The sequence below is a fragment of the Corylus avellana genome, chromosome 11, assembly GCF_965113065.1.
Source record: "Corylus avellana chromosome 11, dhCorAvel1.hap1.2, whole genome shotgun sequence".
NCBI classification, from domain to species: Eukaryota; Viridiplantae; Streptophyta; class Magnoliopsida; order Fagales; family Betulaceae; genus Corylus; species Corylus avellana.
This window is the reverse complement of record NC_142500.1, coordinates 14,408,755-14,471,602: the sequence shown is the minus strand read 5'-3', so window position 1 is coordinate 14,471,602 and position 62,848 is coordinate 14,408,755. Positions and strand designations below refer to the sequence as shown.

At 35.6% G+C, this 62,848-nt stretch overlaps 3 protein-coding genes and 1 pseudogene across 3 annotated transcripts; 1 reads left to right on the top strand and 3 right to left on the bottom strand.

Annotated features, from left to right (window-relative positions):
* Positions 1-11,137: 11,137 nt before the first annotated feature.
* Positions 11,138-17,272, bottom strand: LOC132174224 (uncharacterized; annotated as a pseudogene).
* Positions 17,273-24,920: 7,648 nt separating this feature from the next.
* Positions 24,921-35,474, bottom strand: LOC132164944 (monooxygenase 3-like). Its single transcript, XM_088511960.1, has 6 exons — positions 35,468-35,474; positions 28,354-28,582; positions 28,153-28,215; positions 27,858-28,041; positions 26,139-26,373; positions 24,921-25,483 (listed from the first exon to the last, which is right to left on the bottom strand). Exons 1-6 carry the CDS (start codon positions 35,472-35,474, stop codon positions 24,921-24,923), a joined length of 1,281 nt encoding a protein of 426 aa, XP_088368086.1.
* Positions 35,475-41,976: 6,502 nt separating this feature from the next.
* Positions 41,977-44,794, top strand: LOC132165343 (Transcription elongation factor (TFIIS) family protein). The gene is made up of 9 exons (XM_059575864.2): positions 41,977-42,858; positions 42,960-43,028; positions 43,125-43,207; positions 43,305-43,378; positions 43,504-43,553; positions 43,662-43,695; positions 43,774-43,901; positions 44,184-44,265; positions 44,466-44,794. Exons 1-9 carry the CDS (start codon positions 42,469-42,471, stop codon positions 44,594-44,596), a joined length of 1,041 nt encoding a protein of 346 aa, XP_059431847.2. The 5' UTR covers positions 41,977-42,468; the 3' UTR covers positions 44,597-44,794.
* Positions 44,795-50,732: 5,938 nt separating this feature from the next.
* Positions 50,733-59,055, bottom strand: LOC132166785 (Putative endonuclease or glycosyl hydrolase). The gene is made up of 3 exons (XM_059577671.2): positions 58,477-59,055; positions 53,028-54,561; positions 50,733-52,169 (listed from the first exon to the last, which is right to left on the bottom strand). The coding sequence occupies exons 1-3, from the start codon at positions 58,862-58,864 to the stop codon at positions 51,005-51,007; spliced, it is 3,087 nt and encodes a 1,028-aa protein (XP_059433654.2). The 5' UTR covers positions 58,865-59,055; the 3' UTR covers positions 50,733-51,004.
* Positions 59,056-62,848: the final 3,793 nt, after the last annotated feature.

Below are 62,848 nucleotides of genomic sequence, written 5' to 3'. Positions count from 1 at the left end.
TTGGGCAAATGACACGACTAAATACTGAGAGAGGCTTGGTTTGATAAGTTGGTAGATGATTTAATAAGGATTATCTAAGCAATGTCAGCAATGCATCCCGTAAGAATTCTGTTCTCATTAAACTTGTATTTATATATGTTTTGTTTTGGTCTTCATGCTAATCAAAAGTATCAAAACTAATTACGAAAACCTAAATCAAATTTTGTTACCTGAGGTCGATGGCTGAGATTGAGAAAGAGGTTGATTCTGTGGGAAGCCGGAACTCGGAATTGAACTGAAATAATTGAAATAAACTTGTTAGAAACAAACATAAAGAGGCAGAGAGAGATAGATAGAGAAAGACCGAAAGAGAGCGAAAAAGAAAGAATGAAAGAGATTCAGAGAGAGATTAACCTGGATGCTGGCTGATCGGAGCTTTGGTGGACGCTAAGCACTGCTGCATGAGAAACTGAGAGCGTGATTCTTGAGAGGAGAGCGTGAGTCTTAAGAGGACTCAGAGGAGAGCGCAGGAGGGGAGAGCGTGAGCATGAGAGGAGGCGGGTGCGTGAGAGAGTCAGGGGTGGGCATACACCCGCCCCGCCCATTTTTAGTAATAAAAATGCGGATCCCGGGTTTACTTTTCGAATACCCGTATGGGGCGGGGCGAGTATCCGGATTTTTTTAAAAAAAAATTATCAATCATTCATTATTATTACATATAAAAATTTATAGAGTCAACATATATATATATATATATATATACAAGATATATATAACACACACACACACACACACACATATATATGTGTGTATGTGTTTATATATATATAACAAAAAACAAAGGTATATAATATATTTGTTATTATTGAGTAATGTTTACTATATATTGTTATTTGTTACTTATTAAAAAATATACGAACCGAGCTAAATAAACAAGACGAGCCTTATACGAGCTTGCTCACGAACTGTTCACGAGTTTAGCCGAGTCGAACCGAGCTTGTTTCGTTTAATATTCGAGCCAGGATTCGTGTTCACGAAACACTTCATTTAATGTTTGAGTCAAGCACGAGCCGAGCTTATGCGAGCCGAGCCCGAGTTTGCTCATGAGTAGCTTGCTCTCTTAACACTCCTACCCATGAGTCTACAATATGTGTGAGAAAAAAAAACATAATCAACAATTTATAATACCAATAGCCAACTGCCAGTTAACCCTGCATGCCTAATGTGGAAAGATTAAGAATAGATGAGAAAGAACTCTTCCCATATAATAAATAAGTCATTCATCGAATCATCTCCCTACTATCTCACATTCATTGCATGGAAGGAAAATGCATAAAGAAGAAACTATAAATAAATTTGAATTAACCAGCTTTCCGCAATTGTTATCAGAAATAATCTTATCATACAACTTTAATTACCTTTGATGTGATTTTGCCAGAGGAGATATCTCAATAGGATGGTTCAAAACAAATATGGGTTGCAGAAGCTTTGGTTCGACAACAATCTAAAAAACTTGGGCAAATGACACGACTAAATACTGAGAGAGGCTTGGTTTGATAAGTTGGTAGATGATTTAATAAGGATTATCTAAGCAATGTCAGCAATGCATCCCGTAAGAATTCTGTTCTCATTAAACTTGTATTTATATATGTTTTGTTTTGGTCTTCATGCTAATCAAAAGTATCAAAACTAATTACGAAAACCTAAATCAAATTTTGTTACCTGAGGTCGATGGCTGAGATTGAGAAAGAGGTTGATTCTGTGGGAAGCCGGAACTCGGAATTGAACTGAAATAATTGAAATAAACTTGTTAGAAACAAACATAAAGAGGCAGAGAGAGATAGATAGAGAAAGACCGAAAGAGAGCGAAAAAGAAAGAATGAAAGAGATTCAGAGAGAGATTAACCTGGATGCTGGCTGATCGGAGCTTTGGTGGACGCTAAGCACTGCTGCATGAGAAACTGAGAGCGTGATTCTTGAGAGGAGAGCGTGAGTCTTAAGAGGACTCAGAGGAGAGCGCAGGAGGGGAGAGCGTGAGCATGAGAGGAGGCGGGTGCGTGAGAGAGTCAGGGGTGGGCATACACCCGCCCCGCCCATTTTTAGTAATAAAAATGCGGATCCCGGGTTTACTTTTCGAATACCCGTATGGGGCGGGGCGAGTATCCGGATTTTTTTAAAAAAAAATTATCAATCATTCATTATTATTACATATAAAAATTTATAGAGTCAACATATATATATATATATATATATATATATATATATATATATATATATATATATATATATATATATATATATATATATATATATATATATATATACAAGATATATATAACACACACACACACACACACACATATATATGTGTGTATGTGTTTATATATATATAACAAAAAACAAAGGTATATAATATATTTGTTATTATTGAGTAATGTTTACTATATATTGTTATTTGTTACTTATTAAAAAATATACGAACCGAGCTAAATAAACAAGACGAGCCTTATACGAGCTTGCTCACGAACTGTTCACGAGTTTAGCCGAGTCGAACCGAGCTTGTTTCGTTTAATATTCGAGCCAGGATTCGTGTTCACGAAACACTTCATTTAATGTTTGAGTCAAGCACGAGCCGAGCTTATGCGAGCCGAGCCCGAGTTTGCTCATGAGTAGCTTGCTCTCTTAACACTCCTACCCATGAGTCTACAATATGTGTGAGAAAAAAAAACATAATCAACAATTTATAATACCAATAGCCAACTGCCAGTTAACCCTGCATGCCTAATGTGGAAAGATTAAGAATAGATGAGAAAGAACTCTTCCCATATAATAAATAAGTCATTCATCGAATCATCTCCCTACTATCTCACATTCATTGCATGGAAGGAAAATGCATAAAGAAGAAACTATAAATAAATTTGAATTAACCAGCTTTCCGCAATTGTTATCAGAAATAATCTTATCATACAACTTTAATTACCTTTGATGTGATTTTGCCAGAGGAGATATCTCAATAGGATGGTTCAAAACAAATATGGGTTGCAGAAGCTTTGGTTCGACAACAATCTAAAAAACTTGGGCAAATGACACGACTAAATACTGAGAGAGGCTTGGTTTGATAAGTTGGTAGATGATTTAATAAGGATTATCTAAGCAATGTCAGCAATGCATCCCGTAAGAATTCTGTTCTCATTAAACTTGTATTTATATATGTTTTGTTTTGGTCTTCATGCTAATCAAAAGTATCAAAACTAATTACGAAAACCTAAATCAAATTTTGTTACCTGAGGTCGATGGCTGAGATTGAGAAAGAGGTTGATTCTGTGGGAAGCCGGAACTCGGAATTGAACTGAAATAATTGAAATAAACTTGTTAGAAACAAACATAAAGAGGCAGAGAGAGATAGATAGAGAAAGACCGAAAGAGAGCGAAAAAGAAAGAATGAAAGAGATTCAGAGAGAGATTAACCTGGATGCTGGCTGATCGGAGCTTTGGTGGACGCTAAGCACTGCTGCATGAGAAACTGAGAGCGTGATTCTTGAGAGGAGAGCGTGAGTCTTAAGAGGACTCAGAGGAGAGCGCAGGAGGGGAGAGCGTGAGCATGAGAGGAGGCGGGTGCGTGAGAGAGTCAGGGGTGGGCATACACCCGCCCCGCCCATTTTTAGTAATAAAAATGCGGATCCCGGGTTTACTTTTCGAATACCCGTATGGGGCGGGGCGAGTATCCGGATTTTTTTTAAAAAAAATTATCAATCATTCATTATTATTACATATAAAAATTTATAGAGTCAACATATATATATATATATATATATATATATATATATATATATATATATATATATATATATACAAGATATATATAACACACACACACACACACACACATATATATGTGTGTATGTGTTTATATATATATAACAAAAAACAAAGGTATATAATATATTTGTTATTATTGAGTAATGTTTACTATATATTGTTATTTGTTACTTATTAAAAAATATACGAACCGAGCTAAATAAACAAGACGAGCCTTATACGAGCTTGCTCACGAACTGTTCACGAGTTTAGCCGAGTCGAACCGAGCTTGTTTCGTTTAATATTCGAGCCAGGATTCGTGTTCACGAAACACTTCATTTAATGTTTGAGTCAAGCACGAGCCGAGCTTATGCGAGCCGAGCCCGAGTTTGCTCATGAGTAGCTTGCTCTCTTAACACTCCTACCCATGAGTCTACAATATGTGTGAGAAAAAAAAACATAATCAACAATTTATAATACCAATAGCCAACTGCCAGTTAACCCTGCATGCCTAATGTGGAAAGATTAAGAATAGATGAGAAAGAACTCTTCCCATATAATAAATAAGTCATTCATCGAATCATCTCCCTACTATCTCACATTCATTGCATGGAAGGAAAATGCATAAAGAAGAAACTATAAATAAATTTGAATTAACCAGCTTTCCGCAATTGTTATCAGAAATAATCTTATCATACAACTTTAATTACCTTTGATGTGATTTTGCCAGAGGAGATATCTCAATAGGATGGTTCAAAACAAATATGGGTTGCAGAAGCTTTGGTTCGACAACAATCTAAAAAACTTGGGCAAATGACACGACTAAATACTGAGAGAGGCTTGGTTTGATAAGTTGGTAGATGATTTAATAAGGATTATCTAAGCAATGTCAGCAATGCATCCCGTAAGAATTCTGTTCTCATTAAACTTGTATTTATATATGTTTTGTTTTGGTCTTCATGCTAATCAAAAGTATCAAAACTAATTACGAAAACCTAAATCAAATTTTGTTACCTGAGGTCGATGGCTGAGATTGAGAAAGAGGTTGATTCTGTGGGAAGCCGGAACTCGGAATTGAACTGAAATAATTGAAATAAACTTGTTAGAAACAAAGATTAAGAGGCAAAGAGAGATAGATAGAGAGAGAGCGAAAGAGAGAGAATGAAAGAGATTCAGAAAGAGATTAACCTGGATGCTAGCTGATTGGAGCTCCGGTGGACGCTAAGCACTGCTGCGTGAGAGATTGAGAGCGTGATTCTTGAGAGGAGAGCGTGAGTCTTAAGAGGACACAGAGGAGAGCGCAGGAGAGGAGAGGGTGAGCATGAGAGGAGGCGGGTGCGTGAGAGAGTCAAGGGTGGGCATATACCCGCCCCACCCATTTTCAGTAATAAAAATGTGGATCCCGGGTTTACTTTTCGAATACCCGTATGGGGCAAGGCGGGTATCCTGATTTTTTTTTTAAAAAAATTTACCAATCATTCATTATTATTACATATAAAAATTTATAGAGTCTACATAAATGATCTTAGAAAAAATGGATAGCCTGTGTCCAATCATACTATGTCAATCTGAACACAACACACTATTAGATGAGTGATTTGTTTATGACCTGAACTTGTGACAAAATTATTAAACGGGTCATAACAGATTGACTTGTATGTGACCCATGTAAGAATTGTATATATATTAAATGCTAATTAACAATAAAACTAGCAGTGGAAATAATTTAATATATAAGTACCTCCGGCCATTGCTTTGCTCAAGCAGGTTGAAAAACAACTTCACAACAACTAAAACTAGAGAACTAAAAATATTGAGAGGTTCTTCTCACCTATGCCTACCAGTGAGTGTCAATTGATGGAATATACACACCTTATTTATAGGTAGGTCAGGGACCCTTAATTAGAGCTGTTCCCTTAATTATTCCTCCCATCAATGAATAAAAATCAAATAAATAATCAATACAGCTAATTAGTTCCACGAAATAAAATCAGTAAATTTTTTTTTTTTTTTTTGACAAAATGATCGCTTTATTGATAATACTCACGTAGGGTTACAGATTTCTCAGAAACAATAAGTTTCTGAATACAAGTGGGTGGATTAGAAAACCACAACGCATCCCAATTCTGTGTCGTTGCTAATCGGGCTAGCTCAAGAGCTACCTGGTTTGCCTCCCTATGAACATGAGAAAAGGTCCAATGAGAGAAGTTACGAACTGTGGAACGTATATCATCAATTATGTGTCCCTTTTTACTCCAATCTTGCTCTTCCAAGTTCACCACCTCCACTATTAATTTCGCATCTCCCACGAATTTGATCTAGTCATACCCAAGCTTACAGCAGAAATGAGTTGCTTTTCTAGCAGCGATGGCTTCGGCAGCAGCGGGTTCCAAATATCCCCTCCTGTAAAAACACTTCACAGTAAGTAGATCCTCGTCATGGTTATGTACTATCACTCCCATACCCCAAATCCCATGTGAATGGTCAATCGAAGCGTCCCAATTGGCCATAATCCAGCCTATTGGAGGAGCCATCCACTGCAGCTGGCGGCCTACGGCTGGTGTAGAGGAGAACACTGCATGCGCCGCTTGGTAGTCTAACTGGGCAGATTGTATTTGACGAACAACCTTGGTCGGGTGCCAGAGATTACCCCCAAACACCTTCTCATTCCACCTTAACCAAAGCCCTCATGCTATACCCACAAACTGTAGGAACTCCTCTTCATCACAACGCTGCATCATCTTTTCAACTAATTGGAGGAATGTTTACTCCCTGTAAGAACATTTCTGGAAAGTTTTGACACCTTCGCTCCAGACATCCATTGCCGAAGCACAGAGCCACAAAATATGCACAATTGTCTCCTCTTCTTGTTCACAGATTGGGCATTTCGGATTTTCAATGATTTTCCTTTTGAAAAGATTTGCTCGTGTGGGTAAAATGTCATGACATGCTCTCCATACGAAATTCTTTTCAGAATTCGGTATAGACAATTTCCACAATACACTGAGTGGATTTTGAGAGAAGCCTGTTGCTAGTCCCGCCATGTCAACCTCCTATTGCATATAGTATGCACTACGTATGGAGAAGGTTCCCTTAGCTGTACCCCTCCATGTGAGTATATCTGTTTGACCGTTGCAGCTAATGGGAATAGACAATATGGGCTTTGCTTCATCATGTGAGAATAAGTGTTCCACCAGTGCCGTATTCCACCATATTGTTTCTCCATCTATTAGGCTACTTACCTTAGCATTTGGATCAAGCCCATAGGGTTGGGAATATAGCTTAAAAGTGGAGTATTGCGGGATCCATCTATCTTGCCAAATGCGAATATTTTCTCCGTTGCAAACTCTCCAAACTAACCCCTCCCTGAGCAAATCACAAGAGCCTTGAATACTCCTCCACACAAAAGACGGTCGTTTCCCTTGTTGGGCTTCTAAAATCGAGCAATCGGGGAAATACTTGGCTTTCATTATCTTAGCAATGAAGCTATCCGGCATCTTCCACATCCTCCAACATTGTTTGGCTAGGAGGGCCTTATTAAAATTTGTGAAATCTCTAAACCGCATTCCTCCCTACCACTTTGACATCCCTATACGACTCTAACTCATCCAAGAAATCCGACTCTCCTTATCCTTTTGACTCCACCAAAACTTTTGCATAAGGGAATTAATCTCCGAACATAAAGCCTTCGGTAGACGAAAAATACTCATGCAATAAGTTGGTATGGCTTGAACTACCGCCTTTAATAAGATTTTCCTTCTCGCTTGGGATAGGAATTAAATTGACAATTTAAATCAGAATATTTGATTTCATAGAATAAGCTTTAATTAGAATAAATCACTGAACACCGTAATTATTTATATTTTATAATCACAATAATATATGTGACATAAGGGGCATACTTTAAATAGAATTTTTTACAATCTCCCACTTGGCCCTTATGGCACATAAATTCCTTATGGTGTTCAGTTTTATGATATAGCCATTACTTTATTTATTCCAACCATTCATGGAATCCTCCCACTCACTAAAGGAATACTACACACGAATCATGACGGTAAAGTTTTTATATGATAAGCCGTCCCTTCCATGTATCACAATATGCAATACCTCCATAAATGAGTACTTTATGGATAATGTACTTTATGAATGAACTTCCTATAAGTCATTCGGGTCCAAACTTAATTTTTATCCCTATGGATAAGGTAATAAATGTGCACAAAACTTTATTAAAATAACATGATGTCTATAGACTGATTAGAAAGAACCAAGTACAAAATGAATCAATAAACCCCATATGCTCCACATGACTTTTAACCTGCTTTACCGATAAACCTTTAGTCATGGGATCCGCAATCATTAGTTCAATATTGATATGCTCAATGAATACTTCGTTCCTTTTGATGTTCTTTCTCACACAAAGGTACTTGATGTCGATATGCTTACTTCTGCTTCCACTTTTATTATTCTTAGAGAAGAAAATGGCAGCACGGTTATCCCAAAAGATCTTGATTGGTCTCGCTATAGAATCGACAATCTTGAGACCACCAACAAAATTTCTCAACCATAATGCCTGTATAGTGGCTTCATAGCATGCAATAAATTCTGCCTCCATCGTAGATGTAGCAATTATAGTTTGCTTGCTGCTCTTCTAAGATATAGCCCCTCCAACAAGAAGAAAGATATATCCTAAAGTAGACTTCCTACTATCTACACATCCAGCAAAGTCTGAATTTGAATATCCAACCACCTCCAAATGGCCAATGTGTCTGTATGTCAGACTGTAGTCCTTGGTTCCTTGCAAATACCACATGACTTTCTTTGCCGCTTTCCAATGTTCCAATCCTGGGTTGCTTTGATATTGACCCAGTATTCCAACTGCCATTGCAATGTCAGGTCTAGTACAAACCTGTGCATATAATAGGCTGCCAACTGCAGATGCATATGGGATACTTTTCATCTGCTCTTGTTCCAACGCATTCTGGGGACATTGATTTTTACTGAATTTATCCCCTTTAATGATAGGTGCTACAGAAGTTGAACAATTCTTCAGTTTGAATCTTTCTAAAACCTTTTCAATGTAAGCCTTCTGAGACAATTTTAATATTCTTTGATTTTTGTCTCTGTGAATCTCTATGCCATTGACATAGGAGGCTTTACCCAAATCCTTCATTTCAAAGTTTTGAGAGGAACTATTTGGTTTCTTATAGCAAACCTAAATCATTACTTGCAAGCAAAATATCATCTACATATAGGACTAAGAAAATAACTTTACTCCCACTGACCTTAAGGTATATGCATTGATCAACAAAGTTCTCAATAAAACCATATGAGGTAATAACTTTATGAAATTTGATATACCATTGACGGGAGGCTTGTTTTAGCCCATAAATAGATTTCCTTAATTTGCAAGCCTTCTGACTGTTATCATCAAATCCTTCAGGTTGTTTCATATATACCTTTTCTTCAAGATCCCCATTTAGAAAGGCTGTTTTACATCCATTTGATGTAGCTCTAGATCAAAATGAGCTACTAATGCCATGATTATCCTAAATGATTCATTCTTTGATACTGGAGAGAAGGTTTCATGATAATCAATGCCTTCCTTCTGAGTAAAGCCCTTGACCACAAGTCTAGCTTTATATCGTTCAACATTACTAGAAGCATCCGTTTTGGTTTTGTAAACCCATTTGCAGCCTACGGCTACAGCTCCCTTTGGTAAGTCAACGAGATCCCAGACTTGATTTTTAGCCATGGGTTCCATTTCTTCCTTCATGGCATTGAACCAAAATGTGGAGTTATTTTTACTCATGGCTTGTGAAAACGATTTTGGATCATCTTTAGGCTCAACGTCAAAATCAGACTCTTAGAGGTATACAATATAATCACTAGGGATTGCTGGTCTGCTTATTCTAGAGGATCTTCTTAATCCTACTTCCTCCGCATTTGGAGGAGGTTGAGTAGGCTCATTCAGAACCTGTTCCTCATGAGTTGGCTATTTTGAAATTGATTGTGGTTCAAGGCAATCATTTAGATTTTCCCTAAGCACAATCAAACGTCCTTCATGTGAAGGAGTTTCAGTCAACTCTCATGCTTCCTCTAATTCAACCATTTGAGGATGAGCACTCCTACTAGGTTCAGCATCTTCTATAATTTTGCATTTATAGACTCAACAATTCTAGGACTATACGAAGGACAGTAAAACCTAAATCCCTTGGAGTTAACTGCATAGCCCATAAAAAATCCACTGGTTGTCCTTGGGTATAATTTCTTCAGATTTGGATTGTAAATCCTCACTTCAGCAGGACAATCCCATATGTGTAAATTATTTAAACTTGGTTTCCACCCATTCCATAATTCAAAAGGTGTCTTAAGGACAGCCTTGGATGGAACCCTGTTTAAAACATACACAACAGTTTTTAAGGCTTCACTCCATAAAAATAAAGGAAGATCAGAATTACTAAGCAGGCTCCTAACTATGTCCATAAGTGAGTGATTCTTTCTTTCTGCTACACCATTTTGTTGTAGTGTGTTAGGCATCGTGTATTGAGCCACAATACCTTCCTTTTCAAGGAATTTCGCAAATGGACCTATCATTTGTCCTTTTTTTGTGTACCTACTATAGTACTCTCCGCCTCTATCAGATCTTACGATCTCGATTTTCTTTTCCTTTTGTTTCTCCACTTCTACCTTATAGGTCTTGAAAGCATTTAATGCTTCAGCCTTATCATTTAGAAGATAGAGATACATGAACCTTGTATGGTCATCAATGAAAGATATGAAATGTCTTTGATCATTTAGGCAGGGAGTAGGAAAAGGTCCACATATATCAATGTCTATGATCTCAAGAATCTCAGAACTCCTTTTGGCACCTTTAGTGGTCTTGGTGGTTTGCTTTCCATTTATGCAATCCACACAAATACCAAGGTTTGTAAAGTCAAGAGTTTTTAAAACTCCATCATTCACTAACCTTTTGATTCTCTCTATAGAGATATGTCATAATCTCTTGTGCCATAACAAAGTGAAGTTTTGATCCATTAGACTCCTCTTTATGCCAATATTAGTATGCAATGATAAATAGTTGTTTTCAAAGTTGGGATCTAGATCAATTTTGAATAAACCATCAATTTTTATTCCACCACCAATCAATTGTTCACCTTTAAAAATACTGAAAGTTGAATTGATAAACCAAAATCCAAAACAAACAACATCTAATTTGGAAACAGAAATTAAATTTCTAGAAAATTCTGGAATAAAAAATACATTTTCAAGATCTAAAACATATCCAGATTTCAAAATTATTCTAAAAGTCCCAACAACTTCTACTTGTGAAAACAGTTTTCCTGAATAGATATGTTGTTCATTGCTTGTTGCCTTCCTTGTTGTGAGAAAACCCTGCATTGAGTTGACAATATGGATTGTAGAACCCGAATCAATCCACCATGTATTATTAGGAATCTAAACAAAAAAAGATTCATGACACACTAGAGATATAAGATTACCTTTTCTTACGAGCCACTTTATATACTTTTGGCAATCTTTCTTCATATGCCCTTATTTCTTGCAGAAAAAACAAGTATCCTTCTTGCCAACTTTCTTGATTGGCACCTTGTTCTCCTTCTTGAATTTTTGGGCATGCTTGCCTCTCTTGGTCTTTCCCTTAGCATGAATAGCCATGTGAACACCTTCTGGCTTCTCATGTTTTAACCTCTTCTTCTCTTGAACACACATGGTTAGAAGTTTATTTACTGACCATTTATCCTTATGTGTGTTATAGGATATTTTAAAAGGAACATACTCAGAGGGAAGAGAGTTCAATATGAAATGAACCAAGAATGACTCAGATATATCAATTTCTAGGGACTTGAGTTGAGCTGCCATGCCCCTAATTTTCATAATGTGCTCACTCACACTTCTGGAATTATCAAAGGACTTGCTTGATAGCTTCTTCATTAGGGTGCTGGCTAAGGCCTTGTCGGAACTCACAAATTGTTCCTCAACTACCTTAATAAATGCCTTAGCCTTAGTGCATTCAGGGATGGAACCCCTAATGCCCTTAGAGACATGAGATTTCATGAACATTAGACTTAAGCGATTTGATCGCTCCCACCGTTCATGTTTAACAATCTCTTGTGGCGTACTTTTCTCTGTGAGGGCGGGTGGTTCATCCACACGGAGCGCCAAGTCAAGCTCCAAACACCCCAATGTAAAAAATAAATTTTCTTTCTAGTCAGTAAAATTGTTACCATTAAGCATTGGAACATGAAAAGTTCCATCCATTAAAACAGAAGGAATAGCTGCAATAACCAAAGAAAATACTTTAATGCTATGAAATAACTTTATTTAAATTAACCAATGCTAATTTAATAGTAAATTTCAACCTACCTGTGGGCAAAGATTGCATCATGCATGAAATTTACTCTTTATTAATAAGACTAATAAATTTAGCATTAATAAATAAAATTTCCCGTAACTGTGGGCATAAGAGAAATTTTATTTTCAATGTTAAATTTACTATCTTATTCTAATTAAGTCATAAAAATAAAAACGTCCCTGTGGGAATTGGCAAATTAAATTTATGAATGAATTACAACATGATGTTAATTTTCTTTATGAAGTTCACATATATAATCTTGATGCAATTATCATTATAAAATCGAGATGATGTGACTCTACTAAAATTATTATGATAATCACTATTTCATTAACATCCAATAACTGTATAGATGTCAAAATAAAGTTCAAAAGAATAAAAGACAAAACCAACATGTCAGTGGGTAAACAGTATTTTTTCAAGGGAAATCATATCTAAAATCCTTAGGTAAACGCGCCTTTATTAAAAACTCCTTGGGTATTTTTTTTCGGAAATTTAGTCTTTGGGTCACTCGAAATTACTAGAAACTCCATACCGTTAATTTTTGGTAACTGCCGTTATTTGAATGAAACAAACCGTTTCACTTAAGTCCACCTAAGTGGAATTTTTGTATCCTACGTGTTCACATTGGACACGTAGGATATAAAACTCACCGTTTTGGACCATCCAAAACGGTGAGTTTGGCTTAAAATTGAGGGCATCTTCTTTGAAACTTTGAAGTTTCATACGGTGAAAATACAAACCATCCGATACACCTCAAGCGGCAACCCACTGACGCAGACGCCACCGACGCAGACCCCGCCGGCGATAGAACCACCGGAGACAGAACCCACCGGCGACAGAGGCCACCGGCGACAGTACCCACCGTTTTGGACCATCAATTTCGGCGTCACTTTTCCGGCTAGGTTTCCGTCAATTCACAATATTTTGAATCGGAAAAATCTAGTTTCGACGAAGGTATTTTCCGAAATTTCTTTGTGGGTTTTATTGATTGACTGAAATGGAAGCCTTTAATAGTTGTGTTTTGAATTTTTTTGTTGTGTTGAAAGCTTTTGGTCGAAACCCCATCCCCAACCATTTTTTTTGTCCAACATCTGTCGAATATTGTACTTTTGAGCCAATATTATTGTTGATTGGCAGTGGGTGTGGTCCACCTTGGTTGTGGTCCTGGAATGAGATAGTTATTTTTTCGTGTGCACTGGCAAGTTGATCAAGGGTGATTTTTTCATCTGTATAACTATTTATTTTATTTTTTTGCTTCTCTACTCAAATGGTGGATTACCGAGGACATGAAAATAGGAATTCTTTGTGCATAGTTTACGCCAGTTTCATCATTCTACAATTGAGCAGTATTTTTTTTTTTTTTTTACCTAATAGTTCATGCCATACTTTTCTATGCATGTCTTTGTTTTTAGGTCCTCCAATATTGTTGCCACCTTTTTAGTTGATGAGAAGAAAGGTCAATTACTGAAAGAAATGTTAATCATATTAGTATTAACATTTGGAAGAAAAGTATTTTTCAATGGAGAAAAAAGTGGTATTATTGTTGGGATATGATAGATTGTGGTTGGTTGGGTTTTGATGACTTTGTAAATTTTTTTAGGGAAGTTTCATCATTCTACAATTGAGCAGTATTATATATGTGGTTGGATGCTACGGCTAATTTCTTCTTATTGCATGTTTGATTAGACTGCATATTTGCATGTTTGTAGGGAGACGCCTATGCTCATATACCATCTCTAGCTACTACACAGTATTGTTTAGATTACAAATTGAGCAGTACTATTTTTGCAGGGGAATCACATTTTAAACAATGTGATTATCTTTTGTTTAGGGTTTAGGGTACATTTTTTTTTCCCAGTATTGTTTAGATTACAAATTGAAGTGAGAATAATTTTTTGGCAAGCTTGATTTTATTTTTCTTTTATAAGCTTGATTATTTTCTCACATGTCAGTTATATATTGTTAGGTTCATATTATAAGATGAACAGGAGGAAGAAAGATTTCGGGATAGGAGACAATGAAAGCGAATTCTACGATGGGAGGATGAAAAAGGTTTGTGAATTTTATTTAGTGAAACCCATTAGGGAATTGTGATTACTTCTAATAATTATGGGTTTCACTGTAGAATGAACAGTCAATGTCGTCGGCATCTATAACATCATCGGTGAAAGAGGATATGGAACCTGTGCAGTGTAGGTGCAGACTTACAAGCCCAATTATAACATCCACTACTATAAAAAATCCTGGGAGGCGATTCTATGGGTGTGCTATGTATGACCGTAAAAAGGTATTTGAATTTGGATAATTTGGTTTTACGAAATAGTTATTACTTCGTGCTTGTTCATAATTATTAGATTTTTTTTGTGTAATTACAGAAAGTTGGCCAATGTCATTTTTTCCAATGGTATGACAAAGAAACCTGTGCTCGCGGAAGGGAGGTCCTACCTGCGCTGTATAAACAAGTTCATTCCCTGAAATGTGAAGTGTCATTACTTAGGGGCAAACTAAAGATCCAAACATATTTGTTGGTTTTTTTGTTGGTGATTTGTGTACTGTTGATTTGTCTAAGGTTGATGGGGCATTGAGGCATGAGAATGAGGCAATTAGATTATTATCAGTGGAATAGACTATCTGTTTTGTTGTTGTCAAGGATATTGTTTACTTAGCTATGTTGTCCACGTGGATATATGGTTATGGCTTCTATGTAATAATTATGTAAAAATCCTGCTTGTTCGTAATTATCAGGTTGGCTGATTACTTTTATGGAATAACTATTTCCATGCATTAGTTTTATTTGTATGCGGCAATTTATGATTATTTGTATGTTGCTCTTAAGTCTGAAATATTGAACCTTACAGTAGAATTTGCAGGCAGAATTAATTTTATCCGTCCACTAATACAATCTGGAATTGGTAATTGCCATGACGAAATTTCAAAATGTAATTCAATAACTAACCGTACACGTTTAATGCTTAATGAACAACATTGAAGCTAACAAGCACATAAAGTCCCAAAATGAATCCCCCAATTGTTTTTTATATTACAAACATAAAACAAAAAAAAGCCGACATATCACTTGATTATGAAATGGGTATGCGGGAAAAAGGCAAAATGAAGAGATCTGATAAGTGATAAATGTGATCATTGCGTGGCACCACTTCCTCGGCTTCTTAGTACACGTGTAGCCCTACGTGTACTATCACGATATGATGATTCCGCTGCTGCTTCCGCCTGTGGTTCATGTTGGGATCCAAAGAATGCGTTAACAAAAATAATAATTATTTGCAGATACCAAAAAAAAAAAAAAAAAAAAACCGGAAATTAGGGTGAATATTACAAATTAGGCACAAGTATATGAGTTTTTTAAGTACAAAAAAACTGCAGACTAATTTACTAAATTACATCACCAATTTCAGCAAACTTTTAGATATTAGTGGGCAACTATGAAATCATCGGGAAATAAGAGTTTTCTTAATAAAAAAAAAAAAACTTGAATTTTACCTGTGACTGAGTAGCCCTATGTGTACGTACACTTGGCTGTGATAACCCGTAGGCTTCTGCCTCTGCTTGTGATTCATGTTGGGATCCAAAAAATGCGTTTAAAAAAAAGGGGGGGGGGGGGGAATCATCATGAAATAAGAGTTTTCTTAACCACAAAAAAATTTGGATTTTACCTGTGACTGAGTAGCCCTACGTGTACGTACACTTGGCTGTGATGACCCGTGGGCTTCTGCCTCTGCCTGTGGTTCATGTTGGGATCCAAAAAATGAGTTAAAAAAAAGGGGGGGGGGGATCATCGTGAAATAAGAGTTTTCTTAATCACAAAAAAACTTGGATTTTACCTGTGACTGAGTAGCCCTACGTGTACGTACACTTTGCTGTGATGACCCGTGGGCTTCTGCCTCTGCCTGTGGTTCATGTTGGGATCCCAAAAATGCGTTAAAAAAAAAAAAAGGGAAAGATTATGAAGCATTTCCAAATAATTATTATATTACTTGTACAAACACTTCTATAAATAGAAAATTTTCTAATAGAAAACAAAGATTATGAAGCATTTCCAAATAACCTGTGCAACACTGAACTTCCATTGCATATACTAGATTTTAATCCTCCTTAACCTTTAACTTAAAGCACCCTCCCAAACTTCCAGCTTAGAGTTAGCTCCCATTATTTATTGATTTTATTTTTTTGATAAGTGGAGTTAGCTTCCATTAAAGTATCATCAATGCAATCCTAAATAGCGCTACTGAGTTCATCCATTACATAAGCAAAGACAAAACCACATCTCAATAACCAGCTTTTCAAGTTAAATGTCGCAACATACCCTTCCAAGAGTAATTAAAATTCCACTGCTTTCAATGTAACTATTGCAGCATAAATATGAAGATTCAACAAGGTCGACAGTATTTTTAGTAGCTCCTTAAAGTATGTAGATGACAAGTCAGCAAGCAGTAATGCTAAACCGCAGACAAATTTACTAAATTACAACACCAATTTCAGCAAACTTTCAGATATTAGTTGGTAGCTATGGAATCATCGGGAAATAAGAGTTTTGTTAATAAAAAAAAAAAAACTTGAATTTTACCTGTGATTGAGTAGCCCTACGTGTACGCACACTTCGCTGTGATGACCCGTGGGCTTCTGCTTCTGGGTGGGGTTGAGCTTGTGATCCCTACAATAATTTAACCAAACATTCAGACAAATACCAACAATAATTATTATATTACTTGTACAATAATAATTAAGTTAACAAATTTTGGAATATGAACCTTATGTTGTAAAATGTATTTGTTTTACCTGTGCTTGAGCAGCATCTTTTTTCGGCTTATATTTCTTCGGTTTCCACCTCTTCCGGTCCGGGTTCAAAGGTAAATGACAACCTTTATAATTATGCCCTAAACCCCCACAATTTCCACATTTAACAATATATCCACTACGGGTTAGCTTGTAGGGGTTAGTCGGCTCATCTACAGCTTTTCGCCTACTAATCTTTGGTCGACCAGGAGCCCTTCTAATGATAGGTGGCTGGATTTCATCGCATGGATCATCAGCTGGCCATGTCTGCGGACCTTTCATGCCATAAACTCGAGCTGCATATCCTTGCATATACTTGTCCATCTTGTAATAATCATCCAAATAATCCTTTGGTTTTTGTTTATGCATGTAAATTGCGCCACAAGCATGTGAGCAAGGGATCCCACTCACCTGCCATCTTCCACATGTGCATGTGCGATGATCTAACCGGACTAAACGCAATGGCTCGTATATGTCCTCGATCTCAAACTACAACTCATTCTGCCACTGACTAATACAATTCCTTGTATCACTTTTTGACCTCTCCAATTTTTTCTGGATCTTTGGGCATATTGTGTAGTGCGTCGACCGAATTCCATTCCTTTTCTGCTGGAAGCGTACCATTATTTGCAGACGAATTTCTTCAAGCATAGTCAGTATAGGCTTAATCCTAGCTTCCTTAATCCACACGTTAAAGCTCTCAGCCAGGTTGTTTAATAACATATCACTTTTGGTTTGGCAGTTGAAAGCATGTCTGGACCATGATGCCTTAGGTACACCACTAAGGTAATCGTGTGCACCTTTCTCCATTGACATTATATTCCGCATGTGATGGTCAAACGCATAAACATTGGCTGCACGTGCAGCCCCCCACAACTCATCCTTCATAGCTTTCCCTGTGTAGCCTTTCGCTTTGAGGTTCGCATGTAGGTGCCGAACACAAAAGCGATGCTCAGCGTGTGGCAACACAGCCTCAACTGCAATTCCAAGCCCCTACACACATAAATTTATGTTAAATTATATGTAATAACATAAAGGAATAAAATAACACAATAAGAACATAAATAGTATTTTACACCAAATACCTTCTGTCTGTCAGACATTATAGTCCAACCAAGTCCGCCTTCTGGCCCGCATAAGTCCTCCAATAAAATGACAATATACATCAAGACAAATATACATCCTCACAGATGACAAGCATCTAAACCATGTATGAACCCCTTCTTGCATGCATCAAGACAAATATACATCCTCTGAAAGAATGCTCCATCTCTGTGTACAAAAGCACTACTACCAGGGTTGGTGCTGAGTATTGCCATTGCGTATCACCGTGTGAGGCGATATTGCTTAGAGTGCCTACCAAAAAGTTGATGCAATGCCTCCTTCTTCGCTCTATAGCAACGATCAATAGGAACATCGACGTTAAGGTCTCTCTTCACCCTCTGTTTCAATGCATATGGTGTTCACGTGGGGTCATCCTTGAAGTCCCTCTTATAAGTACGAACAAGATACTCAACATCGCATCTGGAGTTTTCGTACTGATTACCACAAATATGAACCGGGTAGTACGTCTTAATTTGAAAACAAGTCCTGGTAGCATCAGTAGAGGCATGAATCCTCCATGAGCAATGCTCTAATTTACAGATTGCACTCACCCTACTCGTGTCATTGTGCTCGTAGTTGTAATCAAACCCTTTCTGCACAGCATGCGTCTTCAGTGCCATCTTGAATGAACCTGAATCTGCAAATTGATCCCCAAACTCAAACGTCACTGGAATCTTCAAGTCATGTTTCAGATTGAACTGTCTATACCGCTTCCTTTTTTTTCCAACCTCGCCAGCATCACTTTCTTGCAAACTTGCAAGACCATCACTTTCATCATCAGATTCCTCATCCCCCAAATTAGCTCCTTTCTCACCTATGTTAATGTCAACTTTTTCCCACCATTTGGACGTCCCATCCTTCTCTTTATTGACTTCATCAGCATCATAGAAAAGGTCCTTATCCTCGCCATCAGTTGCTTCGAAGTCAGTCAACAGCTCCTTGATAACTTCATCAATATCCTCTTCCACTTTCTTCTTCCGTGGCCTACCACCACGTCCATTTTTTTTTGTACCAGTTTTGGGCACGGTGTCTGCACCAACATTCTGATTGTCTTCCTCGTCCTGCAAAACCGGTTGAGCAACCCGTCTTCTTCTTCTTCTGCGTACTGAAAAAATATATACAAAAATTAAAATAAAAAACCAAAAACAAAAGAATCAACTAATAAAAAACCATAAATAATTGTGACAACATAAAGTTAGTTGCTGGTGAATATTATTTCTAAAAAAAAAAAAAAAATAAAATAAAATAAAAGAAGAATCCAACTCAATTTCAATTTGTATGTACCTCCTCGGCTGGTGGTCGGTTCCCCGCTTGGTTTCTTGGATGGTGTAACAGAACGGGCAGCCTAAGTTTTAACTCGTGGGCTTTTGAAATGTCTTGATTGAGAATTTCCACCTTCTCCACCTTGTCATTGTACATCTCCATCTTCACGTGCAGCATTAGGTATGTCCTCCATCCCTAAAAGAAACAATCAAATTTGTTGTTAGTCATTCGGAAAGGGAAGGCTAAGTGCTCTCATGATATATTATTTGAAAAAACAATTAAGTTAACAAATAAGAAATAAGTATACTACCTTCATCCCTAGGTATTTCATCCACCCCGTCACCTTCTCCATCTCCATCATGAAGGGGAGGCCTAGGTATCTCACCCACCTCGCCACCACCTTCTGCATCTCCATCATGACGGGGAGCCGTAGGTATCTCACCCACCCCGCCACCACCTTCTCCATGTTGTCCTTCAACAGCTTCAAGAAATAAATGCTCCTCTACCATTATAGCACTATCCACCATATGTTCAACATATAAATGAACATCTTGTGTTCTGTACTCAGCCATAATATTTACAAAATCTACAACGTCTGCATCACTATTTAAAGATATCACTTGATTATGTGGACTATCACCGACATTATACCAACATCTAAAGTCGCTCATGTATCTTAAGTCACGAACCAACTCTTTGACTTCCCACATACTAAAATAGTCAACATCATAGCCTTTCACTTCATGGACGTCGCCACCAACGTATTTAAATGGGGTATGGGTCATTGTCCCACCGTGGTGCATGATTATATTGACAGCCATATCTGTAAACATATAAAAGAGTGCAAGAAAAAATATAAAAGAGTGTAAGAAAAAACATAAAAGAGTGTAAGAAAAAATGTTTGTCCATACAAGAAAACACAAAAACAATAATATCTATCTATTGCATAAAATAGATTACGTGCATGTTTTAGACTCAAGATGCCCAACTTAAGCTGATTTTGGATGTTAGGTTGACATAGTTGACAACCATTCATTTGGGAAAAAAGGACAAAACATAATAGTAATAAGGGAAATCATATCTAAAATCCTTAAGTAAACGCGCTTTTATTAAAAACTCACTGGGTATTTTTTTTTGGAAATTTAGTCCTTGGGTCACTCAGAACTACTAGAAACTCCATACCGTTAATTTTTGCTAACTGCCATTATAGTAATAATAAACATATACTTTTGGACATGCATGTTATAGGTGCAAAGTGCACTTTTCGCCCATTGTTATATGTGGAAAGATCAACAAATGCATACAATACACTCATAAATGGCAACTTCTTCCTTCTTTCTTTCTTTCTTTATTTTTTTATTTTATTTATTGCGATCCCAATGGGGGCCACCCATACCTTTCACAGCCCCATTGGGATCGCAATAAAGGTAGTGGGATTGCCCCCATTGCTTCATTATTCTTAATCTACTCAATGTAATTGAATTATGCAAAAATACATCAATACATGTAAAAAATTTCTCTTTCTATAAGAACCATTAACCTATTCGATGCCTTAAATTATGCAAAAATTCATCAATATAGGTAAAAGAAGCAGGTTTAAGTTACATTTGCTACTTAATAACTTTCCATAGGATCAATATTTTGCCAAAGTCACCATTACATTATATTAATATACATGTCCATCATGCTTGCTAAATATTAAGAGAATGGGAGATAAGAAACTGTCTAATCTGAAAATGTTAAAGATAAAGTGTTTTTTTAAAAAGAATTTAAAACAAGCTTATAAATAAATAAGTGTTAGATTATAGTAAATCCCACCAGATTGACATGAAATTTAGCATGCACAATAGCATGGAGGGCATGTAATCCAACAAAGTAGTTGAATATAGGTACAATTATATACACTTGTGAGCGTGAGAGATTAAATCCCATATTGGAAAGCTATCACAAGAGGATATAGACAATTCATCCTACAAGACAGCTCATGAGATAATAAAAGCTTCTGTTTAATGCAAAATGTGGTTGAGGTAACGACGAAAGGAAAAAATTTTTAAATATAAAGAACAGTATATATATATACCATCTTCAAATTACTATTTCATTGTCAATGTCTCATCCAAATTAAATCCCATATTAAAATAACAGATCAATTAAACACCAAATTTGACTTCTCCAAATTCAGAACATCCATACCCTTCTAGAATGAGCACGGTGAGTTGTATATTGAGCAAGTTTTTTTTTTCTTTTTTTAACAGTATATTGAGCAAGTTGAGTTGTACATTAAATGGAAGGAAATTAAGCCCCACAGAAAAAAATTGATAGAATCCCTTCTGCCTAACACGACAAAATCCCCCTTGACCAACTTGCCAGTGCACACGAAAAAACAACTGTCTCATTCCAGGACCACAACCAAGGTGGACCACACCCACTGCCAATCAACAATAATATTGGCTCAAAAGTGCAATATTCGACAGATGTTGGACAAAAAAATGGTTGGGGATGAGGTTTCGACCAAAAGCTTCCAACACAACAAAAAAATTCAAAACACAACTATTAAAGGCTTCCATTTCAGTCAATCAACAAAACCCACAAAGAAATTTCGAAAAATACCTTCGTCGAAACCAAATTTTTCCGATTCAAAATATTGTGAATTGACGGAAACCTAGCCGGAAAAGTGACGCCGGAATTGATGGTCCAAAACGGTGGGTACTGTCGCCGGTGGCCTCTGTCGCCGTTGGGTTCTGTCTCCGGTGGTTCTGTCACCGGCGGGGTTTGGGTCAGTGGCGTCTGCGTTGGTGGGTTGCCGCTTGGTGTATCGGGTGGTTTGTATTTTGACCGTATGGAACTTGAGGGTTTAAAAAAAGAAGCCCTCAAGTTTAAGCCAAACTCACCGTTTTGTATGGTCCAAAACGGTGAGTTTTATATCCTACGTGTCCAATGTGAACACGTAGGATACAAAAATTCCACTTAGGTAGACTTAAGTGAAACAGTTCGTTTCATTCAAATAACGGCAGTTACCAAAAATTAACGGTATAGAGTTTCTAGTAGTTTCGAGTGACCCAAGGACTAAATTTCCGAAAAAAAATACCCAGGGAGTTTTTAATAAAGGCGCGTTTACCTAAGGATTTTAGATATGATTTCCCTTTTTCCAAAGTACAACCGGATAGTGTCCCAGGTAAGTAAGGGGGCGCACAATGGCACACTGAAGTCCCAAGATTTGCCTTGCCAGAGCTTTCCGATTGCAATTTTGGATAGTACCATAAACATTTACCAACATATGTGGCTTAGTTAATTATTCTCAGGTCCAAGCATCAAGCAATTTATATTTAAACAATATAAATAAAAAGAATATATTTAATCTTAAGTCCATGCATTAAAGAAATAATAATTTCAATGCTAAACAATTTAAATGATAACATTTATTAAATTGCAACATAAAAGCATATGAAATTGCATGGCCTAATGGTAGAATGTCTTAGGCCCCTTCAACTTTGAGAGCCTAGGTTCTAATCCCATATGTGCCCAAAATTGTTTTTTACCCCTTGTTTGTTTGTTTTGTTTTGTTTTTTTTTTTAACTGTATTGGGCTTGGGTTAAAATAAACCCATACCCAGTGGCCCAAAAAACACTAGACCCGGTTTCCTTATGGGTTAAAAAACCCTACCCGGAAAACTTAATCCGAACCCGAAAAATATTAAAACCCTAGCCGCCGCCGTTCCTCATGCGCCGGCTACCAAGGGCCGGCTCTTCGGCCAAACGACACACGGGCTGCCGTCATTTTTTTTTTTTTTGGGTAACCTCGATGAACAACCGCCGTTCCGGCCAAAAGTTCGGCAGCCGTACAGGGCTGTCATTTCTTTCCATCACGGCGGCCTCATATGGGGCTTCCTCTACGGCTGTATTTTGCAAGGCGCCGCTGACGGCAGTGTTACCTACAGGCTGCCGCCAGCGGTCCTCATCGGGCCGCCAGCGCTCACCTTATGCGGCCAACGCCGCTACTGTGGGGAAACCGGTGAGCTCTGGTTCCAGTGGGCGGTGGCTTGCTTTTCGGCTTACCTCCATAGGTTTTTGAGTATCACGTCTTTGTTCCAAAAATCTCTAAAGAGAAAAAGGGTAATTCGGTCACAAAACAAACAGATCATATACAAAGCATTCTGGATAGTTGTTTAAAAGAGAGAAAAAAAATTCTCATGCCTTATTGCAATAGTGTGTGAACAAATAATATTTATAAAATTGAACATTAACAATAACTATTGAAAAAACAAATAACTTAATGCTGAACAAATATGGCCTAGAGAAGGCTCTGATACCACATGTAAGAATTCTATATATATTAAATGCTAATTAACAATAAAACTAGCAGCGAAAATAATTTAATATATAAGTATCTCCGACCATTGCTTTGCTCAAGCAAGTTGAAGAACAACTTCACAGCAATCAAAACTAGAAAATTAAAAATATTGAGAGGTTTTCTGACTTATGCCTACTAGTGAGTGTCAATTGATGGAATACACATGCCTTATTTATAGGTAGGTCAGGGACCCTTAATTAGAGCTGTTACCTTAATTATTCCTCCCATCAAGGAATAAAAATCAAATAAATAATCAATACAGCTAATTGATTCCACAAAATAAAATCAGTAATAAATTCAAATATTTGTTCCACAAGAATTAAATCAACAATTTAATTCAGAATATTTAATTTCATAGAATAAACTTTAATTGGAATAAATCAATGAACACTGTAATTATATATATTTTATAATCACAATAATATATGTGACATAAGGGGCATACTTTAAATGAAATTTCTTATAACCTGAACTCATTTCACCTAAATCATAATCCTAAAACTATGTGTCGGATTTACGGGTCACGAGTTAAATTACCACCCTATTATAAATGTCTCTCCAAGAGCATAAAGCAGGTAAGCAAGGAAGTGTCCAATAAATTGATCTAACAAGGGTAGAAATGAGGATTCAATTGGTTAAGGTCAAAGTATAAAACACATTTCACAATTTGTTGTCATCAACTAATTAATCCTACAATGGGCTAAAAGAAAAACACAATAATAAGAAAATGAGAGATGCTACACATCATTCTCTCAACCATCTTTTAACCATCTCTTTTTACAAATTTAATGTATCTACCATTGGATTGTGAACTCATGTGGATTATACAAAAATTTAATGGTAGATTTACTCATTGACTATAAGGAGATGGTTAAAAGATAGTTGAAAGAATAATTTTTATCATATTTCTAAGAAAATAGAACGAAGGAAAAATACACATATCCCTTACATAAATGCCAAGTCATTTGGGGTCTATTTGGCAAACATTTTTTTTTTCCCCTTTTATTTACTGTCTACATCAATTTTCTACAAAAAAAAAAAAAAAAAAAAAATCAACATCAAAACATATTCACTTTTTTTTTTTTCCTTTTTATATCACGTCATTCACTTTTTATTACTATTCAAATAAAAAACCGCTACAAAACAAAAAAAATTCGATTTTCAATACAAAAATTCAAAACTTTATATCCCATCAATTCACGTGAGCGACAGTATCTAAGGCAAAAGGGTTTGCCAAATGGATCTAGAGTCTTTCTCAATCTGACTTTTCACACCCATTACATGAGGTAACACAAGGGAGCTCCCCACAATCATAATGTATAATAACATCCAACACCCTACTGTAAAGAAGTTTATAGAACACCACATCCCTTAAGAATTTCATGTGCCATCCAAATCCACCAAGTTGCACCCACCCTGACAGATAGGAGGTGGTGATCAAGCCCGCGGCACGCCACCTCCTTTTCTTAGCATATCTTTCAAAGGCTCTGGCCACGGCTGCCGGCACAAGGCCTGTTTTTTGAGTAATCAATCCCCCCAGTTGTTGGCCTAAAACAAGAGCTTCTTCCAGTGCTGCACATTCATTTTGTCCTAAATCAGGCGTCATAGGGTGCATGGCATCACCTGCAACAGTGATATTTCCTTTGCATAAATTTCCAAATATGACATGCCATGGGAGCCTATACATTAGAGGAGCCCATTTTATGGTGGAAAGATCAGAATGCTGGACGATTTCTGTGAACAATGGAGGCAAGTCTGTGGCAAAGTTGTCAATCACTTCTCTTTGTATCTTGTTTGGATCCCTTGTTATGCTTTTATCTGAAATGCAAAATATTTCCATATTGCTAACATGAGTGTAGGGGTGGACAAATTAACCACCTACCGATTACGACCGAACTGAAATTAACTTTCAACTGACTTATGCGAGTCAAAAATTGGTATGAATTTTTTATACCGACGTCGGTTTGGTTTGGTTCGGTTTGCTTAATCAGTATAAAATTTTTGTTGTCGGTTAACCGAACCGAACCGAGCTGAAATATGCATAACCGAACCAAACCGAACCACCAAATTTGACATGGATTAAGGCTTCAACGGATGGACTTTGCGGACTGACGTTTTGTTGAAAGTATTTAGTAAGTTTTTTGCATCTTATATTCTTATTGTTTGCATCTTATGTTCAATAAATTATTTTAGCAACAAAAAAAAAAAACAATTTGGGCCCCAAAATAACTAATTTTTGGCCAATTTAAAAATAGCATTGGCCGAATTAAAAAGCCCACGGTTAACCGATTAACTGACCGAAATTAGCCGAAAATTTTGAAATAATTAATTTGTTATCGAAATGATATCAGTGAATTAATCGATTTAATCAACAATGTCGGTTAACTGACTGATAATGACTTTACTGAACCAAACCAATACCCACCCCTACATGAGGGTAGTGCTAAGCTTGAAAATATGTGAGCATATATACCTGTCCACGAAGCTAATTTGGCAGTGAGAAACCAGTAGAGCTCTGTTTGGTTGAGAGAGACAAAGCCAGCCCTTTTGCCCACACTTACAAATTGTTTGAAGTCTTGGTTCAACCCATGGCCATGGGGAAACATGGCCAACCCACGCACCGCCCATCGGCCGGAATTTACAGGCGCGGTGAGTCCTAAACATTGTGCTGCCACCTTTGAGTTTACCCCGTCACACCCTATCAAAGCCTTTCATTTCCGATATGGGAAAAAGGAATTAAAGGTAATGAGTAAACTAGTAGAACAACTTCTAATAATGTTGTTAATAGATAGTTTTACAAAATATTAATCGGTCATTTATTGGAGATATATATATTTGGGGTGTTGGGAAACAAAGAGAAACTCCTTATCTTTTGACTCAATAATTATATAATAGACATTTGATTGTTAGAAACAAAATAAAATAAATATGAAATTTATTCAGCCATTGATGAAGATGTTAAGAACATCAATAGACACTAGACAAAGATGAAATCATGAAAGAAATGTTTGAGTAATTCTAGAAGGCCTACTTGTGTTCTACTAAGAATGATGTGACAGATGTGGCTATTAAAATCATCATTTGATCAAAATTCAATAATGATCAATCACAAGTCCAATGGTGATTTTAATAGCTACATCATTTTTAGTAGGACACAAGTATGACATAAATAGGTCTCCTAGAATTACTCGAAATGTTTCATCCCATTAACTTGCACTTTTTAAGATCCCATTATTCGTACTCCGAAGTTTTTCATAAAATATAAGAGATAAATATACAATTGGACTAAATGGTTTGGAGTATTGATAAATTTTAATTTTTAGGGTTAATAATTTTTTTAGTACTTGGGTTTGCAATTTTTTATTTTTTTCCCATAGGTTTCCAAAACAGTCAGAAATGGTACATGACCTATGAGAAAAGAAGAAATTGATGCCTTCGTTAGATTCCGTGAGAAAAAATCAACGATCTGCCACGTGATTTGAAAATTAAAAATTAAAAAAATAATAATAATAAATAATAAAAACTAAAATGGGGTGGCTGGCCACCCCATGTAATTTTCATTTTTTTTTTTAAGGTTTAGTTTGTTTTTTTTATTAGTTTATTATTTTTTTAATTTTTAAGACACGTGGCATATCGTTAATTTTCTCTCAGGGAATCTAACGAATGTATCAATTTTGTCTTTTCCTATAGGTCAAGTACCATTTCTGACTGTTTTGGAAACCTAGGGAGAAAAAATAAAAAATTGCAAACCCAGCTACTAAAAAAAGTTATTAACCCTAATTTTTAAGAAGTGATTACACACTTCCTGGGTACGTAAGAAAGAAAAGAAAAAGTGTTTATGCCCTTAGAAAGTAAATGGAATTCGTTAACGTCTCACATCAGCACTAATCACTGTGTGACACGTGTCACTTATAATAAAAATAATTATTAAAAAATATTAAAAACATGCACTAAATATGCAATATATATAAAAGAAAGAAATGTAGAGATGGTTGGGCCACCTCCTTGGCCAAACCACCCTGAATGGCCATGGGGTGGTTTGGCTAGCCCCTCAATTTTTGTTTTTGTTTTTTCTTGTCATTTAGACGAGAGACCATGAAGGGTGGTTCGGCCGCCTCAAAATCGCCATGAGGTAGTTTCAGCATACTCCAATTTTGTGCATTTTGTGAAGTGGGAAATGAATAGTCCTTACTTTTGCATTGATGGTTGTTCCATCTTCCATTTTAATGAGAGCAACATGCGGCGATGAGCCTTCTTGGGTTTGGGTTGTAATGGAGGTGAGATTGGAAGAGAAACGGATGGTCTCCATTGGCAATTCCTCTGCCAGAGCTTCCAGCAAGGCTTTACGGTGTACAACTCTAAGCTCGGCCCCACTCCTACTTTGAAAGAAAGAAAACTCAATGATCCCTCAATACTCTCATATATGCACTGTAAAGTCAAAGTAAACACAAACGAAATAGTCTTGAAAGATATTTCTAGTTCATCACCTATTAGCTTTTGTGAAAGATATTTCTTGAGTTGCTCCTGTATCAGTATCTGTTATGTATGCCCTAATAATTATAACAACCAAAAGAAAGTAATTATTATATATATATATATATATATATATATATATATATATATATATTCATCCAAAAACAAACGAAGATATATATATGTATGTTTGTGTTTGTGATCAAGATAATTACCTTGTGCAAGGAGAATAAAAGCTTTTGAGTTTGTGTGAGATGCCAAGGGCATCAAGAGAAGCCCAACCATTAGGGTAAAGACTTAAGGTAGCCCCAGTGGCACGCAACCCTTGTGATTTTTCTAACACCAAAGCTCGGATCCCCACTTTCTTCAAGGCTACAGCAGTTGCTAATCCTGCTATTCCTGCTCCTACTATCACCACATCCTGATCTTCCTGCATCTTCATCACTCACTTCCTCAACCTCAGGAACACACATGCACATTGAGGGTCTCAATGAGTCATCTATATATATATATATAGAGAGAGAGAGAGAGAGAGAGAGAGAGAGAGAGTATTAATTTTACAGCAGGAATTGATCCTATTAGAAAGTTTAGACTATTCAAATATATGATATGATATGACGAAAACTTACCTATTCGTGATAGTGCTGACTAATATACAAACGTAGATTCTCCCAAATTACGAATAAATATTTGTACTCAATAAAAAGTAATGTTACATGCACTCTTAAGTGCACACTTTCTAAAATGCCAATGAAAATTACTATTGAGCTTTGGATGGATGATTTTTAATGTTAAGAAATGACAGAAATTAAATACAAACTGGTTTGTAGCTAATTCATACAAAGCACATCTTTTCTTATTAATGCTATTAAAAAAATATGTGAAAAGCATATGTTCCCACATGCTTTAAGGACACATATCAATTTATTAGATTGCGTTATATAAATTAGTTACATACAAATCCCAGTTTGTAGCTAATTTTTGCAAATTGGAACAACATTAAACAAGGAGTACATAAGAGAGAATGAATTCTCGTATCTATTTTGTATCATTGATCTCTGTTTTATAGTACAGCAAACGGAACAAAATCCCATGAACTATGAACTAAGAAAAGGAAAATACAACTCAAATATGAAAGCTACTAATGACAAATTGGAGAGATCATAAAGGAATCAAATCATATCTCCTATAATGTTAGGGAATAAATACTTGAAAGCACTATAAAAAACCAATTTTTTGTTGACTCACGATTTCTGACGTGTCAAGTGGTCTGACACGTCAAAAAATCCTCATGACATGCCGGTTTTGACGTGTTTCAGGTGTTACGATTGTGGGTGTCAGAAATGAAAAAATTCTGACGTACCAAAGATGGCACGTCAAAAATTCCTAACGTGTTAGATCCAACACGTTAGAAAATTCTGACGTGGCAAAAAATATGTACTATTTGTCACGTCAAAAAATAGCATTTTTTTTGTAGTGAAGTGTGAACTTGACAGAAGTGTATATATCATTTCTCCTTGATAATTTGACCAAAACTCTTACTCTTACCTTTTGAAACATTAGAGAGACCAACTAGCTGTTAAGCATTTTGCCTTTTGATCATATATGGTGGAACATATTCTTCTTTCTATTTCTTTCATGCTTTGGTTTCCTTTCTCTTTGTGAAATTCTGGAGTTGATATGGATGCTCACAACCCAGAGGAAAGATACCTGATCTTCAGCAAGTGTTTGGTTCCAAAGAAAGCTTTCTTGTGATTGAAGCCATATTATTGATTATATATTATAAATTAATGAACTAGGTATATATCATTATGGTGTATATGGTGGCAAGTTTTGTTACTGTATTATAGAAGATCTTGAATTAATTACGCCAAGTGATCTAGAATTTGGAAGCTAGTTGCATCTATAAACTAGCTAATTGAGTTGGCTGGGGGCAAGATGAATTCTATAAACAAAGAAAAATTTACTCCATTGGGGCATTGCTCAGCTGTTATGAATGTCAAACCCATTAATATAAATGAAAATATGATTAAATATAAACTTGATCCATGTGGTTTACTACTTTATCAAAAGCACACTAGCTTTTCAAAAATGATATATTTATTTCGTGTGCGCGGTTTTCACTTTTATCAAATTGATCATTCCATCTAATGTTAAAATAAGATAAATGATAGAATTCATTCATTTTTCAACCATCTCCATAGTTAATTGATGAATCCACCATTGAATTTGTGTGAAGTCAACAAATCTAATGGTGATCTATTTGAATTTGGAGGATGATACGAAAAAAAGATAGAAAAAATATTAACGTGAATCATTTTCCTTAAAAAAACTCACAAATTTTTTGCCACGTGTACAATGTAAGACCTATAAATTGCCATGTGTACATTCTTGTCAAATGTCAAGTCAACATATACCTTAAAATAAAAATAGGTAATTACTTTTTTTTCCCCATGAACTACTACACTCCGTCAATATACCCACATGAACTACAATGTTTACTACACGACTATAACAAACCACCATTTACTTTCCAAAAACCCTCTTTCGTCAATCAACCTCCTTAAAAAAAACTTGAAATGACCCAAGTACCCTAACTTTTTTTAAAAAAATATATATATAATACCCTTAAAATTAAACAAATTAAAAAATATATATTATTAATGTATCAGTACCAGTTCAATAAAAAAAAAAAAAAATCAAAAATCAAAATTAAAAAACCAAATAAAAATTAAAACAAAAAAATACAAATATATTAAAATTAAAAAACACTTATAAATTAAATTATAAAAATAAAAAAGTCAATATAAAAAAACTAAAAAAAGTTAAAAAAGACTTAAACCAAAAAAATTACAAATGCAAAATCAATCTATGTAGTTGTCTTAATTAAAAATAGTGGTGAGATTTTCCAACGACCAAGCCCTACTTCCACAACGGTAATTTATCGGAGATCCCATCCCTCCGAGGTGGTCGTACTGTGTGGGGGTGGATCTCCAACTACTTTATGGCAGGGGGAAGGAGTTGGTGAATGGTGATGGTATAATTAATTAATCCAAGATTTCTAAATGATTCTATATTGTCATTAAAGAAAAAAAAAAAAAAAACCATTAATTGTTTTTATCAAGCGACAAATTTTAAGTGAAAGATCTTTCAAATGATAGCTCTTTCCTTGAAAGAAGGGGCTGGAATATGAATTTGTGAATTTAAGAAATAGAAATAAAAGTAAAAGATAAAATAAAATTATAAAGAAATGCGCCGTTTGAAGCTGTAGTAGTCAAAGGTTAGGAAAGGTGAGCATTATTTTTGGGCATTGGATGCAAAAATGCATGTAAAATATTCACTTGAAAAGTGATCAGTACTACTGCTTTATTGTGCTCATGCATGCACTAAACAGATTACAGAAGGCTCCAAATGAAATCAAAATACTTGCTTGAATGGTTTTTCTAGAGAATATTCTTCCCCCAAAAGCAAATCCTTTATGTTTCAAAGAGTGAAAGATTGGTTTAAAAAGGGTAAGGTTCTAAAGGTCACACACCTCTTGAGAAAATAAAATGATTCCACATTTATTGAATAATTGGAGAACACCTATTAGGGGTGATGCGTTGGAACGGCGACTCTAGACGGCTTGTTCGAATGCATCGGCTTAATGAGCTTGAGACAAACATTCAAGGAGTCCCTATCGATGCCTAGTCATTGTCCATTTGATCATGAGCACTTCCTGAGAGGCTTATTGAATAATTGGAGAACACCTATTGGGGGTGATGCGTTTGAACAGCGACTCTAGACGGCCTGTTCGAACGCATCGACTTAATGAGTTTGAGACAAACTTTCAGGGAGTCCCTATCGATGCCTAGTCATTTTCTGTTTGTTAGTTCAGGTTTTGGCTCATTCGGTTTACATGTATGGAGTTGAAAATGAGTATTTTAGGAAGCAAGTTCTAGAGCATGTCCGGACCACCAGAAGCCGGGTCCGGACACAAAAACTAGAAACAATGTTTTGAAAGAGGGGTCCGGACCCCATTTCCAGAAACAATCTTTTGAAGGAGGGGTCCGGACCGCCAGAAGCAAGGTCCGGACCCCATTTCCAGAAAGCTCATTTTATGAGGCCTGTCCGGACCTCAGATTTGCCCTGTCCGGACATGGCTGCTTTATTTTGTTTTATTTTCTATTTAAACACAATTTTGCTACATTGATATGTACGTATTTTGGAGAGCAAAATTAGAGAGCTTAGAGAGAGATATTGTTCTAGCTTATTTGAGAAGGGATTAAATACGTGAAGCCAATCGAAGTTCCGGTGAAAGGAAATTTTATAGAAGGATTGTGCCAGATGTTCTGGAAAGGGCTACTGCGGTAGAAGTCAAGTGGGTCGCTTGTCGTGTACAAGGAAGAGTAAATTGCAAAGGTTTTGTAATTCTTCTTGTATTCCTTATTCTTCTTATAGTGGATTGATTTCCTGGGTTTGGCTGCCCCGGAGAGGTTTTACATTTAGAGAGTTCTCTAAATGGTTTCCTCTTTGTAACCAAATATCTGTGTTCTTGATTTTCATTACATATCTGTATTTGGTTGATTATTAATTGTTAGGTTAGATCTTATTCCGCTTAATATTTGTGAATCACCTAGACATTTGAATAGGTGTCATTTGGAGTCGTTTTTAGAATTTTCAATTAGTATCAGAGCGGGTTCACTCTGTGAAGGATTTATTTCCTGAGTGTGATCCGAGACTCCATATCAAATGTCTCATACTGTTGCTCCTAATTCTCTTCCCGTCTTTGACGGAACAAATTATACGCATTGGAAAATTCGTATGAGAGCATATTTTAAATCCATTAATGTTTGGCATATTGTCGAATCTGGATGGACACGTCCAGAAAAAACAATAGCTGAATGGACAACAGAGGAAAAGAATAATGCTACTGCGAATGACAAAGCTATAAATGCTATTTACATCTCTGTTTCAAATGAGGAATTTTCTAGAATTTCTAGATGTGAAATAGCTAAGGAAGCCCGGGAAACTTTAGAAATCACACATGAAGGAACTAAGGTTGTTAGAACTTCAAAAATTCCAATGTTGGTTTCTCAGTTTGAGGAGATTAGAATGCAGGAAGATGAAACTTTTGATGAATTCTATTCAAAGCTTAGTGCCATTAGAAACTCTACCATTAATTTGGGAAAGAAAATGGATGATGCTAAAGTGGTGAAAAAAATCTTAAGATCTTTGCCTGAGAGGTTTATTCCCCAAATTGCTGCTATACAACAGAGCAAGGACTTAGATACTATGAGAGTAGAAGAACTTGTAGGTTCCCTCCAGACCTTTGAGCTAATTCTTCCTAAACACAAGAACACCAAAAATATTGCTCTTAAGGCAAAAAATGTTAAGGTTGACTCTTGTGGTTCATCTGATGAAGATTCTGGAAATGAGGAAGAAATTGCTATGTTTGCTAAGAAGTTTAGGAAATTCTTTAAAGCCAAGAAAGGAAATTTTAGAAATAGCAATTCACAATTTTCTGAGAAATCTATAAATGAGAATGTTGAGAAAGGAAAGTCACCTAGAGGTATTAAGTGTCACGAATGTGGAGGACATGGGCACATTCGTGTTGACTGTGCTAACTTGAGAAAGTCAAATGGCAAGGCATTTAATGTGACTCAAAGTGATGAGTCAGACAAGGACGATGCTGAACAGGGAGATAATTACTTAGCATTTGGATTTAGTTATGAGAGTGAGCATGAGAATAGTGAGTGTAATTCTCAAGACAAACAAGGTGTGTCCGATAATGATTCGGAAGAAGAAGATGATTTGCAAAATGCTTATAATAATCTCTTTGTGGAATACACTAAACTGAAAAAGCTGAATAAGCAGCAATTGAAGAAACTCAATGAAGTTAATCTTGAAAATGATCAACTTTCTGTCACCTTAACTGATTCTCTTGCTACTCATAATACTTTGATGTCTGAAAATCAAATGCTAATTGCCAAAGTGAAATCCTTAGAGAATGAACTGAATGAATCAAAGAATCATTTAACAAAATTCTCTAGTGAAAAGCTAAATCAAATGCTACATAATCAGAAACATTCGTTTGATAGAACTGGATTGGGTTTTGATAAATCTGCTATTTTATCTACTAATGTTGCTTCTTCTTCAAAGATGATTTTTGTGAAACCAGTGAACAAAGAAGATAGCTTGGCTGAAAAGAAGGTAATTTCTCATCAAATTTCTAAAGGTGGAAAAGTTAAGGGAACTCTAACTGATTCCTATATGTCTAGTTCTAAGTCGAGAAGTATGCACATGTTAAGGAACCAACCTTCTCAAAGGTTTATTCCTACGTGTCATAACTGTGGTAAGTTTGGACATATTCGTCCTAAGTGTTTTCAGCTTAACAGTCATGAGCCTAAAAGAGAATATTTCCATTCTAGAAATAGTTATGAGAAATTATTCAACATGATGAGAGACGTAGTAACACGGTTAGATGTCTTGGATAAGAGTCACACAGTTGTCCCTGATGTGAAGAAAGTTTGGGTCAAGAAGATTAATACCATTCACCCATTGAGGGGGAGTGGTAATGGACTCACCTAGATTAGGTGGGCACATAGAACATGCCTAGAAATTAAGCATATTGATATTTGTCTATAGCTGTTCTAGGGCATTTTTGTTTCTTTTTGAATTTTTGTTTGCTTTGTTTTTATTTTCTTTGATTATCTTTTTATTCTTTTAGATTGTTTTAATTGTTGGATACTCAGTTTCTCATGTCTTGTGCTCAAATGAATATTTTACATATGAGTGGGGTCAATATTTCTGCAATTTACATCTATTGCTCCATATGTTTCTGATATACCTTGTTTTTCTGAAGACTGTTAAAGGAGTAAGAGTTAGTTTTTCTCATGTTCGAAATTGTGCACTTTTTGCCCCCATTAGGTTTAGATTTTTGTTATGGTTTTGGGAATTTGGATCAAACATTTTTTTTGGAAGATAGGTAGTGTCAGTTCTATCCACTTGACCAACTCGTTAGTTGAACCTAACTCCTAAAAATTCCACCATTTCTTCCAAAAAAAAAAAGGGGGCATAAAATAAGCTCAGATGACTTAGTTTTGCTTCTATATGTCCCTAAAGAAAGAATCAGTGATCAAATCATTGCGAAAATAGATGATTACTAAAGGACATGGTGAAAGCGAATGATTAGTCTCAGGGGGAGTATATCGGATGAGGGAATCTAGGTCCTAACATTATAAGGTTTTACTGTGGCTTGAATCAGACTGTTTGTCTTTCATTTAAAAAATGTCTGCCTAGATTTCCTTTCCACTGATGAAATCTTATTTAATGGGAGTTTTCACACACTACACATTCACATGAGATTTATGATTACTGCCTACTTGACTGCATTCACAGAACAAGGTTGTGTCATGCATATGGTACATTTAAGGTGTAAGTGTAGTTTGTTGATCACTCTGGATTGTTAAGATATTTATAAGGGCATGCATGATTTATTGGATATCTATACAAGTTGTGTTTTCCTTTAAAAAAAAAAAGAGGTTTATTGTTTATTTTGTTTTATATTAAGGGGGAGGCTCAATTTTTTTTTGTGTTATTTTTTTTCTTTTTCTTTCTCTGTGATTCCATCTTTTCAACTTAAAGGATCAAGACTCACTCACCAAGGTATGTTTTCTTCCTTTCTTCGTTTCAATTTTGGTTTCGAATCCAATTCGAGGATGTGAACGTTTGGGTTTCAAAGTGCCATTCCAAATTGCTTGATTGCTTGATAATTTTTCTTCTCTCACAGAAGTGTAACACAATCCATACGACTTTGGAGAAAGATGTGAAGTCCATCAAGGAAAGCTTTTGGCAAGAATAATTTTTCCCTCCTATTTTTGTTTGTTTCTGGCAAGAATAATTTTTTTTGTGTTTTGGTTGTTGGTTTTCTTATTTAAAACTCTAGTTTTTTTTTTTTTTTGCTTCCTTTGTCCTTCCGAGACAAAAAGGGGGAGTTATTTTGATGTGTCATTTTCATGTACTACAATTATTTTTGTTCCCGAATGGCCAAAGGGGGAGTTTGTTAGTTCAGGTTTTGGCTCATTCGGTTTACAAGTATGGAGTTGAAAATGAGTATTTTAGGAAGCAAGTTCTAGAGCATGTCCGGACCACCAGAAGCTGGGTCCGGACACAAAAACCAGAAACAATGTTTTGAAGGAGGGGTCCAGACCGCCAGAAGCGGGGTCCGAACCCCATTTCCAGAAACAATCTTTTGAAGGAGGGGTCCGGACCGCCAGAAGCAAGGTCCGGACCCCATTTCCAGAAAGCTCATTTTATGAGTCCTGTCCGGACCTCAGATTTGCCCTGTCCGGACATGGCTGCTTTATTTTGTTTTATTTTCTATTTAAACACAATTTTGCTACATTGATATGTACGTATTTTGGAGAGCAAAATTAGAGAGCTTAGAGAGAGATATTGTTCTAGCTTATTTGAGAAGGGATTAAATACGTGAAGTCAATCGGAGTTCCGGTGAAAGGAAATCTTATAGAAGAATTGTGCCAGATGTTCTGGAAAGGGCTACTGCGGTAGAAGTCAAGTGGGTTGCTTGTCGTGTACAAGGAAGAGTAAATTGCAAAAGTTTTGTAATTCTTCTTGTATTCCTTATTCTTCTTATAGTGGATTGATTTCCTGAGTTTGGCTACCCCGGAGAGGTTTTACATTTAGAGAGTTCTCTAAATGGTTTCCTCTTCGTAACCAAATATCTGTGTTCTTGATTTTCATTACATATCTGTATTTGGTTGATTATTGATTGTTAGGTTAGATCTTATTCCGCTTAATATTTGTGAATCACCTAGACATATGAATAGGTGTCGTTTGGAGTCGTTTTTAGAATTTTCACTGTTCGATCATGGGCACTTCCTGAGAGGCTTAATTAGTTGATTGACAGTCGATGTTTGTTCGACTAAGTGCTACAATTTATGACAACACGAGATGTTCGGTTGAAACTCGTTTGACCGTAAAACTTTGTCGCAAAGTTTTGTTCGAATGAGACTTTTATATGTTGGAACGCGACTTCTCAATAATTTCGTTTTATTTTACTTTCCATGTAAGAGGTTTGGACTTATTTTTCCATATAAACACACTTGGGACCGCCTAAAGCTGCAATTTATGATATATTTTCCTTAGAGAGCTCTTCTATCTATTTTTCCAAGAAATCATTGATTGTATTTTTTGTTTGGAAAATAGTTATGAGTTTTGTATTTGTTAATTCTGCAACCCACTGCACTTCTAGCATTGGTTGGTAACAGAGTCCAAGGTTTCTTTCCTATCTTGGCGTGAAGAAGAACATGTGGAGGAGGAAATCGACATGCGACTATTAGTGATGTGTATAATGAGGGCGCAGAGGCCAATAACACATGATAATCAACTAATGATGCATTTGCCATGCTTGGAGGAGCAATTTGTTCAGTTTGACGATTGGCTGCTTGACCAATTTGGAGAGCAAATTGGTTCACAGATTAGCGCACAAATTAGAGCACTAGCCGATCAATTTGTCACCATGGGTGGTACAAACGATTGTCATTACTTGTCGACCAAATCCACATTATGTGAAGGAGGAAAATGAGTAGTGTTGGAGTCTTGGAGATAAAGGCCTCGTTTGCCAACAGTGCCAACAGGCCAGGAACGGCACTATAGCTGGAAAAATACACCCGGTCCCTTTTTTTTTTTTTTTTTTTTGGTTTTGGCCAAGGGGGTGGCCGGACCACCCCCTTGACCATGGGGGTGGTTCGAACCACCCCATACGGCTGGAATGGGGTGGCCGAAACCACCCCAGTCCCTTGGGGGTGGTCCGGCCACCCCAAATGCACCCGGTCCCCTTTTTTTTTTTTTTTTTTTTTTTGGCCAAGGGGGTGGCCGGACCACCCCCTTGGCCATGGGGGTGGTTCGAACCACCCCCATACCGGCCATGGGGGTGGCTCCCTTGGCCAAAAATGGGGTGGTTCGGCCACCCCATTTTGGCCGGCCGATCTCTTTCTCCGTTTGATTTTTTTTTTTTTTTATAAGAAGTTTTTTAATATTTTTCTTTTTTATTTTTTAAGAAAAAATAAAATTATTTTTTAAAGGATTGCACTGTAGCTGGAACGGTACCGTTCCAGCTACAGTGCGGTTCCTGGCCTCTTGGCACTATTGGCAAACGGAGCCAAAGTTATCAATCAGTTTGCGAAGCATAGGCCGTGAAGGGAGCATCCCGAGGCGCGAAGCAACACTAGCATATGGGAGTCCAGATTCAAAATTGACATTCCAGAATTTAAAAATAATTAATTTATGTAAAACACCTATTCACCCCTCTAAGTGATATTGGAGTTAGTTTAGATTTTTTCACTTTAAAATATTTAAATTATGTGGCATCATGTACATTGTTAGATGTACCAACTTTAAATTTTGATCATCCATTTTATTTAAAATGAAGAGATCTGTCATTGTCCGGTCCGGTCATGGGCCAAAAGAAAGGATTATATAATAAACTACAAACAAATCCTTAGCATTGTTAATGCTAGTCAATATTCCCAAGTCTTAGCATTTAGGGGCTTTAGGAAAACATGCAAATTGGTAGCCAATATTCCAATTAGGCTGAAAGGTTAAAGGTTCTTGAAGGTTAAAGGTTAAAGCAAATTGCAAGAGAACAAATTCTACAATTTTCACATCACATCAGCTACAACAAAAAAGCAAATTGTGAGTCAATATTCCAAAATGTTAGCCATCTTCATGAGCATAAAACGATGCCGTTCTCTCATGCTTCATAATCTCTTTTAACTCCAAATGTTATGGGCCGGGCTTTTGCCATCGGCTTTGAGGATGTCTTAATTAACCTAAATTGGGTTCCTACCCCTTGGAGTGGGATTCCTCCCTTCAAATCTCTTTGTTCCCTAGTCTTCAATGGTGCTTTCTTTTTTGGGTCTTCACATTTTGTTCTGTTTTCTCTTCTTTTGTCTTGCTCAAAACCAAAAGAAAGATAAAAAAAATTTATTATAAATTGAATTGTAAGAAAATTTATCCGTCTTTAAAAGTGTAACGTATCTCTTAGCATGTGAGAAACACATATTTTTAATTGCAATAATGCAAAATATATGATTAAAGAACACATAACACTTGTAGAAGCTGAGTTTGAGAAATACTTATAACTCAGTTTGTAAGAAATTTATACCCCAAAAGAGTATGCAAGGTCAATTTTTTTTTTTTTTTAATCAAATAAAGAAAATGGTACAAATGAAGGTTTTCCCGTTCTTGATCCGAAAGGAAGGCAAAATAGAAGACCGGTCGGAAATGCTTCCGAATGCTAGGTTGGAAGCGGTCCATCTGACTACAAGAGGTGCACCAAAAAACGCACTCCTAAAAACTTTGCAAGCTAACCAATTATACAAAGACAAAGTCAACTTATTTGGCTTTTGTTGAAGGTTAGGAGGGAAGAAGTGAAGGACTTCCATTGTATCAGTAGAACTTTCCTTTGCTTTTGCAAGACAATTTTCAACATCTTATTTCAAAACCATAAGGAATTTGTGTCCACGTTTCCAAATTCTCGAATCCAAGCAATCATTTTCCATAACGGGTATCTTAGAAATATGGAGTCCAAATCATTGCAAAATTAGTGTACTCATATGCTTCAACAAACACAACAACACTTTACTCGGATTTTATAAAAGTCATAATTTACACATTTTTTGTTTTGGAAAATGACACTATACCTATTTATAGGGTTATTATTATTATTAGTGGATATTTTAACGGATAACAATGTTATGAATCTCAGTTGGATAGAGTCACTTTTGAAATCACAAAATAACACAAAGGGGTTAAGATATAATTATATTATCATATGAACATAATTATTTTACAAATTGAACTGTAGAAGCACATGTCAAGAGACACACGACACTTTTATATGCTGGGTTTGAAAAATTCTTATGACCCAATTTGTAGAAATTGTATATTCTTATTATATAATGTTTCAAAAATTTAAGAATTCAGAACCTTTAGTTTTGATATTGTTGTAAGCGCACTTGTGAGTGTTGAGTCGCACTTTAAGAAAATATAAAAGAAAAGAGTACTTAATATACTTAAGTGAACCTTAGCCCAGTAGCTTTGACTTTTGGGCTAGAGTTGTGTTCAACTACATATATTAATGTATTCTTGGTAAAAACTTCATAACCGTTTTATCTCCCAACAAGTGGTATCATAGCCATGATTAGCTTCCTATCTGCATCCGCAACTCTTGATGCGAAACACTCTTGGAAATGCAAAAAAAAACGAGACACTTTTAGAAATGTAAAAAAGACTTACAAGCGAGGGGGAGTTGGGTAAATGTGAAGAGACTCATAAGTGAGAGGAATATTGAGAAAATATAAAAGAAAATAGTATTTAATATACCTAAGTAGACCTTAGCCCATTAGCTTAGGCTTTTGAGCTAGAGTTGTGTTCAACTATGTATATTAATGTCCCCAAGAGGTAGCTCAATTGGTTGGGACTACACCTAATAAAACGGAGGTCACTAGTTCGAACTCTCCTCTCCCCTCTTGTGCGGACATGTTAAAAAAAAAAAAAATTATGTATATTAATATACTCTTGGTAAAAACTTTAAAATTGGTTTATCTCCCAACAAATATCATATTAAATTACTATTTGTTTTAAAAATTTAGACTAATAAAAAATTGTAAATTTAATCATTTAATTTAGCGCGTAAATCTCCTTTAAACACATTTTATTTGCACATTTTAATTCTACTTGAATATTAGTGCATGGCAACTACACAAAATATGCACACATAATAAACTGATAAAAGTATACCCAACAGCTTTTCCCATCCACAAAACATCCCTTAAGGTATAAGATATAAAAGGAAAGTGAAACTGCACATGGTACAGTGACGTGGCAGCTAGAACGCATTTTAGATAGTGGATAAGAAATGTGATGCACCTTCTTCTGTGCTTGCTTTTGACTTTTCAATTGCAATTTACAGCAGTTCTTAATTTTATCTTATAATTATTTCACGATGGTAAGGTGATAGTCTCAATTAATTAATTAATTTTTTATTTTTGGTTTTTTTAACAATAACTGATCTACTAATTATTTGAGACTACTTCTAGGGTTTTTGAAATTACTCAAATGTTATTTAGGGCCTGTTTGAGATTACGTTTGAGAGGTTTAAAAGTGCTTTTAACACTCAAAATGTCCGTTTGAAGAAAAACGTACTCGTTTGGTAAAAAAATTAAAAGCGCGATCTGAAAAGCCTAAAAATGGCCAAAAATCACTTTTGACAAAAATTTTAAAATAAAGCTTTTGCTCAAAAGCTCTTTTTGACTTAAAATCTCTATTTCTCAAATACAGTCCCAAACAGGCTCTTAGTAGATTTTATATAACTAACATACAACTTAATAATATGACAGTAAAAATATCTATTAGTTGAATACTTGTTAAAAAAAAAAATAATTATTAATTTTTTATTGTCACATCATTTCAGTTGTATAACTGTCATATAACAGTTTCTAGTAAATAATATTCATTTATTGGATTGATACGACGGTGCTTATTAATTTTTAAATTTATATTTTTTCTAATTAGAACGAATTTAGAGATGGATGGCAATGCCACGTCAACCCTATAGGACACGTGGAATGAATTAGAGTCTAAGCTTAAATTATAACGATAAGCATAGAAATTGGGGGAAAGGAAAGGAGAGGAAAGGAGTTATTAATTAATTAATTAGTGTAATCAAGTCATAATGCGTGTATTACAGACTGTCACGTTAAGAAAAAATCCTACATGGACATTGGACGGTCCAAATCCACAAGGCCCGCATTCACATCAGAAACACAATATTCCCAGCAATCATGCACGCCATACGCTAAAGTAACATCCCCCCTTCTCTCTCTCTCCGTCACCCAAACCACAACAACCCAGCCCCAGCTCCTGACAAAGAGCACCAAAACAAACCCATGGATACTACTTCATAGGTCAACAACCTAAGCAATCTGCATTCAGCCAAACGGAAATTAATTTTGAATATTTTATATACCTGATTTGGGCCGAACTAAAATTCTTGAAGAAATTTTCAGCTTTTTTTTTTTGTCTTTCTCTCAGATCTGTGGAGTTGTTTTTCTGAAAATGGGTTTACGATGATTGTTGTTGATGTTTGTGTTGATTTTTCTCATCGTACCTACGCGGTACGACCTCGTCGTCTTGTTTCGGATCGGACGATGATGATGATGATGATGATGATGTAAGTGAAAGTCCACTTCGGAAACCATCCGGAAAACACGGTAAAGACGAACGCGTTTTTGAAGGTTTGGGGGAGTTTGTTTTTTACGACGACGATGGATGGGGACGATTTCCGGGCTGTGCTGGAGAGCTGCGGCGTGGACGTGTGGACCTTTATAGAGACGGCGATATCGGTGGCGGCTGCGGACTACGGCGCCGAGCTGAAGAGCCGGAGGGATGGGATCGTGGAGCGGCTCTACGCGGGGGCGACTTCGGCGTCGGCGTTGGGGGAGCAGCCTCGATGCCGGAACTGCGACGACGTCGATGATCTGAGGGCGGATAATTGTCTTGACGTCAAGGCGCCGGCGGAGAAAGAAGGGTCTCCGGGGACGCCGCTGTCGGTGGAGAGAGAGGACGACGAGGAGATGGATCCGTACGCTGGTTTATTCGACGACGAGCCGAAGAAGATCCTGGAAATCAAGGAGCAACTTGAAGATCCGCACCAGGTTTTTATTTATTTATTTATTTAGATTTTATTTTTGTTATATTAGTTTTTCTGGGTCTGATTTTTCTGGTTGGTTTGGTTTGGTTTGCTTTTGTGTTTTAGTCTGAGGATTATTTGGTTGAATTGCTTCAAACTCTAGCAGACATGGATATAACATTCCAAGCACTCAAGGTAAACTATATAAGACTATTTTCTGTCTTTTGAGCTTAATTTCTTCCAATTATAGTGTTTGACTTTTTCTTTTCACTTTGAATTTGTGAATTATAGGAGACTGATATAGGAAGGCATGTGAATCGATTCCGAAAGCATCAATCGCAGGATGTCCGGAGATTGGTGAAGATACTAGTCAGGTTTTGAAGAAGCTGAAAAATCATTGGAAAGCATGTTTGTTTTAGTGTTGGAAAAGGGTGTTGGAGATTTGTTGATTTGGTTTTGTTTTTTTGCCAGGAAGTGGAAGGATATTGTGGATGAATGGGTGAAGTTGAATCCACCTGGGGAACGGACATCCTCTGCTCTAATGGGTAAAATTATTAGTCTTCAAAGGACATGATTTTCAGTTTCTACTATGGGACACATTTGAAGTTGGTTAAAGTGAAATTTGGGGTTTAGAACTGAAGCTAAAAATGGTAATGGATGTTGTTTGCAGCTGATGGAGACTCACCCCAGCAGAAAATTCCTCAAAACGGTCATCAACAGGTGAAAGAAAACTTTTCTTTTCTTTCAAGCTAATTTGCTTTGTCTGGGAAAAAGTAGTTGAAAATTCTGTCCTTTGTCTTAGCTTTTTAATGTTCTCTTCTTTTGCAGGTTCCTGATTTTGGATACTCTCCAAATCCACACAGTGAGTAGTAGAATCAGATTCCAAGTTCAAAACTTTTGAATTTGTCTACATTTGATTGATCAATTGTTGCTTGCACAGATGGAAGTTCTGGGTCAGACAGGAATAATTCAGAATCCGAGCCGAAGCCGAAAGTGATTCCTCGAAAAGTAGCTCCTCCTAGACCAGCTCAATCAGCACCTGCATCTGCTGCCTCTGCACATCAAAATGTATGGATACCAAATTAGAGTCTCTAGCTCTATGTTTGGTTGATGAAAAGGTGGATGAAGAAAATAAGTTTTTGAAGCTTATATATATATATATATATATATATGCTTCCAAAATATGAGAAACCAAATTCAATTGCATCAAATATTTTAATTTGGCTCAATTGAGTGGGAGGTGTAAGTCAATCATATAAAGTTTGAGAGATTTTAATTTCTTTTCCTGCAAAACATATTCATTGTGAATGGTTTTTACTCTGTCTGGATGACTTTGTTGGGATTTTGCAGAGACAAAAGGATTTTGACTCAGAAAAGAAGCTGGCTTCAGCAAGAAAACGGCTTCAAGAGAATTACAAAGAAGCTGAGAATGGTTTAGTTATTTGCTTTACGCTTCTACAACAACCAGTAACGCTATTCAGTAGACTGCTATACGACTGCCATATAACTAAAATGCTGATTCTCTCTGTTACTATCGTATAACAGTCTACCAAATAACGTTATTTTTTCTACAATTTTTCTGTGCTGAAATGCTGATGGTGTTTGTATTTGTGTGTGTTTACTGATGTGAAGCCAAAAGGCAAAGAACGATTCAGGTGATGGACATCCATGATATACCAAAACCCAAGAACACCTTCTTTGCCAAGAACAAAGGTGGTGGCGGTGGCGGTGGCGGCGGTGGTTCTCATGGGAGGCACTGGTGAATGAATACGGCAAATCAATACATACAAAGGGGTACATGAGGGAGACCTGAAATTCCAAAAATCGGTTTTGCCTCTTGGATTGTTTTTTCAAGTTTAGGAAGACCAAAACAATATCACTTTTTTTTTTTTTCCTAATTAATTAATAACAAAAATCAAAAATCGCTTCTTTTGGAATTGTGAATACAAAGTTGAGGTTTTCATTGGTGGGTCCTATGAAAGATGAGGTTTTCCTAATTAATTAATTAAAATGGGTTTTTTTTTGGGGGGGGGGGGGGGGGTGTCAAGGATTGGGACGGTGGTGGGGCGGGGTGATGAGGGGTTTGGTTGACGGTGTTCTTGCCTCAATAATCATCGTTATTAAATCATTTATTCATATTAAAAAAAAATGTTATTTAGTAGACTGTTATACGACTATTATATGATAAAATTGCGTGACAATGAAAACTGTTTTTGATTTTATTTTTTATAATTTCTTGCTATTTTTACTGTCACGTTGTCATGTTATTTTAATTATATGACGGTTGTTTAACGGTTTATTAAATAATATTACTCATATAAAAATATGCAAATGCATTTTTGCACGGGCTTTGCCGGATGTGGTGGAGGGGTTAGAGAGATTTAGCAATTTGTGTCCGAATCAAATTCTTTGGAAATATAAAGTTTTCCTCAAATTGTGGTGGATGAAATATCTTTCGAAAAGTAAATTCGATGGTTGGTTGGTACTGTTACATCAACATAATAAGATAATTGTTAGATAAAAATATGATTTTTACACTAATCTTGCCAAGAAAAATACATGGGGTTGAATTAAAACGTGGCTCTCGAAAAATTTAATGCGATCATATAATTTCATTATGCATGGGTAGCATTAATGTTAGCACAAATGATTAGATGTCTAGTCTAACTCTATGTTTTGGCAATTCTAGTTTAGGTGAAACTAGTCCTATTAATTAAGATAAGTGTAAGTTTTGCTTTGCACTCAACACAAAGCAGGTGTTACTGATTCGGGTCTCAATAATTATTTTTTTGAAGTTATTATTTTTTGGGTGAGTAGTTGGACAAAGTTTTATAGGTTAAAATGAGAGCATTGGCGAGTGGAAACGTCTATCTCTCTCTTTTTTTTTTTCTTTTTTTTTTAAAAAAAAAATATTCTACCACTTGATTGATTAAAATAAATGAGTAGAGGAATAAATTGAATGAGTTGACCTACATATGTACGAGTCATATATAATATCACAGGTTTAGGTATTATTTGTTTGTGAAAGTACCATATTTCCCAAACTAAAAAACTTGGAAAAAAAAAAAAATTGCTTTACAATGAAAGTAATTTAAATTGCTATATAAAGCATTTAAAACAATTAATTGCCTTTATAATGTAAATACCACAGATGATTTTTTCTGATTTTTATTATTAGTACTATTATACTTGTTATTAAAGCCGAGAGGCCAACTAGGCGGCACATTGTCTTGCGAGATTTGCTTTGACACAGGAAGAAGAACTATGGAGGTCTAATTATCTAAAATGTATTAGAGAGATTGTAGTACATGAGAAAGTTTCTTGCTGATTAATAAATTCTCGGATACCCTTTTAAAATTAAAAAATAAAAAATAAAAACCCTCATTGTGCATAACCTTGACTATGTCAATAATCTAAAAGACTTTCAAATTCTCATTACTTTTTGAGTAAAAATTTTTCATTGACAGTTTCTTACTACATTCAACTGCCAGTCAGATGGGCAAAACCAGAAATTATTTTATTGTAAATAGGGACGGAATAAGGAATTTCTATGGATGGAGTAAAGTATAAATAAAAAAGAAATATATTAGGATTGAGGATTGAATTTATATATAAAAAAATAAAATTAGTATGTGTTAAGAAAAGTTAAACAAAAGAAAATATATAGAATAATAATTGTTTCTTATTATGTTTTCAATTTTCAACTCAATTAACTATCAAAATGGGACCAATGTTCTTTTAAAGAATTAGTCAAAAATTCAATTTTGACAATATTTAAATAACAATAAGTTAATAGATCTGTAAATTGCACTAAATATTTAATTCACGTGCCCACACATGGTTTTGTGGGCTATATAGTACGTCTAGGAGTATAAGATCTATAAGCAAACAAAATAAATAAAGGTAGACTTGTAGTACAATTCGATGAATTGTAAAGCCAAACATTTAAATTAGGGAAAAATATTAAAAAAAAGACGTCCAAACTAACAACCATTTGTGATAGAGTCTCACAATATTCAAAAGGTATTAATGTAACTCATCAAACTACCAAAATGTATCAAAAAAACTACTTATTTTTTTTATATTCCTATAATATCCATATTATTTTAATAAATAAAATAATAAAATAATTGTAAAAAAAAAAAAACAATTTTTTTTAAATACAAAAAACAAAAAAAAAAAAAACAAAACAAACAATGGGCTCACAACTCAAACGTTATAGATTAAATCTAATCTAATTTAATTGAGTTTAATCTGTGCCGTTGAATTTGATAAATAAAATGCCGCTGTAAGCCATTCCGAAAGTGAGAGTTAGATGGTGTTCCAATGACACCATGAGCTCACAAATCAAACGTTCTAAGTTGAATACAAAATTAATGATCCAAATAAACGGTCAAGATCATTTACTGTGCTCGCATGGAATCGGTCTCACCATATCACACACGCGGAGGATAACTCCAAGGACAACGGCCCATATTGCTAAGAAACCAAAATACCTCAACATTGCTTCTCTATATAAAAGATGCCTTATGCCTTCCTTCTCGAAACTTAAGAGATGTAGTGCTCCAATATTGAGTAAGCACAAGCTCTCGGCTAAGTGCTAGCAATACAAGCTGGCTTCTTAAGTTATTTTATTTTAAATTCAAATTTTTAAAAAATATTTGCATGAGCTAATCTTGGTTAAGCAATGAATGTTCAATACAAATTTTTTAATTTTTTTTCTTAAAAAAATGGTTAACCATTAACCGTGCATGCCCACCCCTAGATATAATAATCAAATAGAGCAAAATGCTCTGTACAATGTCAAAGATATAATTTGGAATCTTCACAATTCAAACATTATCTATGACATTCACAATAGCCTCTCGAGCTATTATAAGACAATATAAATAAAAAGTCACTGTCTCAATCAGTTTTAGATCTACAGAAAATTCCGGCGAATCACGTCTCTATCCCTTGCCAGGTCGTTGATTCCCTAGCTTTTTTTTTTTTATCTCTTCTACTAGTGCTTTATCAATTGCAATTTCCTCTTTTTGCCTTTATCATAGTGACAATTCTCGATAACTCCTCCGTCATCGGTATGTGGTTTGCTCCCAGAAAATGAACCATAAGAAAACAAAAGATCGATCGGAAACCAATTTCATTATTTATAAGGATTCGTGAAAACAAAACTTATGAAAACGAATAAAACTTCACCTCATATATCTCTACTAAAAGCAGATATAGAGAGAATACATTCTTATTTAAAAATAACGAAAATACAATAACAAAAACCCAACACACCTTCACGTGTTCCACACACTATTGCTGACCAGCCACGCACCACTAAAAAGCACCCTGAGGATCATTGACATACACGCTCTAATCGATCTATGGTGAAGGTGGAAAAAGGGAGGGACTCTCTCCCTCCACTCTAATGCTCTCTTTCAATTACCTACTTATTTGGTCAAGAGGAGTGGAATACTTCGAATGGATGGGTTTGAGTTGTATTTTTCTAGATCGGCGGTGAGACAACATCCTACCAATATTATTTGCTGGTATTTCAATTTTTTTTTTTAAACAAAATACAAAGAAACCGTCAAGGGAGGTAAAGTACATCAAAGAGAAAACCAAAAAGAAGGGTGAGGCAGCCTAACAAAGACTCTAAAGTCGTGGGAACCAAAAAGGGTTGTGGCACGTGCAAACCACACTTGCCAAGGCGTCATGTGGAGTGAGGACAAAATTTTGCTAGTAATGGATACAAATTCATCTAATAAAGTAGAGTCCTGCTACGTGGCTACCAAATTTTGGCAGCCGTGCATCAGACATATATTAAAAAAAAATAAAAAAATTTGTAATATATATATATTTTTTGTTAGTTAAATTTCTATGAGTTAATATTTAGTTTATAATGCCTCAAAACTTGTTTTTAAATTCAAAACTAAAATTTAGGGGTGTAAGGTTAACCTTTGAAGGATGGAATCACTTAAAAAAAATTTGATCATCCTAAATTTAGTGCTAATGCCTCAAATTTGGTGCTAATACCTTAAATTTGGTGCTAATATTTCAAATTTAAATTCCCCCTTTAATATCTCTTTTCTTTAATTTTAGAGGAAAGTCCACATACCCCCCTCAAACTACCACCCAATTGACAATGTCTCCCCTAAACTTTAAATTGCGACAATGTATCCCCAAACTACCAAAATATTGTCAATGTCGCCCTCATTGATGAAATTACCCTTAGTAAAATTTTAAAAAACAATGCTAAAATTTCTGGAAAAACCTAAAATAAAAAAAATCTTTTTATTAGAAAATTAAAATTGAAAATTTTAATTTTTCTTTTGTTTTTTTGTTTTAAAAATGTTTTCTTTTGTAATTTTTAAATAAAAATTTCCGTTTTTTTAAAAAAATTAAAATATTTTCGTTTAAAAAAAATAAAATTTTCGTTTTTTTAAAACATATTTTAAAAAAAATCTAAAAAAATAAATTTTCTTTTTAAATAAAAATTTAGGTTAAAAAAAATCGTTTAAAAATTAAAATAATTTTTTTAAAAAAATTACAATTTTCGTTTTTTTTTTTTTTTTTTTGAATTTTAGGGGTATTTTTGTCATATTGATAAATATATATGGGCATTTTAATCTTTTTGCTAGCTTTGGGGGGGGGGGGGGGGGGGATATTGACAATATTTTGGTAGTCTTGGGGGTACATTGTCGCAATTGAAAGTTTGGGGGAGGGACATTGTCAATTAGGTGGTAGTTTGAGGGGAGTATATGAACTTTACCCTTAATTTTAAAAAAGGAAAAAAAAAAAAGGGGTAAATTGTCTAACGCTTGAGGCAGCCGGAAATCTCTATTCAATAAAGTGACATGCGTCTCTTTACATGTAAGAATCACATGTTTTTTTTTTTTTTTTTTTTAATAACATGTGTTTTTCACATATTTTTTTAATAGTTATGGCCATATTTCACTTCGTTAAATGAGTTTGTAAAAATTAGCTATAAATTAGTTTGTAGCAAATTTATGTTCGTAGAGTGCACACACTAAATAGAGGAAGAACAACAACAAAAAAAAATTGGAGAATCCTCCCTCTATCGGCACTCGAAAGGGAGAAAAACTCATTGGAGGGGGGAAGAGACGCTCTCTAAAAGGCAATTGATACCTTCTTCTTTTATTTTTTATTTTTAATTTTTAATTATTATTATTATTATTATTTTGCAGTTTGCTTTTATTTTCTTGATGACGGGAAACCTCAACAAGACAGGGCCCTTTAGACCCACTCCTGCAGAGTAAATCACGAACCAATTTGCTTTTTATAATAACAATAAAAAGTTTTGAGATAAAAGCAAAGCTGGCACAGCCCCTTTCTGTGCACCTTTTGAAGATAAGCACCAATATACCAACATTAATAGGTTGAAGAAGTCAGGGAAGAGAAGAATACTTGAAAGTGAAGAGAAAAATATAAAGTCAATATATGAACTCCCAAAAATGAGGCGAAATGAGTAATGCTTGATACTATATTTTTGTCTCACAAAAAAAAATAAAAGTTAATAAACTACTACGTCAGAATTGTGAGATAATTGCAGAATAAAAATGTGTTATATAAAATTACTCTTGTGAATTACCTCAAGGTTGAAGTAGTATGCACTGTGCCTCCAAGTAGAATAGTGAGATATAATTTGCGAAAAAAAAAAAAAAAAACCTTTTAGGATATTGTATTCGACGAACCAAACCTGGTAAAAGGGAAGAATGAATGGTTTTTCATGCAACATATAGGAAGGAGGGAAGAATGATGACAACACGACTGCTGAATTATGTAAGTAAATGGTAGCCTGGAAGAGAATGCCTTGTGGGCATTTGAAACAGCTTTAGGATCTTTTCTTATGGATAATATGGAAGTCATGGATATGGATACAATGATAAAGGTATAAAATCCTTCTATATAATATAATTGTCATAATTCCTAACCATAAATTTGGATTGAAGGCAAAACATACCTCTTTGCAGTGCCAATGATCTCGGATTGTACCTCTAAGCTTAAATCAAAATTCCCATGACAATAATAAATCTGCAATAATGCATGTATGATATGGATTATCACCATCTATTTCTAATACAAAAATTTCTCAATATCCCAAAATCCCACTTTTCTAACATTCAATTTGAAGACCCAGGAAGAATGCATCATAGAACCCTTCAGCCCTGCATCTTTGGCTCACCTGATTTCTTCAGGCTACCCAATATTCCATCAATCAGCTTGTTCTTGTTGGTCTCAACTTGGTCAGAAACAAAAGAATAGCTCTTTTGAGGTCTTTGCTTCCGTACATTGTTTCCCATATTAGTATCATCACTGTTGGTTCCAACTGCTGATGAACCAGATGGATTCGAACCATTTGTTGAATCAACATTGTCTGACTGGTTCTTTCTATTGTCACCTTCCTTAGTGCTGTACCATGAATCAAGGATTTGCAGTAGTGAGCTATCTTCCTCGTTTACTCTCTTTGCATGCCCTTCTGGTCCAGTTAATGTAGAGGTGTCCCCTTCCGAATCAGTAAACTCATCATCTGAGACCGAAGGTTCATAATCAGGGTATTTTGGCCTCTCCGTTTGTTCTATAGCTTTCCTCCTTGATACAGATTCCATTTCATTTCTTGAAGAACCTGTGTTAGAGACAGGCCCCAATTCTTCCCATTGAGAGTCGGAATCATCATCCTTCTTTGCCATGTCAGACAATTCACTATCTGAATTAGCAACTGAATGACCAGCACTATTTTCTTGACCATCAGGAACTGTAACTCCAAGGCGGGAACTATTCGAGGCTTTACCAGACGGAAACATATAGGTGGAATCTACTTTCACCCCAGGCATTATCTGTAACAAGCATACCAACTTTTGGTAGCCAAGCTTTTGTAAATCAAGAGTATAGCCATACCTCTCAAGGAACAGTTTTCTGAAGGAGCCCATATTATACCCATTCGGATAATGCTTTACTATCTCATTCACAAGCTTCTGACAATCGGCTAATATATCACTTCTAGATCTGACAGAAGGGTTCTTGTTAATGACAGGTGGAGAAACTCCAGTATGGGGAATATTTTTATACTTTTTTTCTCCACCGTGTTCTCGTGACGCTGATTTTTTGTCCAAGAAGATAGAGCTTAACCCATTTGATCCATGAGATTGACCCACAGAGCTCTTTTTAACGTTCCAAGTGAGTTTGAAAGGTGACGTCTGAGAGGGGCATTCTTCCACCCATTTCATCTCTGATATTAACAAATCCACCAAGTGGAGGAGGTCACCTTCACTTAAAGATCTAAGAGCCGGAGGCCCGTCCCTTTGCAGATTTTCTGCCATCTGTTCCCTGACAAAAATCACATGTAGCAGAATTATATTAAGTATGTTTCTGATTGCAACTGTTAAATTAGATGCAAGAAAATCACCAAGTTTTAAAAGGTTATTATAAGACAGAAATAAAGGCATCAACAAGGTTGGAGAGCCTCTAGGTTCGATGATACTATTGACCAAAAAAGTCTAAACATCAATTTCAGACTTAACATCAATCACTTAAGATCTGTATTTAAATCATTATGAAATAAGAACTACACCAAAAGTTGCACAACTTTTATTGTAGAAAAGCAAAAAGGCTAGAAAATGATAAACAAAAACCCTCCTACCATATCATTATTTGTATCTTCATATATTTTATAATGTTGTTTCTTGGGCAGGAGCTGTAAATCTTTGGTGAAATTTCATTCCATCTAATGCACTTCAACTCAAAACTATACTGAATGATACATATCAAGATTTTAAAAAGTGTCTCCTCACTATAAATTATGATGATCACAACAAAGAAAAAAAAACTACTTCAAGAAAAGATCCTGCTAGTTTCCAAACACTTACTTTTTTCCATAAAAAAATAGAAATGCTAGACCATAAAAAGTTATTGCTAATAATTCCCAGCAAAGGGACCAAGTATCAGATATGTTTGGTCACTATATGCAGTATAGTTTGAGATATTTCATTTCTTTTTCACTTTCAAAGTTGATATTAAGTCAATGATAAGAAAATGACCAATCGAACCAAGTATTTTTAAAATGCACGAGCAGAAGCTGGGTAAAAGGGTATCATCAGCATCATGAGGAAGAAAAATGCATAAATCAAAGAAAATCAAGTAAATACTTATAAAAAAAAAAAAGAAAATTAAGTAAATGCATAAAACCTGGTCCTTGACTGGGAGACAATAACTGAACCATTGGGTGTATCCATAAAAGATTCCATCTCATTCCAAAAAGAATCCTTGGAGAATAACTCATGCTTTCCAGATCGACTAATTATCTGGTCCAGTTTTTCTCTGGATTGATCACTCAATACCTCAGACTTTGGGTCACTTCTCCAAAATTTACACCAATTTACAATCCCGTTGAAGAAACCAGGATTTGTTCTCGATTTATCACCAGATGCTTCAGAACCTGTAGCAGTTTTGCTGTCCATAGCTGACTCATTACTGGCAGAAGAATATGGCACCTGACATATTGGATTAGCATCCTGAATTGTTGATGTTGCAGATTTGTCCTCGACTTTTGCCATTTTTGAGCTGTTAATAGAAGTAGAACAGTATTCAGCAGTGTCTTTACTTTTTTCCTCAGAACTAACACCAGAAGTACCAGAACGTATTTCTGGAATGCTTTGACTTTTATTCTTGAAACCAGCATCGCTATTGCCAAAACATTTTCTCCAAACTCTCTTGAAAAAGCCCACTTCAGATGCAGAATCTTGCTCTACCACCGGAGGCAAATGATCCTCACTCACCTGTTCAACAACCTTCTCGTCAGGTGGAGAATGCTGTTGCAGCTCCTCAACAACTATTTCAGGAGATGGATGCAATAATGATTTCTCATCCACAGGTCCTGTAATAGATCTGCCAAGAGGAGAATGTTCTTGAATCTTTTTAAGAGGCTCCTTCACATTTGATACAGAGGATGGAGGCAATGATGACTTCCCGTTTACAGCTCCGGCAATAGATATCACCTCACCATTTGTCTTTGAAGTTGCAGAGGGGTCCCGAACTCCATTATTACTAGCATGTCCAGTAGACACAACTGGATTGCACTCAAATGGTTCAGGAGTTTTAGGGGTGACACTATGTACAAGAAACTGACCATCAGCTTCAAATTGAAGTTTTAAAATGTGTGGCATTGATTGAAGAAAGCGTGAAAACTTTTTATATCCATACAAGTCTTTGTCTATACTTACATTACTTTTTCCCAACTCTGAACGAAGATCTGTAATGGATATTCCTTTGGGGTGACTATTCAATATATGACGAATCAGCTTCATCAGTACTTTTGGAACAGAACGAGGCTTAGAATCTGAACTAGGTTCAGGCAAGTCCTCAGCCCGAGAAAATGTTGGTTGCTCAGTAACCAAGAAGGGATCTTCTAGAGGCACCTTAGAGTGGCCATACCAAGAACCATAGGGACCATCTGGGGGTTGGTTAAAATGCTTCCCAGTAAGATTTTCCCCTCTAATCAAAGCATGCCAATGCCACATGATGCTTGCAGCACTACAGAGAACACCAGGAGCACTTTCAGGACTTGCAAGCAATATGTTGTAGTTGTTCATTCTTAACCTGTGTAAAATGCTAGCAAAGTCCCTGTCACCAGAAATTAAAAAGAGATGGGCTGGTGGAGGATTTCGAGAAACCCAATACATAAGATCTACAAGAAGAGACCTATCAGCACTGTTCTTTCCACCTACACCCATGTATACAAAGATATACATAAGATGTTAAATTGAACTGAAGACAATGCATAGATAACAATATATCACCTGCTCGTCCACTGAAAGATGCACATAAAACAATAAAAATGAACTGAGAGAAAAGATTTGGAAACAAACACAATATTAGTTAATTCCCATTTTCATAGCCGAGAGTAAAGTATTAAGACTTCATATTTGATGCTGAATTTTATGGTACAAACAACTATAAATTCAAAAAATTTTATAAGGTGTAAGGAAAACTTAATAATCTGAATTGATACAGGCTTTTCTAATATTTTACCCAAAGAAAATAATATATAATTTCACAGTTTCAAATATATCATACAACCATATTTCATAATAAGTGATGGATCAAATACAATTTAGATTTCAAGTTCCAACTTACAATATGATGTTTGCAACTATTCTTGTTCATGGAAATTTTCCATGTCCCTAACGGATATAGAGAAAATTAAAGAAAATGTAAAGTTAATTTAATTTGATTTTTGGGAGAGATTTAGACAACCAACGACATTAGCAACAAGTTCGTCAAAGAAATGAAAAACAATTTGAGCAACATTATGCTTTCTTTGGATCTAGTTATACTTTCAAAAGTTAGTATTATGCTTGTTTGGATATGCGTTTGAGAGGCCTTAAAATGCGTTTAACACTTAAAAAGTCTGTTTGAAAAAAAAAAAAAAGTATCCGTTTGGTAAAAAAAATTGAAAGCGCTTTTAAGGGTGCAAAAAGCCTAAAAATGGCCAAAACGTACTTTTGGCAAAAGCTTAAAAATGAATATTTTGCTAAAAAGTGTTTTTTTTTACTTAAAAGCTTTATTTTTCAAATACAATCTCAAACATGCTCATAATCATAATCTCTTGAGAAGAAAACAAAGTTAGGAAGTGACTTTTCTGAAAAATTACCAAAAACAATTCAGTGGTGCAAGTATTATACATTTTAAGATATAGGCAAAAAGAGAGATACAAACTCTACATGTTATTTTTTTCCAAAAACATCGGACTTTTTCCAGCAAGTATTTTTCAAAGAAAAACATATCATATACTCCCACCGTCCTAATTTAAATTGCTTGCTCCCCTTTTAAGAAATTTTGATATAAATGCATGCCTTCCAAAAGTGAAAAGATATACATTGAGATTTTCCTAAATTACCTCATCATTTAAAAAAAACATGAAACCAAGATTCTCATTAAAAGGCATGCTCACCTCTAATACAAAATCAAGGACATTTTGGGAAGTTACTTAGAATTTCTACTTTTCATCATTAATCATGCCATTTAGAATCAAGAGATTTATTTAAGGACGAAGGGCATAGTAATTGAATGTGTATTCAGAATAAATTATAAGCAACGGCAGAGATTACAAGATTGTACTGAATTTTTGCACAGACAATCTGAATACATTCCATCAAATTGTCGGCCTTAATCTTTAAATTAAGCTACTCACATCATATAAAAGTGGCTACCTGTTTTCATCCTTTTCTTCCTAACTGCTGTTAAGGGTATTAGCAACCAGAAGGAATGAAACATGATTATAATTCTTCCTCCTTTTCACCTCAAACGGCGTCTCCTTGCTGCTTCTATTGCATAATATCTACAATATCTAAAATCTAGACAGGTAGATTGACTAACAATGACATACTGTCAACCTGCAATTTAAGATCTACGTATCTATTACAGGTTTTTGGTCTCTTTGACCTTGGCAGCGAGAGAGAGACAACCCACAGCAGCTAGTTGGGTCATCCATGGTTTCACTCACTGACATTGGAAGCAGAATAGGAACCTATCGAGGTAGTTGACAGCAAGAACCTCTGTGAGAGCAGTGAAAGAGTAATGGGCATTAACCTTCAGCATCAACTCCACAGCCTCTTGGCGAGCCCTAGCTAAATATGGATCGGTCTCAATGTTTCCATAGAGTTCATTTTGCTGTTCTTTTGAGAATAGAGATATTAGCTCCCCAACATCCCAGAATAGGTCTTGTTTCAGAAAGACTGGAAAAGGGTTCGGCTTATGTGTATTGCGGTAATAGTTGTCTTCCACTTCATATTCTTGTGAATAGTCCTCTGTAGCTTCTTCCTCCCAGTGCTCTTCGGAGCAACAAAGAGCACACAATTTTGAGTGATGATTTTTGTAGGGATTTTTCAGGTAATGGTATTTTGTGAACAAAGTTTGGGTTGTTGGCAAGAATATAATAAAAAAAAATATTTAAAAGAACGTAGAGAAAAGAATAGAGAATATGTTATAGAGTGTGTAAAGAAAAAACAGTAGCTAAAGTAGAGATTTGTACTTTTTGATTAGGTATTTTACATAATGCCGCTGGAGATGCTCTTACCTTAACTGTGTTTGTGTGTTTTTGTTTTATATATTTGCATCATTAATACCCTTTCTGTTGCTGTCTTGCCTAGGGATGGCAGATTCCAGCAGACACCTTGGGGCACCAGTCTCATAATTTTTGTTCTTGACAAAATAATCATCCTCCCAAATAAGTACTATTGGCTATTGAAATTTTCAAAGGGCATGTCTAAGTCCCTGGAAACTGGGAACATTAGAATACAATAGTAAGAGTTAATCATAGGTGGTAGGCTGTTCAATAAAGTCTTTAGTGTTTATATATATATATATATATATATATATATACTATTTTTTACCATTATAATACTGTAAAGATAGTACAAAATGATTTTCCACATCTGTCAAAAAGGTCAGGAAGTAAGTCTAAAAAGAAATTTTTTTTCCACTTTTATCAACTCAAAAAAATTTAGCCAAAAATACTTACTACAATCTAAGAGAAAAGTGTAAACCTGCGAACCAAGCCACAACATAAGGAAAGAAGAAACATTCAAGTTTTAATACATAAATGCTTCAATTTGACTCTTCATACGAAAATTCACCTCAAAGCATAAACTTTATGAGTGTTTAAAAAAATGTGTCAACTAGGTACAGATCATCCACTAAATTAAGAAAAATAAACCATCTTAAGATTCCACTTGACAAGACCAAGAAATTAAATAGAGGTTCAAAATGGAAAGAGACCACAAAAAAAAAAAAAACCTTTAGTCCTCCTAAAACCTTTAATATGAAACAAAGGCTAAATTGGTGTTTGAAAAGCATAAACATGCTAAACTTCAAAAAGAAAATGTGGGCTCCTTTTTTAGTAAAAACTATTAATTCAGGAAAAATTGATGGTAAGACTAGAAATGTTACATTTACTGTATTAATGTTGTAATTTGTATTCCTATCTATATATGAAAAATACCATTACAGTTTTATGAAGATTATTGACACAAATAAGTGCATATGCATTTGAGAAATCACAGCCACTCTGCCTTACAAACAAACTTAAAATATTAACCATCAAAACTCAATCTCATGGTAGAAGGGCTCAACAAGAAAAGCACCACAAAAAGCCTAAAGCACCAACCAAAATATATCATTTAAAAATAAATAAAAAAAATCACCTCAGCCACCTAATTCCTTAAAATTGAATCTTGTACGCAATACTTGGTTTCAATATACCCACTTTTCTCTTTTTTGGTGATTATGATTTCCCACTTTCTCCACCACCATACATACGAGTATGTGTATGGCTATTTCATTTCAACAATATCAGCCAAAAATCCTAATTTAATTACTCTACAAATACTTTAAGCCAATCATTCACTGATTCACAGAAAATCATACTTCATTTCAGCGTTTCTCTTCTTCAATATAATAATTAATAACTTCATGGTGTGAGCCGTTTAATTGACAAAATTTCAAGATTATTCCAGACAATTCAAATCAATTACTTTTAAAAATAACATTTCAAAAATCAATATTCTCAATCACTCCCAATACAAAATATTCAAAAGAATTCAATCCACCACAGAATTCCATGAAACGAAGTACTAACCGTGAGGAATGTGAGAGAGATTGATCCCGGTTGATGACAGCGCCTCCTGGTTCGCCCTCGAGAGCTGCAAAACGTCCCCAAAAGCCGTGATCGTAACGGGACCCTTAATCCCATTGGCTCTGACCGCCGCGGTTACCAAGTGCGCGACCTTAAAGACGTTGGTGCCGACCGGCAAACCGCAATTCTCGAAGTCCCACCACACGGAAACCCTCACACTCCGGGACTCCTCGTCGTAGCGTCTAGACGAGTGCACAGAATGGGATGAGTGATGCGAAGAGGTTGAGAAATGAAAGATTTGGAGAAATGTAGGAGAAGATAATGAAGAAGAAGAAGAAGAAGAGGAGGAGCCGTAGAGAAGGAGGGTTCTTGGAGAGAGTGGGGGTCTCATGGTGGTGGGAGAGATGGGAATGAGGGTTACGGCTAGGAAATGGGGTTTTACGGGTGGGAAGGGAAATGGGTTTTGTCATTTCATGGTGGTTTTCAGAGATTTGAGGAGGGATTGCAGTGCAGGCTGGCGGATTGTGTGAGACTGTGAGAGGGTTTATGGGAGGAAGAAGAGTGAGGTCTGCTAAAACCCTAGAGCACGTGAGATGCACGTGCGCTCTGTGTAAATTTTAGGTCCTTTTGGGCCGAGCCTTTAGGTTAAATTTTAGATTTTTTTTTTAAGAGCCCCGCCTAATTTACAAATCACTTTATTTAAAAAATAATTTATAGGTCCCTAGGGTAGGCCAAAATAACATTTTACTCCCTAAACTCATTTTCCGTTAACAAAAACTGTTACATTGCTACATCACACCCAATAAAAATAAGACACGTGTTTTTTTTTATTTATGCTTTTAAAAAATGACAAATAAGTTTTTTCACGTCATTTTGAGGCTCCAACACACACACCACGTCAAATTAAATAAATCTAATCTCTCTATCTTCCTTGTGCCGCCGTCGTCTTCATCTTCCCTAATGATTCTTGCCGTCGTTTTCATCTGCGTTTTCCATTAAGACTTACATCCACACATGAATATTCCTATAAGCACAAACACCATCTTACACATGCACAGTAAGGGACAAAACAAGCCCCACAAAAGAAAAGAACAATTGCATATCTCAAAAAGAGATCACTTTTTAAAAAGAGTGCCCCTACTATGTGGTCGGTCTGTAAACCCAGACTTTTGCAGCACCCAATAGGAATTTGACACGTAAGGGAAGCACAACTTATGGAATAGGATTGAAAACACGGGATTTCCTCTTCATCCCACACGAGTCTCTGCCATTCTTCTTCAGTCTTCTTCATCTTTCTTCCTCTCTGTTTCCTCCTCCACTTTCTCTTGTTCTCTCTTTCCTCTTCCCTCTCCCCTCACCGACGGCCAGAACCCAACCGGAAAACCCATCACCCAACCGACCAAACCCACCCCCACTGGAACCCAACTGGAAAACCCATCATCCAACCTGCCATTTACGACCTTCACTTTGTCGTACCCATGGCTGGCGCCATCCTCAACACAATCAGCATTTTGCTTCTCCTTTTCAAACGACTCTCTCTCCATTTTCAAGTTGCTCTCCATTTTTGGTTTGAGAAAACCTTCCCATGGAAGGTCTAATAAGTTCATTGAACCCAATCACCACAAATTCATTGAACCCAATCACCCAAACATCTAACAGATTTATACTCGGTGGATGTGGTGGGTGAATGGTGGGAGAGAAAGAGGAAAAAATATTTTTCGGTGAAGATGAATGAACCAGAGAAGAAGAAGAGAGAAGAAGAGAAAGTGAAAGAGAAAGAAAAAAATCCAATGTTTTTATCCTATTCTATTATGTGCAACTATCTGATACATACCAATTCTATTGGTTGCTGCAAAAGACAAATTTTGCAGCCTGACCGCATTGGAGGTTTTCCCTTTTAAAAAATGAACCTACGGTTTGCTTTTTAAAGCCACCATCTTCCAACATCTATTTAACACAAACCAGAAAGCACTTGCCATAGAACAAAAACAAAAAAAAAAACTAGACATACACAGAGTGAGAGATTGTTTGCATAGAAAGCACTACCAAAAAACGCAGATACCCAAATCTCAGACACAGATGACGACGACGGCGGCACAGGGGATATAGAGGGATTATGTTTATTTAATTTGACGTGGAGTGTGTGTTAGAACCTCACAATGACGTGGAGAAACTTATTTGTCATTTTTTAAAAGCATAAATAAAAAAGAACATGTGTCTTATTTTTATTGGGTGTGATGTGGCAATATAACGGTTTCCGTTAAGTCATTTAATGAAAAATGAGTTCAGGAAGTAAAATGTTATTTTGGACTACCCTAGGGACCTATAAATTATTTTTTAAATCACAAGAAATGATTTGTAAATTAGGCCAACCACAGGGACCAATTTTGCATTTATCCATTTTTTTTAATAATAATTGATTTAAAGATTGATTGAGATTTGTGACTGCCACGTTAATATTATGAAATAAAAATGTAATATATTAATTAAAATATTGATTTGGACTGTCATGTCAATATTATGGAATAAAAAGTGATATGTAACATTACTCTTTTATGAATAATACTACTTACCGACCATTAGATTTTAATTTTTTTTTTTTAATGTTTTTTTTACACAATGATCCACCGAGGGTTGATTACAACTTCCATGTACACATTGTAGAATAAAATTGTGGTACGTGTCATTAGAGCACTCCTTGCATCTTCACCAAAACCATTTTTTAGTTATTTTGGTGAGGCAATTTAATCAAAATGGCCTAAATGTCCACTTTTCAACCTCACCACTTTAACCAAAAAAAAGTAGTAAGGTGAAAAGTACTCACCAAATTTAAAAAGTACTATTCACTCACCTATTAATTAAACAAATATAATTTTTCTCAATCCTCCCTTTTTGTTTTTCGTTTCTCTCTCATTTTTTTTCTTTTTCTTTCCCTTTTCTTTCCAGCATCTCTCCCTTCTTTTTTTCTTTTCTATCAACATTTGGCGCCATTTATGAGCGCCATTTCTCTCCGCCATTTCAACCCTTTAGTTCGAGTCTCGCTATTACCGTCCATCGAGTTCCACATCGTCATCGTCCGTGGTGTCCTACGCCGTCAACTCTCTTTGGTTTCGATTTGGGTAAGGATTTCCATGTTCTTCATTTTGGGTTTGGATTCTATGTTTGTGTTTAGATATTGTTAAAAATTAAAATTGTTTGTGTTTAGTGAAAGAGAATAAGGAAAAACTTGCTTTTGGGCAGAATAGTCTCTGCTGCTTTCTTATTGAGATTAAATAGAGAAAAGTTACAATTGTAGTTGATCACATCAAGCTAACAAGCTAATCTTAATGTGATAAGATAATAAACTAAGATGGTTAATACAAAAGGGAGATTAATTACAAAAGAGAATTATTCACAAGAGGTTTTGTAGAATTGCTCTGTTTGCATTTAATAATAATACCATAAGTAAGAGTTTCTGTAGAATTAGATAACTCGTAGCCTTTTTGGTTCCGAGGAGCAACTAGAGAGGCTCGTCCACAACCTCGTCCAGACTGGATGGCAGACGAGAGCAACCAGAGAGGCTCGTCCACAATCTCGTCCAAACAAGATTGGAGACGAGAGGATCACTGTGTTGGAAATAATTTTGGATGGTGCACAAATTCTCATTGATATAAAATAATCAAAATATGAATATTAACAATAAAATAAATAAAATACAAAAGATGAAAATAAAGTATGGAAAGATCTCACAATACTATAGAATCATGCAAGAGCATTGTCCTTAAAGGTTGATTCGTGCCTCCCGGAGTGTATAACTCGGTGCGATCAGATCCTTTAACACGCAACCTCCCAGGATTAGACTATAGCATCTACCTTCGTTAAGGACGCACTTTCAATAACGAAGACTAGTAGAACAACCCTTTTATCAAAATAGATGGGGAACTTAAAAATAAAGGGATAATGACATAACATTATAACATATAGTTTTATAGCTTGAAATATATTTTTCTGAATGTGTTTGACAACACCGTATATTTCTCACAAAATGTGATCTTATATATAGACATAAGTACTGGAAAGCTTTTTTAATATCATAAAGAAGTTCTAATGACCAAACGGTCATAACGGTAAAAAAGCTACAACTATAAAACTTGGTTCTCAAAATCCCATAAAAGCTTGATAACTCCAAAGGTCATAAACGGTAAAAAAATAAATGGGTTAATGACCAAATGATCATAACGTCAAAACTTGAAAACATTTGTTAATGCTTCAAATGATTTCCATAAAAGCTTGGCAATTAATTCCAACGATCAAAACCGTAAAACTGAATAAAAACTCATAAATAATATCAAATCATAAAATGTTTTCAAATAAATGTTTGTAACATATATTACAA

Excerpts from the sequence above, each read along its gene's own strand:
- LOC132165343 (XM_059575864.2), top strand. The coding sequence starts at position 42,469 with ATGGATGGGGACGATTTCCGGGCTGTGCTGGAGAGCTGCGGCGTGGAC. Across the intron at positions 43,379-43,503 it reads GACATCCTCTGCTCTAATGG|CTGATGGAGACTCACCCCAG; the intron begins GTAAAATTATTA and ends TGTTGTTTGCAG. Across the intron at positions 43,554-43,661 it reads CTCAAAACGGTCATCAACAG|GTTCCTGATTTTGGATACTC; the intron begins GTGAAAGAAAAC and ends CTTCTTTTGCAG.
- LOC132164944 (XM_088511960.1), bottom strand. Across the intron at positions 28,042-28,152 it reads TCTTTCACAAAAGCTAATAG|GAGTGGGGCCGAGCTTAGAG; the intron begins GTGATGAACTAG and ends CTTTCAAAGTAG. Across the intron at positions 25,484-26,138 it reads CAAATTAGCTTCGTGGACAG|ATAAAAGCATAACAAGGGAT; the intron begins GTATATATGCTC and ends TTTGCATTTCAG.
- LOC132166785 (XM_059577671.2), bottom strand. The coding sequence starts at position 58,864 with ATGAGACCCCCACTCTCTCCAAGAACCCTCCTTCTCTACGGCTCCTCC. Across the intron at positions 54,562-58,476 it reads TCTCTCTCACATTCCTCACG|GTGGAAAGAACAGTGCTGAT; the intron begins GTTAGTACTTCG and ends ACATGGGTGTAG. Across the intron at positions 52,170-53,027 it reads GTCTCCCAGTCAAGGACCAG|GGAACAGATGGCAGAAAATC; the intron begins GTTTTATGCATT and ends GATTTTTGTCAG.